Source organism: Gracilinanus agilis, chromosome 2, assembly GCF_016433145.1.
Source record: "Gracilinanus agilis isolate LMUSP501 chromosome 2, AgileGrace, whole genome shotgun sequence".
Classification (NCBI taxonomy): Eukaryota; Metazoa; Chordata; class Mammalia; order Didelphimorphia; family Didelphidae; genus Gracilinanus; species Gracilinanus agilis.
In genome coordinates, this window is record NC_058131.1 from 661,709,487 (window position 1) to 661,781,575 (window position 72,089).

A 72,089-nucleotide genomic window follows, 5' to 3' on the forward strand; every position below is an offset into this window, starting at 1 on the left:
CAAACTCGGATTATTAATCTAGCAAGTTCCTTTAGACTTTAGCTTACATCAGCTTAAACCGGGAGACATGGTCTATATAAGGAACTTTACAAGAAAATCTGTTCTAGACCCTAAATGGGTCGGACCTTTCCAGGTGCTATTAACTAGCCCAATTTGTGTGAAAGTTGAGAATAGGGACCCGTGGTTCCACATCACGCATGTAAAGCCTGTTAAAAAACATCATGAAAAACCTCCTGACATAGAGCAAAATGAAATGAATTCACTGCCAGATCCACAGCAAACAGACAGTTATGATGAAAGTGAATGAACTGCTTGAAATTCTGAAAAGGAAAAAAAACAAGAAAAAAAACTGCAAAAAAATTTTTTGCAACACAAAACAACACAAAGTTAACACAATTACATTACAACAACTAATGTTCCAGATTAAGAAGGTGACAAGTCAACCATCAGGCAAGACGATAGATGGCAGACAAGTATGCATGCAGTACAGAGGAAGAAACGAAGAACACAGAAGCTGGAAGCTGCAGAAATTTACAGCAGAGGCGGTACCAAGGAATGGACTATCATGAGAGTGTTGTAATCTTTATTAATTAGTGCGCAGGAAGAGGCCTGGAAGGAAGAAATACGTGGAGCAGCAATATCATCTTATAAGTACACATGGTACATATGAGACATCACATAGTAGTTGCATGCCACACTACATATGGCTAACAAGGGGAATTATGATTCTCCAGTGGGCCAGGAGATCCTTGCAGTAAGGGTAAGTATGTGCATACATCAGTACACTTTAGTTCATTGGACACAACACAAACTAATTGTTCACTTTTTGATATAGACCTCATGTAGATAAATGAGAGTCTCTTCTGTATATATGTATTATATGTACATATGTATTATATATAAGGGAAGGGTATCCTAGGATCTCTAACATATCAAAAGATCCATTGTTTGTTTTTTGATTTGGTAGACATCAAAGTAACTTCCATCTGTAAATAGGCATTGTGGATAGCCTGAATTATAATTACTAACCCATAGAATAGAATTACTAACATCATAGGGAAAGATAGCTTTAGGGATCTTTGAAATACAGAGTTAGTCAGGGAAAGTCACTATAGTCTATAAGAATATATATATAGTGTGCATATATTAATGACTAACAAAATGAAATTAATATACTAACAATTTAGAACTTAGGATTATTAATACCACTAACTTAGCTTAAGTAAGGTACTAACATGGAAACTTAGTTCTATGACATTTTGCATATAGAGTTTTACCATATTTCTTTTGTTATGAGTTAGGTGCAAGTTTTAGAAGATCTGTAGGTTGTTACATTTTTGCTTTGGATTTAGGGATAGTGTTGGCAGCTTATAATTGTTGCAGTTTTGGAATTTCTTTTTGTGATAATTTGTTGCATGTGTTATGATGCTTGTATTTTATTCCAAAACCTGTTTTTCCCCTTGTTTATACTTTCCTTTTTCCCTCCTTAGATAGGGGGTAGATAGTATAGCAATAGCATAGCAAGACTGTTAAGGGGTTTGGAATAGGACATTTAAGAAGTGATTTAGGTTTAGTGTAGACAGGGTAATTAATGCTACAATATCTTAAGCCTGCAGAATTTCCAGTGGAAATTCCTTCTAGAAGAGAGGGAATTTACTGTTGTGTGGAGATGCAAAGCATGGAATCCCTGCAAAGGTACAGGGATAGCCTCACCCAGAATTCCAGGGGACCCCCCTGGAGAACTTTGGGTGAGGGGGCAGTTGAGAAGGGTTTGAGACAGTTATTTTGTAGAGGTTGAAGTGAGCAGACACCCTGCTTACTACTCCACACTTGGGGGTTCACTTGAGAGGCCATTGTGGCATAGCCAGTGTGGTTTCTACATAAGGATTAGCCTGTATAATACGGTTAGTCTATATCAATGATTAGAGAGTAGAGATATTCATTAATAGCAAGAGTGCCAGTTTTAGTTAAGTGTCTCATCCCCTCCTGTGAGGAGAGGGGGAAGGACAGCATCAATCTAACAGTTCAGGGTCACCTTTCCTTATTCAAATGCCTTCATTAAGCTCTCTAGTTTTCCTTGTTTTTACTTAATATAACCTTTATCTTCAAATCTGGGCCTGGTAATTATTTGGGGGGGATACTCACAACTCAATCTGGACATCTAGTTTGAATCCTGTCTGCTGCCAGTTTAAGAAGATCTTCTCTGTCCTCAACAGTTAGATAGCTAGCTTCTATATACTCATCTAACTGACCTGTGAGGAATATAAATTAAAGAAAAGGAACATCATTGGGGTTTCGGCCATAACAGAAACTTACCAGAAGAATCTCATTCCTGCTTTCATTACCAACTGAAACCAGCAACTGTTTATGGGGGAGGGGTTTGAGAGCCAGGAGTGTTTAGCCCCCTCCTTTCCTCACTGAAGCCTGTCAATCTCTGGCTCTAAACTTGAAGCTCTGTTTGGCCCAGACACATTATTTGCTTCTCCAAATTATCTGTTATTATCATCATAACATGAGCAATGTTATTTCCTCATTGTCTATACTGCCTTTAATCAGGATGTAATGACCTTCCCTGTCTTTTTTAATCATGTCTATTTTTACGTTGGCTTTGTCAGAAATCATAATAGCCATTCCTTCCTTCTTTTTCTCATTTGATGCCCAAAGGATTTTGCTCAAGCCCTTTACCTTAAACCTGTGTATGTCCACTAGCCTCATATGTGTTTCTTGTAGACAACATATAGTAGGATTTTGGTTTCTAATCCACTCTTCTATTTGCTTCCTTTTTATGGGCAAGTTCATCCCATTCACATTCAGAGTTATAATTATCAGTTGTGTATTCCCCAACATTTTGGTATCCTCTCCTAGTTCTACCCCTTCTTCTTACACTATTTTCTTTTAAACCAGTGGTTTGCTTTATGCCAGTAACCCTTGTCCCCTCCCTTGATTTACTACCCTTTCTACTTCCTCCCTTATTATTCCCCTCTTTATTTTTAAGGCCTAATGAATTCCCTCCCCCTCTCCTCCCCTCCCTTTTTTGACCTCCCAACTCCCCTGCTCCCCTTGGTTTTTCCCTTCTGACTTTCTCAGTAGTGTTGGATAGAATTTTATATCCCAATGGATAAAGCTACTCTTTCCTCTCAGGGTTAATTACACTGAGAGTAAGGTTTAACTGTTACCTCTTAATGCTCTCTTCCTCTCCTCCTTATAATAGTATTCATCCCTTCCCCTTCCCATGCCCTCTTTGTGTGTAATGGAATATCCTATTTTTCTTATTCATCCAAGTTTCTCTTGGTGTCCTCTACTATTCATCTCCCTCTTTCCCACCCCCATATCATCTTAGACCATTTAGTATTCCACCCTCTCCCTATGAATAATTCTTCTGATTACTATAATAGTGAATACTATAATAGTGAATAGAGTTCCTTAAAGAGAATTATACATAACATTTCTCCACATAGGAATACCAATAATTAGATCATATTGAAGCCCTTAAACAGGCAAATTTAAAAAATATGAGTTTTCTTTCTTTTCCCTCTGTTTCTTATTTACCTCTTTATGTTTCTCTTGATTTTTGTGGTTGGATATCGAACTTTCCATTTAGTCCTGGTCTTTTCTGTGCAAATACTTGGAAATCTTCTATCTCGTTGAATGCCCAAACTTTCCCTTGGAAGTATATGGTTAGTTTTGATGGGTAGATGATCCTTGGTTGTAGACCCAGTTCTCATGCCTTTCTGAAAATCATCTTATCATTTCGTTTGATTTTTGGGCATCTTTCTCCAATTGGGAGTTTCTGTATTCTAAACTCTTTATTTCCTTTTGGGCTATTTCCCACTTCTCTCCAAATCTCTTCCATCCTTCTCATCATCTCAGATTTGAACTCTTCAATAGCTTGTGGCCAGTTTTCATTATTTTGGGAAGGTTTGGATCTGATTACTTGTTTGTTCTCCTCTGCTGTTTGCTCTTTTGTCTGGATTTTATCTGTGTAAAAGTTGTCGTGTTGCAGATTTCTTCTTGATGATCTTTCTCTTTTGGGGTTCTTGTCTCTGGCTTGCCATTGTTAGCCCTGTACCCTCTCCGGGTTATCCTCACACTCAGGGTCTGTCTGTGTTCTTTAGGCTCCTGAGGTCTCAGTTGTTCTCAGGGTCAAGCCTCCTGGTGGTCCCCTTAGTTGTTCCTCTGTCTGAGGCTCCTTTAACAGTCTCAGGGCATTGCTTCCACAGTGTGAACCCCTCTTGCACTGGGTCCCTACTCAAGGTCTGGGCCTGCGCTCAAGATCCGAGTCCTCACCTGCACTCAGGATTCATGTCTGGGCTTGTGTCCATGCCCGCACTTGTGCCTGTGTTCAGGGTCTGTGTACAACGTCCACGTGCGTTCTTTAGCCTCTTGGGGTCTTAAGTCTTGCTGCTCTCAGGAGCAGGCCCTGGTTACCCCAGGTAGCTGCCAAGGACTTAACGTGTGCCCCAAACTTGCTCTGCTTCTTGTGCGCTGGCTTTGGCATTGTAGGTGGGGTGGGGTGGGGGAGGGGGTTGCTCAGCTCGCGTTTTAGTGAGAGCTGTTTCACCCCTTTATAGCTTGGAAGTGCCCTGATTCCACATACCTCCAATGCTGCGCCCTGTTGTGGGGTCACTTTGTTCCTCTGGATTTGTTTTTATGTCTTCTTGAGGAGTCCTGTATGTTTTGGTTAGGAGAGGTTAAACAGCTGCTTTTTACTCTGCCGCCATCTTAACCAGGAAGTTCCACATCCTGAAGACTCCTTTTTCTTTTTCAAATCTTCCCTGGGTCTTGAAGCCCAAATCAGATCCCAGGAAGCCTTCCATACACACTCCTTACAGACTCCTTCCTCCATATCTTGCCTAAGACAATTCCATTAAATCCAACAAATACTCATTCATAACCTATTATAGTCCAGGCACTATGCTAGACACTAGGGACAAAAGACTTTCTATTGCAAAATATATCATTGTGATCCAGTGGGAAGAAAGTTCAACATGGGGAATGTGGTCAGCATCCAGGCAGGAGGAGTAATGGATAGTGTCCTCAGTCCTTCTACTGTGCCTTTTGGATGTCTAGGAATTGGTCCCAATAGGCACCTACCAGACTCTTGACCCTTACCATCTGCCCTCCAACTATACTTTTTGGTTGATCAGCATTTTTTCATTCACATTGTACACAAAGTTTCCCAGGTATATGATCTCCCTCATTTAGAACAGGAACTTATTGAGAACAGTGAAGGTTCCTATTTTTCTGTTTTCCTAGCTCTTGGCATAGAGGAGGCATTTAATTAACATTTTTTTCATTCCCACATCAGTACATGTTCAACAAGTTTTGTAATATGTAAAGTATTGTTGAATAAATGAATGGGAAAAGTATTTATTAAATGCTTGCTATGTGTCAAACACTATGCTAAGAGCTAGAGATACAAATAGAAAAACAAGACTAAGGGGCAGCCAGGTGCCTCAGTGGATAGAAAGCCAAGCTGAGAAATGGAAGGTCTTGGGTTCAAATCTGGGATCAGACACTTCCTAGTTGTGTCACCCTGAGCAAGTCACATAAACCCCACTTCCTAGCCCTTACTGTTCCTCTGCCTTGGAGCCAATACACAATATTGATTTGAAGACAGAAAGTAAGGGTTAAAAATAGGTAAACAAAATAGTCCTTATTCTCATGTGTCCCACATTCTAATTTCGAGGCAAAATGTATCTCAGGTGTGGCAGTATAAGTTGAAGGAGGGCAGGATAGTAGTTTTTACAAGGAGAAGTACCTGGCTTAGTACTCTTCACAAAGTACTTACTGAATGTCTGTTGAGCTTGAATGGTGGGGACTCAGCTCTTAAACTTTTCAGAAGGCAGATTTAGAACTACAGGTAGAATGGAATCTATACTATCTCCCCTTTCTTTTTTCAGATCTTACTGGAATCAACGGGAGGTATAATTAAAGAAGCTTCAGCTGGCACAAGGAATTGATATTTTATTTATTAGTCAAGAGCAGTATAGTGGTCCTTCACATGATGAGCCTTTGTGGTCCCCAGGCATTCTTCTTGACATCAGCCTGTATCACATCTATCCTCTTGCTACCTCATAGCAGATAAATAATAGTTCTTTCTCTACTAGTGGCTCAAAATTGACATATGATGAGAGCTGAATCCCCACATTTCCTGTCATTCCATTTGCCATTTTTAAGGATCTCAACACAGTCCTCTTCATCCCGAGTGTTGTTGGGCTCTCCTGGGGCCCAATTGGAATAGCCCAATGATTCCCCTGTTGGATAGATGAACTTTCCCTCTGTCTTCATGTCGGTCATACCAAGTAAGGCCTCCTTATTGTATACTGTGACAATCTCATGAATTGCCATATTCTCTGCTGCATTTCTGGGTGAGGCTACTTGTCCACCAGCTTGTCTACATGATTGCAGTGCCTTCTCAAAGTTGCCCTCAAAGCCACTGGTCTTGAATATTGTTTCCCCAACTGCTCGGCCACTTGGGAACAGTGCAGCTAGGACAAAAGCATAGGAAAGTCTGAGGCATATGAACAAAGAAACTAGTTAACTCTGAGTTTTGTCTGGCATGAAGGAAACTGAGAAACTAGAGAGGTTCAGTTATATCTTAGGGACATTATTTGTCCAAGGTCACATATATGGTAGCAGAGCTGAGATTTGAACTTACAGCCTCTAACTCCCAAATCATCACTTTTTCTACTACAATATAAATTTCCTAATTTTACAATTTCTCCTGAATTTTATTATAGAGACTAGCTATATAGACTCCTAAGTACCAGGTACATGGGTAGTAGTATCACATATGATGTTAAAAAATATGCTGGCTCTGTTAGCACAGAGACAACATTTGGATTAATATCTCCTAGATACAGTCCTTTTGGCTTGATTTAAATTCTTGATTTAAATAGATCATAAATTATTAGCATTTTTGGATGTTATAGGATCTTTGACGTGGGTCTGGAAGGGAACTTTAAAGTCATCTACTTCTATCTCTTCACATTATAAATTAGACAACTGAGGCCCAAAGAGGTTGAGAGTGGCCCAAAGTTAAAAGGCTAGTAAACGGAGAGCTGGGACATCTGAACTGAAACTTGGTAGGTTTTCCATTATTCTTTAATCACTTGTAGTCACTTAAATTTACCATAGATGTTAAAATTGATTTCCTTTCCTTCATCTAGCTCTTCTTGAATAGTGACCATAAAGACAGTGGAGCAAAGGGCACTGGGAAAAGGCTGAATGGAGCCTTTGAGAACTTTTAGAAACATCAGAAAGTCTGAATGTTCCTTTCCCTCCACTCAAGGGATTGGGGGATGTGAGTCCTGAACTAGGGAAACTCATGCTTAGAATTAGCATCTCTTTGCTGTCCTTGCCTGTTCTAAAGTTTTGAAGGCCAGCTAATAGCAGAAGGATAGAACATAGGTGTCAATTTGGCTTTCAGGAAGCCTAGCTGAAGAGCTGAATAAATTTCTCCAATCTACAGTTTTGTGATTTCAAGACCCAGCTACAGTGCTGCAAGCCTTCATTATGGTGAATGGTCCATGGGCAAATGACTAGCCCAGACCTTTGCTATCTTCCATGGAGCTAAATCAAGCCTCCAGCACTTCCTGTCAAGACCAACCTGTTGTCATCTGCTCTGTGAAGCTCCCATTCTTAGCTTTTAAGTATATAGTTGGATACCTTGTCCCTCGGACTTGTGGGACATCCTAGTGCAGTGATGGGCAAACTATGGTCCGTGGGCCAGATGTGGCCCCCTGAAATGTTTTATCATCTGATGAACACAATGAGTAGGATACAATACAATGAAACTTCAAAAGAGTTGCCTTAGAAACAGATTGACAGATGAACATTTACTTTCCTTTGGCTCCCTCTTTAAAAAGTTTGCCCATCACTGTCCTAGTGTATTACCATAATTCCATGCTACAGAAGGAATATTTCATGATAAAGTCTTCCTCTCTGTGTTCCACTTCACTTCACTTGAAGTCTTTTTTTCTGATTTATTTTATGAATTTAAGATACTAAGAGAAAATGTAGAACAATACTCTGAACCTATACTCTTAAAAACAAAGTCAGAAATAATGGTGTGGCATGCCGCTAGGTGGCTCAGTGGATTAAGAGTCAGGACAGTAGATAGAGACAGGAGGTCTTGGGGTCAAATCTGGCCTCAGATACTTCCAAGCTCTATGACCCTGGGCAAGCCACTTAACCTCAACTGCTTAGCACTTACCACTCTTCTGTCTTAGAACAAATACATAGTATTAATTCTAAGATGCAAGGGTAAAAGTTTAAAAATAAAAGAAGTAATGGGTGCTCTTGGGTCTCTGAAGTATAATGGAAAAAGAATGCTAAAGGTCTTCTCAAAGTGGGCACCATCGCCCCCTGGTGGGTGCTGCAGCGATCCAGGGGAGGCGGTGATTGCCACAGGTGCATTTGGGGGTGGTGAATAACTGTAAGGGGGAGGTGATAGTATGTGACATGGGGTGCTAAGTAATATTTTTTCTGGAAAGGGTGCAGTAGGCCAAAAATGTTTGGGAACCACTGGTGCAGTGTGATAATAAGATTAAGTCTACACTGCCCATCTTTAGATTTAATAACCAAAGGTGAGAGCACCTACCAATTCTGGGAGTGTGCTAGAGTGAGTAATGAATCAGAATCAACCAATCGCCCCCATGCTTTCTATGAGAAAGCGGCTATTGTGATTGGACACTCAGGCTAGGGGAAGGCACTGGAAGTAACCATACGTGACCCCTTTAAAAGAGGGAGTTGAGTGAGTGAGGCAGCTTCTGATTTGGTGAAGGGGGCCCGAGGGAGCTTTGCTGGTTCGTGACCGAGACTGTTCCACGTGGTGAGTTTAAAGACTGAATCTTCCTGAACTTGTATTAAGAAACTTCCTTTTATAGACTGTGAATGAGGTTTGCTTCATTTACCTCTGGGTCTCAGGCCCTTTAACCCTTGGCTGAGGGTTAAGATCTACCTGGATTAATTAGTGGGATAGATTCTTATTTCCTTACTCCCTCTCTCTCTTCTCTCATGTAAATAAACTTCCATAAAAGTCAATTTTGATTTGAGATTATTCTTAATTGAGGATTGATAATAGTTCAATCCTCTGACCACCATCTTTAACATATTGAACCCATAAATCCCCCTTTTCACCCTTACAGTAGACAAAGAACCATTATTTGTATCAAAACTCTTCAACCCCCTACCTGGGTGTCCCTGAGCCAGGCACTTCTGCTCTTGTGGTCTCAGTTACCTCCTCTGGAGTGGGCATTAAATCTGAGTGAATTTATCACTTGGATTAAATTAGTTTAATTTATTTAGATTTAAAGCACCTCTAAGGACCCTTCCAACTCTAAATCTAGGTTCTTAAGCAAGTTTCTTCTTTTCCTTGACCAAATTTTCCACACAGTCTTTCAAAAGGATTTATTAATATCCTCTCCTTGTACCAGGCAGGAGAGACACTCAGGCTCTTTTTTAAAGAATATTTTATAGATATTTATATATATTTTAAATCAAACATTTTAAAATAGAATATGGTTTAGGAACATGAATACTTAGGCATCAGCAGAGTAACAGAGGTGGTACAGAGTACCAAAAACCTTTACACAGTCTATTTTTTCTTGTTGATAATACACAGTGTGCCTCTATGAATAGCAATATGAATAAGATATTTGAATAGAAAGAAACCAGAATTAGAAGGCCCAACAAAAGCAGAATTTGTGCAGAGAACCAGGGAAGGAGTAGAAATAGGGGAAAAGACTCTTGCCCTAGCTACAAATCACTTACCATTCTTGTACTTGGAGAAACTTGTTTGCAGGATTCTCACCTGTTCTTGAAGGGCCACTACTTGCTGCTTCAGAGAATTAATTTCTGCATGAAGAGAAAGTTTTTGGAAGATCCTCAATTCCACATAGCCTTTTTCTTTGGCAAGGCCCATAGCACCAACTGCAGTGGATGGGGGGGTGCAGTGCAACTTTTCAGTAAGACCGAAGAGTGTAGATATCCTGAATTAGGGGTGAACCTCAGGTATTTCTCACATAATAGCATCAGGCCTCCTAGAGACCTGAGATCTCACTGACATACATGAGGGTAGGTGGGAATAATTGCAAAGATGACTGGATGTGTATTGCCCTAAGTGATTTGGCCATGGATCCCTTTGGTTCCTGGAAATAGGTTCTTAAGAACATTTATAACTCCTTATATATAAGAATTATACAGGTGTTGGTCAGAGTGTGATGTAATACTTTTTGGGATAAAAGAGATTAGGAGTTCTGGGGAAAATTTTTCCACTGAAAAATCATCATATATAATGAATATCTTTGAAACTTGTTTAATTTCACATTCATCGTTTAAGAAGTTAAAATTTCACTACTATGGAAACATTTTCCTGAGTCCTCTATTCATCCCTATTTCACATGAAGAGGAGGTCCTTCCTTGTCAAGAGAAAACCTTCTACCTGAACAAATGATCATGTTCTATCTAATCTTCAGCAAATTGTTTCCTCTATAATTCCCCCTTCACTTATCTTTAGTTGCTCCATGTCTATTTACTACTGCCTTACATGCTTAAAACTTGTCCATGTCCTCCTATCCTCAAAAATCCCTCACTTGATCATTTCATTCCTACTATCACTTCAAATGTCTTCTGTATTTTTGGCTAAACTTGAGAAGGCTATTGACAATAGATGCCTTCATTTCCCCTCCTCTCCCTTTCTTCTTAATTCTCTACAATTTGCCTTCTGATTTTATCATCATCCAACCAAAACTGCTCTCTCAAAAGTTACTGGTTATTTCTTAATTTCTTAATGGCCTTTTTTCTATCATCAGCCTTTTAAAACTCTCTTTATATAACCGTTGATACTATTGATCATTCCCTTCTCCTTGATATTCCCTTTTCTATAGGTTTTTGTCACTCCATTCTCTATAGGTTCTTCTTCTACCTGTCTTATTGCTCCTTCTCTGTCTCCATTGCTAGGTTTTCATCCAGACCACACCCGCTAAATCTGGCTGTCCTACAGAACTCTATCTTGAACCCTCATCTTTTCTCTCTGTCTACTTTTATATTTGGTGATCTTAGCAGTTTCCTTGATTTAATTATCATCTTTATATTGATGATAGTCCAGTTATTTTAGTAACTTGACTTCAAGGCCAAGTTAGTTGGGGGAAGTAAGGGGACAATGAAAATTTGGACAGAAAATATGATTCAAGATTGAGAAATGAAAGAAGTTAAAGGCCCAGGAGCTTTCAGAAGCTTTGTTATCACTAATATTCTTTTCAAGAAGAAATAAGGAAGGTTCTGGGATACTGGACATCAGTACAGAGAATTACCTTGACAGTAGCTTGACAAGTAACAGGTTAACCATATGAACCAAACATCAAAATCAATACCATATTAGAAAAGAGTATAAAGGGGAGAGAAATAGAGAGAATTATTATAGGAGCTCCAAACTTATTGATCTTCAGAATAATGGGAAATGGATAAAGGATAAAATTCCTCTGATTGCTGTAATTTTAAAACAAATCATTAAACTTTTATTTATATTTTCCTAAGGCTGAGAGAGGAAGAAATGGGGTCAAAGGAACCATCTCTTGGCTCATGTAGCAGAGTTAAATGGCAAGAAAGAAAAAGTGGTATTCAAAGGTAATATCTATTAAGAATACATGATTGGGAAAAAAGTTTCTGGAGATGAAACCAAGGTGGCAGAGTAGAAGCAGTGAAAGCTTGAACCACTATGAGAATACTCTCCAACCAACATTAAAATAACACATCAAATAGATTCTGGAGTAACAGAACCAACAAGGAGAGAGAGTGAAACAACTTTCATACAGAAAACAACTTTAAAGGTAAGCAGAGAGGGAATAGTTCACTAGAGAGGGAAAGGAGCACAGCTCACAGGAGGCCACACCAAGGAGTACCAGTGCAAGTCAAGAGCAAGTCCTTCGGCCAAACATCTATTGTTCCAGGTTTTGAGACTGGCCCCAAGCCAAAATGGAGACTCTGAAACTTTGCCTAAGCCAATAGAAGTGCAACCCCATGACCACCCCATAAAGTTTCAAGCCCCAACCCAAGCCTTCAGGAATGCCCCAAGCCAGAGCATGAGGCAGTTCCCCAAGATGGGACCCAGAGCTTTTGCCTAAGCCAGCAGGGAGATCCTGGATCCAAGTGCAAGACAATCTATTAGCATGCCTAGTCTGTGTAAACCCAGAACAAGTCCTAGAACTCCAGCTAAACCTTGCAGTGTGGACCTGAACCCCAAAGTAAGGTAGTCTGCCTCACACTTGGCCTGTGTAAGCCCAAAGTGAAGTCCAGAATCCTTACCCAAGCCTAAGGTTAAACCTTGAGCTCCAGAAGAGGATAAACTACAGTACTTTGAGCTCTGCACGCCATTAGTAGTTCTAGGAAGTGATTGAATCAGCAGAGGGAAGGGACTTTCAGAGCTCTCAGTCCACAGGCCATCAAACCACCTAAGAAGAACTGAAACTTGCTTAAACCCAGAAAAACTAAGGGTATCAGCAGAGAAATACTGAAGTTTAAGAGAATGCCCTCTCTACCCTGGGAATAGAGCTCATCTTTAAAATAAAAGTGAAAGTCAAGGAAAAGCCTGGAAAACTGAGCAAACATAACCATAGAAATTGTTTATAGAGATAAAGAAGAGCAAGAAACACAGGAGGGGACAGTGAAAGCACAGCAAATAAATGAAAAACTTCAAAGAAAACAAAGAATTGGTCTCAGGCTCTGGAAAAGCTCAAAAAATATTTAAAAAATCAATTAAAAGAGTAGAAGAATAATGAGGAAGAGAAATGAAAGCAATAGAAGAGGAAAATAACAATAAAATTGGCCAAATGGAAAAGGAGGTTCAAAAACTCTTTGAAGAAAAACATTTCTTAAAAATTAAAAATCTGAAAGTAGAAGCTAATGACTTTAGGAGATATCAAGAATGAAAAAGAAAACACAAAATATCTTATTGAAAAAACTACTGACATGGAAAATAGATCCAGGAAACAAAATTTAAAAATTATTAGGCTACCTGAAAGCCATGATTAAAAAAAATCCTAGACATCATTATACAAGAAATTATCAAAGAAAACTGCCTTGAAATTCTTGAATAATTGTGTAAAAGAAATTTAAAGAATCCACAGATCACCTCCTCTGGCAATAAATCCCCAAATGACAACTCCCAGGAATATAATAATGAAATTCAAGACTCCCCAAGACAAGGAGAAAATACTTCAATAAGCCAGAAAAACAACATAAATACCATGGAGCTCAGCCAGGATCACACAGGACATAGCAGCTTTCACATTAAAGGATCAGGAATGCTTGGAATGTGATATTCTGGAAGGCAAAAGATCTAGGTTTATAATGCAGAATCACCTACTGTTATGAGGACACAAAGGACACAAGAGAAGCTGAGGTCCTATTATTTAGAAATTCAGAGAAGCATTGTTGTTTAGCTTAGATATGGGAACAGATATTTGCTTCCCACAGCAGCCTGGCAAAGCTTCCCTGAAGTGTTAGAATTCTTAGGACTGATCACAAGCCCTAGTAACAGCTCCTAGATGTCCATTGGCTTAGAGGTAACTAGGAAGTAGATCTTGACTTCCTGGGACCTTAACAATGATTATTTATTGAGCATCACCAGCTTATAAATGTAATTAGATGTAATTAGAGCAGCTAGATAAGTTACTACTATCTGACTACATTTGTCTAAAGGATGTTGTCTTCAATAAAGTAAGTTATCAACTCTAGAATAAGACTCTTAGAGGCTTGAAGATTAACTGGGTTTATTTGGGTAACTTAACTTAAAGGTAAAACTGGGAGATGGGAGAGAGGAAAGTAGATGAACCCTAATTAATCTTGCCTAATAATTAATATAATGTTATGCTAATATTTAAAATAAAGTTATCCTCGGTGCAGAGATCAAGGGACTTTGAGAGTCTCCCTTAACTCTGAAACTGGTATGGATTCTGTTGATGCTGAGCCCAGGGTCTATGAAGACTCCCTGGTCAGAGGCTGTTGTTGATTCTTGATGGTTTGATAAGATGATCTTGTATGATAATAAAAGCTTAGTGGCTTTATCAATATAAAGGTGATTGACATAGCTAGCAATATAGGTTTAAATCCTACCTACCTGCCTGCCTACACCAATTTCCCTCCTCATGGGCCTGGATAGTAGACACCCTCCTGCTTCCCAACCCAAGAATAAGAGAAGTGGGGTTGAGGGGTCTGTGCACCCCAAATTATACTCCTTTCCCAACTGTCAGATTGGCACATGTCCAGGGCTGCTTTGCCAGGTTCTGAATTCTAAAGGGGCAAACTGCTTTTTGCATCTACAGAAAATGGCTGATTATTTCTATAGATTATACTACCCAGCAAAATTAAGTATATTCTTTCAAAAGAAAAAGTGGTTATTTAATAAAATAGAAAATTTCCAAGAATTCCTGATGAAAAGACCAGATATAACCCAAAAATTCACTATCTAAGACCCAAGAGAAGCCTAAAAAGATAAAAAGAAAGACAAAAGTTAAGGGATTCGATATGGTTAAAATAAATCTATATTCCTACATGGAAAGATGATATTTATAATTCTTAAAAAATTTATCAGTATTAGAGAAGTTAGGAGTACCTTTAGACAGAAAGTGTGGCCATAAGCAGATTAGTATGATATGATATGCAAAATAAGAATCAAAGGGTGAAAAAGAGGATTGCATTGAGAAAAAAGGGAAGGGAGATGTGGAATGGAAATTATATCACCTAAAGAGGTATGAAAAACTAGTACAGCAGAAGGGAGTATGAGGGTGGTGATGAACAATGCTTAAATCTTACTCTTATCATAATTGGCTCAAAGAGGTAATAACAACCATACTTGTTCAGGTAGAGGAATTCTACCTGACCCTATAGAGAAGTGGGAGAAGAATAAGACAAGGAGAGGTGGTAATAGAAAGATGGAAGAAGTAATGGGGGGTCATTAAAAGCAAAATACTTCTGAGGAGGGACAGAGTGACAGAAGAAAGAACAGGATCAAAAGGGGAAAATAAGATGGAAGGGAATACACAATTTTAATCATAACTGTGGATGAACTTATCCATAATAAATTGCATTAAAAACCAGAATCCTATGATGTGTTGTTTATAAGAAACTCGTTTGAGGTAGGGAGACCCACACAGAGTAAAGTTAAGCGTCTGAAGAAGAATTTATTGTGCATCCTCTGAAGTTTAAAAAAGGCAGGAATAGCAATCATGATCTCAGACAAAGTTAAAGCAAAAATAGATCTTAATTAAAAGATATAAGGAAGAAAATTACATCTTGCTAAAAGATACTACAGACCATGAAGTAATATCAGAACTAAGCATATATACACCAAATGGTATAGCCTCAAAATTTTTAAAGGAGAAATTAATGAGCTAATTGAGTAAGGTTGAAAAAAATCACCCCCCAATCCTTCCCTTCCACATTGTACCCTTCTTCTCTCTCACCTTCATTTCCTCCATTGTCTCCTTTTGGTCCTTTGGGTCCCACAGGCCCCGGATCACCTTTGATGCCCATGGGTCCAAGTTTTCCAGGAGGACCTATTGTTCCTCTCTCTCCTTATGATAGGAAGAATTTGGAGAGAAAAGGCAATAATCAGTACAAGGGGTTTCTCCCTTCCATGATTATGGATAGGCTGAACTCCTGCCATGGCAGTGTGCCTAAGGCTGAGGAATCTGCAACACTGAGGCCAGGTGTTTAGGACCTTGGAATGTCAAAGGGAGAGCTGAGATAATTGAGCCTGCTAAATGGGGCTTTAGTTTGATGTTGTTTCTCCACAGAGCCTTGAGACCTGCATCAGAATCCATCCTTCCTTTCAGAGATAAATCAAGCCCCCAGTAAAAATGACCTTCCCATGCTTTACTGGGGGAGGTAGCAAGAGTGTGCGACTCTGATACCAAGTTTTTTGAGCCAGGGACCATGTATTATCTATCTTTGTTACTCCACAGAACTGGACACAATGTCTTGTCTTCAGAACATGTTTAGCAAATGATTCTTGAGCAGATGAAGAAGATAATAAAAGACATTTTCTATAGTGCATCTAAGTTTGCCAAACACTTTACTGATATCATTTCTTCTGGGACACACAAGAGCCCATTATCCCCATTTTGTAGAGGTAGAAAATGAAACTCAGAGAGACTGTGTTCTGTGCATGGTTACACACACATCCAGGGCTTCTTGCATCTAACATTGTCTACAGTCATTCCCAAAGATGAATAGTTCAGGGACATCTGGTTCACATACCTCGGTCCCCCTTTTCTCCTTTAGGACCCTCATTCCCATCTCGACCTGGTAACCCATTGCTCCCAGGCATACCACAAGGCATAACATTGCACGTGTTTATTTTTGGTTCACATTCCCCTGTGACTTGGTCAGAGGCCATAGTCAGTGAAAGTGCTAGCATAAAAAGTTGGAAAGCAGTCAGGAGGTGCATCTTCTCAGATTTGGACCTGAATGGAATAAAGAGACAGTAGTATTATTTAACTGTCACTTTTCATTTATTTTCTCTGTAAGGAGAATGATATTTAAGTTGAAAAAATAAAATTAAAATTACTAAAAAATTCAGGATAAGCTAGGAAAGACCACCTGGATGAATTTATATTGCTAGGCTCAACCAAGCTAGGATAGCGACAAAACTGGCCTATGTGATGTTAAGTTGTTGTCCATGATCTTTGAAAGATTATGGAAAGTAGGAAATATCAAAATATCTAGAACAAGAAGTGATAAAAACAGAATTTCAGTTCTACCTATGGAAAAAGTAAAAGGCCACATTAAAAAACACTGAAAAAAGAGAGTCAATTTGGAATATTCTGGTTGGAATATTTATGTTGCCTGAGTAACAAGGTTTGAAAAATGTGGTACTCCGTTTTTGAGATAGAGAACTGAAAGGTGTGGCAACCTAGGCAGGTAGAGGTATTGTCCTGAGTTCCTCAGGAAAAACCATATCATACCAAGTAAAGAAAGATTGAGAGAGTGTAGGGGTGGTGAGGTCAAGAGCATAAATACTAAAACAAGGAAATGATAGGTTTTATATACTGTTCCTTCACCAAGGACTTCAGTTCTATTTACAATGCTAGAATTTCATCAAAAGTTAGACTTGGTGTTGCTGTTGTTGTTATGAGAAAAAGAGTCTATGATTGACCTCTGGGTAAAAGGAAAGAGTTCACCAAGGAGTTGTTACTATTGCTTTGTTAATGGGGTTTGGATGGAATCTTTAATTAGTAAACCTGTTTTATACTTAATGCCTTTGGCACTCCCAGTGCTTGCAGTGGACTGGGGACCCTTTCAAAGAAACAAGCCTAATTCTCATAGTTCTAGAGAGAGTTCTGACTGGGTGCTGAAGCCATAGAGTTTATCATTAGAGGAAAGAAACCAAGATTGAATCTGACCTGCATGGCTAAATGAAAGGGCTGGTTCTTCAAATGGTATATGATTGTACCATGGTAACATGGTAAGAGGTCTTTAATGGAATTTTCCAAGGTCCTTTCCTTGTCCTCTACTATTTAATAGTCTATTCATGCTTTGGACAAAGGTACTGATAGAATTCTTACAAAATGCAAAGATAATCCAAAACTGAGAAGGAAAGATAATGTGTTAGATGACAGTCATAATCCAAACAGATCTTGGTAAGATAGAACATTGGCCTGAATCTATTAAAATAGAATTTTACAGGGGAAAATATTTCACGTTAAAAATTATGGAGGAGGTGCCGATGTACCTAAATAAGAGTTGGGGTAACTTTGGTTAAATAGCAGTTTTTCTGAAAAAGGCAAGGGAAAATTAGTGGACTTACAATTTACTATTGGACCAAAAGTGTGCTATTGCTGTCCAAAGGACCAATGCACATCAAGGCTGAATTAAGAGAGGCCTAGTATTGATTGAGAATAAGGGTATGAGTACTGTTCTGTTCTCTGCCGTAGTCAAACTATAACTGGAGCATTATGCTTATTTATTTATGAATGCTATTCTAGCAAGGCCACTGAGAAGTAGGAGAGAACACTCAAGATTATGTCAAGCTATGATATATGAAGGACTTAGTGATGCTCAATCTGGAGAACAAAACCTTAATGAGCATGACTATGTTTGTGTAGTGTTTGAAAGGCAAAGGGATAAAGAAAAGCTAGGCTTGTTCTTCTTAGCATCAAGGGGTAGAACTAGGAGGAAAGGGTTAAAAATTACAAAGATGGAGAGTTTTGCTCAATTTAGGAAGAAACTTCTTAAAAACTGAAGTTATCACAAAGCAGAAAGGATGTCTTGGGCCAGGGCAGCAGCTTTCTCATCATGAGGTCTTTAGGTAAAGGCTTGAAGCAAGAAGTCAGATATCCACTTTTCTGGGATGTCAGATGTTCAGAGACTAGGACTGTAGATATAAGATCTTGATTGGAACTTAGAGACTTTGCTGTGCAGTGCCCTAACTGTACACAAGAGTAAACTGGTGGCCAGAGTTCTTGAGTAACTGAAAGTCATACAGACTATGAATGGCATAATCAGAGCTGAAATCCAACTTTTCTGATTCCAAAGTCAGTATTTATTATTTAGGCTCAACTGAAAAAAAATTAAAAAGAGAGAATAGAAAATAAGAAAAAAATGATTTACTGTACAAAACAAGGTTAGAGACTAGATAATGTCCTCAGAATTCTTTTTGTTTTGAAATGAGGACTCTGTGTGTGTGTGTGTGTGTGTGTGTGTGTGTGTGTGTGTATGTGTGTGGTGTGTATGTGGTAGGGAGGGTGAGGTAGGGAGGGCTCTCTAACTTTTCTTTCTGTCCAAGTGTTGGTTTGAAATTACATTCCTGGCTATCAAGCACCACAACTTAATGGGGTCATTCTTGCTCAACACAGTGTTTACGTATGATTTTCCATGAAAAGTTTCATAGTTCTGAGGAAAGCAGACTTAAAGTCCACATTGAGAAATTCCAGGATGCCTGTGCACATATTCACTTTCCTGATAAGCCAAATTAAGCCAGATTAAGTGTCTTTAATTTTCATATTCTTCATCTGTAAAACAGAACTAATGGTACTTGGACAGATAACCTCATAAACCTGTTTTGAGGTTAATACTTTGTAAACTGTAAAGTGCCATATAAAGGGAACTTTTTATGGTTATTCCTTCCCTAGTTTGGGAGTTAAGTAAGCATACTTTCCCATGAATGATCCCCTCTCTCAACTGGAGTAGCAATGGTCAACAATTTGCTTACCTTTTCTTCTTTTTTTACTTTCCCTCTTTCCCATTATTTTTCTAGGCCATCTTCAGTCACTTGGCATCCTTTTCCAAAAAGGAAGGTTTTATATTTTGTATTGTCTTCCATTTTTAAGAAAACCTAGCTCCTGTTTTTCCTAGCTATACCAAGATCCATAGCTTAACCCTCCGACCCCTATGAAAGTAACCCCTATGGCAGATGCTTCCATATTTCTGCTTTTTTTTGTCTCAATCAGCCCTTGAAATGTCAATCTCCTCCTGGTCCCCCAGCCATGTCTGGTGCCATTTAAAGCAACTTCTTCAATTCTGTTCAGTTTTCAAAGAATTGACTTTGAGCATTAACATAATAAACATCTCCCTTTAACATAGCCATCACTGTCCTGTGTATGATATTTATTAAAGCAGCTCTAAGCTGAATGAACTGTGAATAATATTCTTGGAAACATTCATGAAAGACAGGACATTCTATTAGAACTACTTGTACCTTTTGGCTTCTGAAGTCCTTCTAGCAAAGTGGTATTTGTCCTTAGCTGCTGAAGTCGTACTTGTCTTCTTTTAAGTCTAATAGGAGTTGACTTCCTGCCCTTTGACTAACCTGTCATTGGAACTCAAAGTGTTCTCCACCCAGAGAAAGACCAGATGTCCAAATGACAGCTATAGTAATGCTGGGCTGTCCTTCTCTCACTGAGTAATCCCAGAGCATGATGGTCCTAGATTATTCTTGGAAAGGAAGTTGGGTAATTAATTCAAGGTCACCTGTCGATGATGAGGTCTAGCTTTGAATGCCATCCCTGTTAGAGGTTCTATTTGCTTTCTGTGGAGCAAGCTGGGGCAACCACAGTTCTGCTATCATCTGCAACAGAAGCACCTAGAAGCAGTTTTTCTGCTTTCAGGCTATGTCTTCAATGGCCAAATAAAGGATACAGTGAGTAGAAGTTTATTAGAGTTTATTGAGTAGGCATGTGGCATGGTTAGACCTGAGCTTTAGAAAAATCACACTGGAGTGGAGACAGACTTGAAGTAGAGAGATCAGTTAGAACCCAATAATAATAGCCCATGAGAGAAATAAGGAAGACCCTGCATTAGAATGGTGACTATGTGAAAGGAGAAGACATAACTAAAATATGTTGTGATGTCTGAAGGAAACATTGAACAATAGCCTGGATATGTGGAATGAATGAGTATGAAAGGAAGGCTTCAATCTTTTACAAAAGTAATAGTCACAAGACAATAAAATGAGAGCTTGACAGTTAGAAGAGACATTAGTAGTCATCTACTCCAACTCCCTTACTTTCAGTTGAGGAAATTGAGGCTCAGAGAAGTTAAATGACTTGTCCAAGGTCACATAGTCAGAAAATAAACATATATTAAGTGCTTGCTATACTCCAGAAATACTAATAAGCACTGGGGATAAAAAAAGGAAAAAGTATAAAAGACAGTTCCCCATGCTCAAGGAGCTCATGATCCCAAGGATAGTAATGGATAGAAACAGAATTTGAACTTGGGTTCTCTGATTCTAAACACAGGCCTGCAGAATTGAAAGTCTTTTCGTCAAAACACCTAATTTTTTACATAGGGTATATTTGTTGTTCATGTAGGTTGTGTGTGTCTGCAGTGGTCTTTGTAAATGTGCTTTGAAGGGAAGTGAATAGATTATCTAGGGTCTCTTTTGCCCAGCCTTCTTGAAAGAGGCCTTTGGTTACTAACAGACAAGAAATAAGAGATTGGTGCCAGAAGGCTAATCACTTTCCTCCCCATAGAGAGGTGGGCCTGGGCTAGAATTAGAGTTGTTTCTTCCCCTTCTAAATATTGTTAGTCTAGGAGAATTACATTTTAAGTTCAATCTTCATTACTCATCACTATCCCTTAATGAGGAAGAAGTGCCCCAAGCTATATTTATAAAGGCTTGGCTCCTTTCCCACCAAATGCCAATTACACCAAGGCATAGTAAATAGCAAAAAGAAACCCCACATATCCAGTTTAAGAGAAAAGAGAAGTCTTAGAAGTTATACAGATTAGAATATACCAGACAATACATTGAGTGAATCTCAGCTTATCCATAGGAGAGCAAGAGTATCTGATCTCATCCAAGGGGAAATTTCTTGAAGTCTTTAATGTTATAATAAACTGGGGATGAAGAGATGATTGAAGTACCATTTCCTTTATGTACAGGCTTCTTCCCAGAATCTTATGTGTCCTTTCTCTCAAATTCAGAAGTCTGAAGACTTAGGAGCTTCCCTCTCCCAAACTCATTGGCTCTGTCACACAAATATGGAGTATCAGTTATCATTCTCCACCAATGATGAGAGTTTTTTCACGTGGACTTGAGCCCTGGAGTAAATACAGATGGCAAAATTGAGGCCAATGAATGTTAAATGGCTTGTCTAAGGTTGGATGTCTAATGTCTGATGACATTCAGATGGGAGTCTCACTGCACCAGGGACCCTTGGCAAAGCTCTGACAGTAAAGCCTTTGCTGAATGTTTGGATTTAGTTGTTTGTTTGCCATTTGTTGTGTAAGTAGGCTGTACTCCAAAATTGCCTGACTGCAAACAGTATTTAAAAATTAGAGATGTTTATGGTAAACATAAAGAACAAGATGAAGATGTCTATACCTATTAGTAGATGGAGGATAAAGAGAGCTAGAGAAATATATCATCCAGTGAAGTGGGCAAAGTATATGTTTGGGAAGAAACAGTATTTGGTTATTATTAGGGTAGAATCAAATAAGTCTTTGCCTTAAGGTACCCAAATGTAGAGGTCGCTGTCAACATCAACTCCCCCACAACAAAGAAGCTTATCATGTAGATAGCAAGAATAAAGAATTAGCAATAAATTATAAATATATATAAATGTAACATATACATATATGTATGTATATAAATAGTAATATATCATTAAATAATAAATAAAATAGGAAGCTACCATGTGGTTAATTTTCCTTCTTTTCTCCTCCTTCTTGTCTCCCTCTGCAGCTAAGTCTTGGGTAACCTTTCTGCCTCAATCATCTGCTCCTGTCTCTCCTGCTAGCTTTCATACCCTCAATCAGTCTCCTCAGTGGTAGCCTTGTGGTGTCTCTTCAAGGGCCCTTGTGTTCTGAGTTCTCTCTTTTAGTCCTTCTCCCCATATATAAGGACATGAGATTTGTAGGTGGGCCAGATTATCCTGCTAACTATGACAAATGTAAGGGGCCAAATCTATCCTGTACTGATTATGCCAATTAGAGGTTGGCATATCTTCCAAGAGAATACTGAAATACCAAAGAAAGGCCCATGCCAGCTTAATTATTAATAGGTTTATTAGGGTTAATAAGGTTCATTGGGTTCATAAGCGGGGCTTACTCAAAAAAGATTAGTCCTGAGTGGCAGGACAAAGTAACAAAGGGTTTGTAAAAATAAATAAAATTAAATGTTTACAAGAAAAATTCCAACACTGGATCTTTCACATAGGAAGGACAAATATAAATATAGATATAGATATAATATTTATAAACACACAGCAAAGGATGGGGAGAAGGACTGAAACAAGTGTCCTTTGTCATTGTCAATGGTTTATATTGTTCCACAACTATGGATCTATTGCCTCTTTTTCATTTGTAAAGACTTTACTTTACTCCTTCACTTCATTCTCATTTATGAGACTGAGGTCACAAGTGTTCTCACTGGATAACATGTGAGGAAAAGAGGCAAATGGAGGGGTGGGGAAAGAAGTCTCAAAATGTTATTTGGTGTGGTCTGATGTCCCATCAACTCTAGCTCTTTAATAGTAATTAGGATGAAATTGATATAAAGAACATTTTGGAGGTTGTTTTGTTGTTAATTTTTAAAAGGCAAGAAATTATGAAGCAAATAGCAGAGTGGATTAGAAACCAAAATCCTACCATATGTTGTCTACAAGAAACACACATGAGGCAGGTAGACATACATAGAATAAAAATGAAAGGCTAGAGCAAAATCTATTGGGCTTCAATTGAGAAAAGGAGGGCAGGAGTTGCAATCATGATTTCTGGCAAAGCCAAAGTAAAAATAGATTTGGTTAAAAGAGATAGGGAAGGTAATTACATCCTGAGAAAAGGCAGTATAGACAATGAAGAAATAGCAGTACTCAACATGTATACACCAAATGGCATAACATCTAAATTTCTAAAGGAGAAACTGGCAGAGCTCAAGGAGGAAATAGATAGTAAAACAATAATATTAGGAGACCTGAACCTTCTTCCCTATCAGATCTAGATAAATCAAACCAAAAATAAATAAGAAAGAGGTAAGAGAGGTGAATGAAATCCTAGAAAAATTAGAGTTAATAGATATGTGGAGAAAAATAAATGGGGACAAAAAAGAATACACCTTCTTTCAGCAGCACATGGTACATTCACAAAGATAGACCATGTACTAGGGCATAGAAACATTGCAAACAAATGCAAAAGAGCATAAATAATAAATGTAACCTCAGACCACAATGCAATAAAAATAATAATTAGTAAGGCTACATGGATAGGCAAATCAAAAAGTAATTGGAAACTAAATAATATGATTATCCAAAATCAGTCAGTTAAGGAACAAAACATAGAAACAATGAACAATTTCATAGAAGAGAATGACAATGATGAGACATCCTACCAAAATCTGTGGGATGCAGCTAAGGCAGTACTCAGGGGGAAATTTATATCTTTGAGTGCATATGTTAACAAATCAGGGAGGGCAAAGATCAATGAATTGGGCATGCAAATTAAAAAAAAATTAGAATGTGAACAAATTTAAAATCCCCAGATGAAAACTAAATTAGAGATCATAAAAATTAAAGGATAAATTAATAAAATTAAAAGAACTATTGAATTAATAAATAAGACCAGAAGCTGGTACTTTGAAAAAAATAAAATTGACAAAGTACTGGTTAATATAATTAACAAATTTAATGCAAAATTGCAAGTAAAAAAAATCGCAAGGTTTCTCCTTGTCTCTGCCCACCCCTCATCTGCTATTTGAGAAAAGATCTTATCTATATAGCACACTCAGTTGCACTAGGGAACCATGATTGGAATAGGAATGAAGGAAGAAGAGTGGGGAGGAAGGAGGGAAGAAGGCAGGGCAAGTGTTTAATTTTCAAACCAAACTTTCTAAAAAAGATTGCATGCAAGTGAGCTATATTTAGGTTTAGGTCAATAAGACATGACTTATTGAACAGACTTTTTGGGATTTGTATATTCTTTGGGTGAGCTTTTAACATCTATGTGACTGGTGGGACCAGTGTACCCTACTGGGCTCCAGCTCCTTTGAAGTTGAATGTTAAAGTGACCAGCACAATACTGTGAAGAATCAAGACCTCTTCTTACTACTCCTTCCTTACTGATTTCCTGGAAAAGCTGTATTTTGGTAATCTCTGAAGAAGAACACAAAGACAACAGTCTTTCCAAGCATGTGGAGGAGTGAGTAATGGTGGGAACTAGAAGAGATTTCCAGTTAAATACAATGGCCAGGAAATAGATTGGTTCATCTTTGTTCTTCAGATGAAGAGATTGGATTGAGATTGGGTTGGAGTAAATCTTTTGTGAAATATTCCATCTGCAGGTAATTTGTCAGGGAATCTTCAAAGTAATGAAAAGCTCAAATAAAAAAAAGAAAAAATAAGCCTATAATAATTGTTTATAATGATGAAACTACTATAAATCCACAAGCAGCTGTTAAGACATGGTGCCTCTGAAGTGTTTCATTCACTCCCCTAACAAGCACAACTATGTCTAGGGAGAAATGGAGAGTGGAATGCCATGGTCTGCCTGGCTCTGCTCAGACATCAGAAGATAGAGGCTGTCATTACTGCTGAACACCTGTGGTAGCTGGAACTGACATCCCCACGGGTTTGGTGGTAGCAATCACTAGTGAGCTTGCTAGAGGTCCAAGGCAGGAGTCGGCAACATATGGCTCTCGAGCCATATCTGGCTCCACCTCCCAACCAGACAGTCTGGGCAGAGCCCCAGGATGTGCCCCAGGGGGCCCTTTAGCCCCCGCCCCATATTCCAGCGCTTACACCTCCATCCTCCTCCTTCCGCAGGCGTTTATGGCTCTCACCTGGAAAAGGTTGCCTACTGTTGGTCCACGGGGTAAAGGCATTGACATTGAAGTAATGCCTGACATAATATTGGCAGTGCTGAAAAGAGTGTTGCCATTTGGCATGTTAGATGTGCCCATCACCAACCACAACTCAGGTCAGATATATAGAAATAGCAGAAAGAAGGAATAGTATCTGGGATGGCCCAGGGGAATATATGAGTCTTCCCATGAGATAGTTGGAGTCTCTTTTGAGGTTTACCTTTACTCCAGATTGTTTATATTCTGTGTGAAGACATAGATCATGTTCTCACTCTAGCTACCACCATACACCACACTGCCCCCCAAATAAATTTGTCTTTAAAAGTTGACATCAGGGTTCTTGTTAGAGAGATAAAAAATATTACTTATGCTCCAGAGATTTGAGTTTCATATCAGAATCTTCAACCTCAGAGTTTTGATTGGAGTGTAGTGATTTTTTGCGTGTGTATAGATTTAAGAATTTCGCCCTCTAATGAATGAGTTCAAGTAATTTAAAATAAAAGGGATATGAAGTCGTGTATAGGGAAAGAGGAACTTGTATACTTGCTAGATTATTTTTTGAACCTATGTTGAGAGCTTGTGAGGGGGTGATGAAGAGAATTCTAAGAAACAGATATTGTCCTCTAGGAAATTACAGTTCATTTGGAGAAACAATGCAAAGATGTCTGGCAATAAAAGTCTATATGCCATATACCACAGGTGTCAGAATTTATTTTTCATATACCTTTTTCTTACTAATTCCTGCATATTAGGAAGAATTACTGTGCATTCCTGTGTTGGTGATCTGGGTCAGAGATACCATAGAGTCTGCTACTTTTTGCCTTTTCTTTGTCCTTAGGAAATCCAAAGAATGTTTTCCCTTTTTTTTTTAAACCCTTACCTTCCGTCTTGGAGTCAATACTGTGTATTAGCTCCAAGGCAGAAGACTGGTAAGGGTGGGCAATGAGGGTCAAGTGACTTGCCCAGGGTCACACAGCTGGGAAGTGTCTGAGGCCAGATTTGAACCTAGGACCTCCCATCTCTAGGCCTGGCTCTCAATCCACTGAGCTACCCAGCTGCCTCCAATGTCTTCCCTTTTAAGCAGAATTTGGTCAATAAATGAAGGGAACTGGTTCTTTTTCTCCATATATGTTCCCCATGATGTAGGTATGAGGAGGTATGGATAGGTTGATGACCACTTCTTAATTAGTTATCAACAATTAAAGATGTCTTGGGATATACAGGGGATGGATTGAATAATGAGCTTATAAAAATCTATTTATTGAGCTACCTGACAAGCTCAGGTGACACCTAGTCATGATAGAGCCATGAAGACCTATATCACTTTATCAGTTATGGTGTTGGCCAAACCAATAAACTTAATGTAATCAATAAACATGTTCTTACTCAAATATTGAGAAAATCTTGAAGAAAATCTTGATTGTTAACAAAGCAAAAGCACAGAGATTCTGTGTTTTAATGCCCAGGATCCAGCACATCTGAATCATCTTTTAAAATGTCTCAGATAGGGATGCTCTGGAAGGGTGAACTGGAGCTAACCTGAATCAGTGAGGGATACTCCATTGGTCAATTTCCATGGTGACATTTATTCATTGGAAATCAGCAAATACTACAAATAAGGCCTTGACTTGTTTTGTGAATTGTCTAGGTTTACGAAAGTGATGAAAAAGGTAAAATTAATGTAAATTCAATTTAAAAGTGTGCCATGGCACATTTATTGGGAACATTTACCTGTATACCTCTGCTCTTTAAGCAATATCTCAGGTTTTCTAAGAATCCCATAAAGATCTCTATTTCCCTTCTACCTATAATGACTTTTTTTTTAAATAGGAAACTTGGAATTCTGTTGTACTGGGTACTGCCCATTTAAAATGTAGTTCTAATTCCCAGACTTCATGAATGGGGTGTAGGAGCAGCTGGTGAAGGCCTTCAATGACTGCATGCAGGTGATAAGATAACCTGGTATTCTAATGCTTCTATAATTGGGCTTCATTCTAGTTTACCATTTTTTCTCACTTCTCCCTTAGGTGACCCCTCTGTTCTGCTCAGGTCAGTCTCTTCACTGATCACTGAAAATACCAAACTCATTCCTGCTTCTGTATTTTTCCTCATTCCTCATGTCTTGGGCCTCCTCTTTCCTCTTCAAATCCCCCTTGGGTCTGGAAGCCCAATTCAGATCCCAGGAAGACTTCCATACACACTCCTTACTGACTCCTTCCTACACATCCTACCTATGCCAATTCAGTTAAACCAAACAAACATTCATTCAGCAGAGGAATAATGGATATTGCCCTGAATTCTTCTAATGTGCCTTTTGGATGTTCAGGCTTGGTCCCAACATGTACCCACAGGACTCTTGAGCCTTACCATCTACCCTCCAACTATACTTTTGGCTGATCAGCTTTTCCTATTCACTTTGCTCCTGAAGCTTCCTACATATATGATCTCCATATTTAGAATATGAACTCATTGAGAGCAGCAAAGTTTTCTATTTTCTATTTGTTTTCCCAGTTCTTAGTATAGAATAGTGTTATAATTATTGGGAGTCTCTTGATATGTTTGAGATTGTAAATTGATGTATAGAGAGAATAAGATGGCCCATCTCCCTTTATAACAGTTGCCCAGGCAGGATCCTTCAGGTCTAAGATGTATATCCCTTCAGGACCCACCTGGGGTTAATTGATATATTGATTTGAGCTCTTTAGCTAGGATAACACCTTGTATTCTGATTGCGATTTCTCCCTTCCCAAAACAAGTTTGACACTGCTTTAGGAAAGTACTTTAAACTTTATATTAACAAGAAGGATAAGGGTAAAGGACTGTGGTATAGGAGACCCTATTCTACTGGTTGCTAATGAAATCTCAACTGCTGGCAGATGAAGAATCAATGTAGCTTCCTCTGGTTCAGCCTGGCCAGGACTAAACCAGAGTAGGTAAACTGTTGGGATATTTTGACTTCTTCTTCAATAGATCTTCAGCCTTAAAGTTGAGTTATTTCCACCCTTTTCCACCCTCTTCTTTGTCTCCTGCCCACTTCCCAGATCCCTCCCGGGCCCTGGGAAACCTAGATATCTAGATGATGTAATTCCTAATATCTAGGGGCAGTAGACACCAAGGTGGTGGTCAGGTACAGGTTGGCATGGTATCTCAAGGACAGGAAGAGTTTGCAGAGAGAGATGTTTGCACCTCTCAATCCAAGACCAGGATCCACCGATCTCCAGCCTCAGCACAGGTCAAAGACCCAGAACCCTTTCAGGATTCTTAACTGCCCCTCCTCCTGCCTCTCGCATGACTCCCTGGGAACATTCCATCCAACTGACTTATTTGTCAATCAAAAGTGATCTTCAAGCTCCCAGAGGTTCAATATAACCATAGGCATTTAATTAACATTTTTTTCATTCTTCCATCAGTGCATATTCTGCAAGCTATTGTTGTGTTTAAAGTATTATTGAATAAATGAATGGAAAAGTATTTATTAAATGCTTGCTATGTATCAAACAATATACTAGGAGCTAGAAATAGAAATAGAAAACCAGAGAGGGGGAAGCTAGGTGGCTCAGTGGATAGAGACTCAAGCCTAGAGATGGGAGGTCCTGGGTTCAAATTAATATGCAGTATTGATTCTAAGACAGAAGGTAAGGGTTGAAAATGTAGGTAAACAAAATAGTCCTTATTCTCAGGTGTTCCACATTCTAATTTGGAGGCAGAAAATCTCTCAGAAGTGCCAGTATAATTTGAACAAGGGAGGAGAATGGTTGTTACAAAGACCAGTACCTGGCTCAGGACTCTTCACATAGTACTTAATGTCTTTTGAACTTGAATGGCAGGGACTCAATTATTAAACTTTTCAGAAGATGGTTTTAGAACCTGAGATAGGATGGAATCTACACAATCTCCCCTTTACCTTCTAGAATTAACCTGAGGCTTAATTAAAGAAGCTTCACCTGGCACAAGGATTGATATTTTATTTATTAAACATGAGCAGTATACTGGTCTTTCATCTAATGAGCCTTTTTGGTCACTGGGCAGTCCTCCTTGACACCAGCCTGTATTATGACTCTCCCCTTTCTAGCACATAGCAGATAAACCACAGTTCTTTCTCTACTAGTGGCTCAGAATTGACAAATGATGAGACGTGAATCCCCACATCTTTTATCATTCCATTTGCCATTGGTAAAGATCTCAACACAGTCTTCTCCATCTTGATCATTGTTGGGCTCTCCTGGGGCCCAGTTGAAATAGCCCAATGGTTCTCCTGTTGGAGAGATGAACTTGCCCTCTGTCTTCATGTCAGTTATGCCAAGGAAGGCCACCTTGTTGTATACTGTGACAATCTCCTGAAGGGCCATATTCTCTGCTGCATTTCTGGGTGAGGCTACTTGTCCACCAGCTTGTCTGCATGATTGCAGTGCCTTTTCAAAGTTGCCCTCAAAGCCACTGGTCTTGAATATTGTTTCCCCAACTGCTCGGCCACTTGGGAACAATTCAGCTAGGACAAAAGCATAGGAAAGCCAGAGGCATATGAACAAAGAAACTAGTTAATTCTGAGTTTTGTGTGGCATGCAGAAGACTGATAAACTAGAGAAGTTCAGTTATATCTTAGGGAAATGATTTCTCCAAGGTCACATGGCAAGGTGGCAGAGTTGAGATTTGAACTTACAACCTCTGGCTCCCAAATCATCATTCTTTCTACTACAGTATAAATCTACTGGTATACTACTATAAATAAAAAATTTTCTGGCTTGACATGCCAAATTCTTGATTTAAACAGATCATAAATTATTAGTATTTCTGGACATTATAGGATCTTCAACTTGGGTCTGGAAGGAAACTTTAAAGTCATCTACTTCTATCTTTTCACATTACAAATGAGACAACTGAGGCCCAAAGAGGTTGAGAGTGGCCCAAAGTTATGAAGCTAGTAAATGGAGAGCTGGGACTTCTGAACTGAAACTTGGTAAGTTTTGCATTATACTTTAATCACTCGTAGCCATTTAAATTTACCATAGGTGTTAAAATTGATCTCCTTTCCTTCATCTAGCTCTTCTTGAATACTGACCATAACATGCAGTAGTCAGTAAAGACAGTGGAGCAAAGAGCACTGGGCAAAGGCAGAGTGGAGCCTTTTAGAGCTTTTAGAAACATCAGAAAGTCTGAATGTTCATTTCCCTTCCATCAAGGGCTTGGGGGAGATGAGTCCTGAACTAAGGAAACTCATGGTTACAATTAGCATCTCTTTGCTGTCCTTGCCTGTCCTAAAGTTTCGAAGGCCAGCTAATAGCAGAATGTTAGAACATAGGTGTCACTTTGGCTTTCAGGAAGCCTGGTTGAGGAACTGAATAAATTTCTCCAATCTACAGTTTTGTGATTTCAAGATGCAGCTGCAGTGCTTCAAGCCTTCATCAGGGTGAATGGTCCATGGGTAAATGACTAGTCCAGACCTTTGCCATCTTCCATGGAGCTAAACCAAGCCTCCAGCACTTCCTGCCAAGACCAAGCTGTGGTCATTTTCTCTGAGGAGCTTCCTGTCTCAGCTTTTAAGTATATAGTTGGATGCATTGTCCTTCAGATTTGTATGACATCCTAGTGTATTACCACAATTCCATGCAACCAGAAGGAAGATTTCATGACAAAGTGTTCCTCTCTGTGTTCTACTTCTCTTCACTTGAAGTCTTTTTTTATGCTTTATTTTATGAATTTGATATGCTAAGAGAAAATTTAAAATATTACTCTGAACCTATACTCTTAAAAACAAAGTCAGAAATGATGGCGTGGCACCTAGTTGCCTCAGTGGATTGAGAGTCAGAACTAGAGGCAGGAGGTCCTGGGGTCAAATCTGGCCTTAGATAGTAGCTCTGTGACCCTGGGCAAGCCATTTAAACCCAACTGCTTAGTCCTTACTGCTCTTCTGCCTTAGAACGAATACATATTATTGATTCTAAAATGGAAGGTTAAAAGTTTAAAAAGAAAAGAAGTTATGGGGACCCTTGGGTCTCTGAAGTATAATGGAAAAAGAATGCTGAAGGTATAGACAGATGACTTGTTTGCATCACACCTCTTCAACCCCCTACCTGGGTGTCCCTGAGCCAGGCACTTCTGCTCTTGTGGTCTCAGTTACCTCCTCTGGAGTGGACATTAAATCTGAGTTAATTTATCACTTGGATTAAATTAGTTTAATTTATTTAGATTTAAAGCACCTCTAAGGACCCTTCCAACTCTAAATCTAGGTTCTTAAGCAAGTTTCTTCTTTTCCTTGACCAAATTTTCCACACAGTCTTTCAAAAGGATTTATTAATATCCTCTCCTTGTACTAGGCAGGAGAGACACTCAGGCTCTTTTTTAAAGAATATTTTATAGATATTTATATATATTTTAAATCAAACATTTTAAAATAGAATATGGTTTAGGAACATGAATACTTAGGCATCAGCAGTGTAACAGAGGTGGTACAGAGTACCAAAAACCTTTACACAGTCTATTTTTTCTTGTTGATAATACACAGTGTGCCTCTATGAATAGCAATATGAATAAAATATTTGAATAGAAAGAAACCAGAATTAGAAGGCCCAATAAAAGCAGAATTTGTGCAGAGAACCAGGGAAGGAGTAGAAATAGGGGAAAAGACTCTTGCCCTAGCTACAAATCACTTACCATTCTTGTACTTGGAGAAACTTGTTTGCAGGATTCTCACCTGTTCTTGAAGGGCCACTACTTGCTGCTTCAGAGAATTAGTTTCTGCATGAAGAGAAAGTTTTTGGAAGATCCTCAATTCCACATAGACTTTTCTTTGGTAAGGCCCATGACACCAACTGCAGTGGATAGGGGGGCAGTTCAACTTTTCAGTAAGGTCAAAGAGTGAAGACATCCTGAATTAGGGGCGACCTTCAGGTATTTCCCACATAATAGCATCAAGCCTCCTATAGACCTGAGATCTCACTGACATACATGAAGGTAGGTGGGGATAATTGCAAAGATGACTGGATGCATATTGCCCAAAATGATTTGGCCATGGATTCCTTTGGTTCCTGGAAATAATGGTTCTTCAGAAGTGGCCAGCTAGAAGTTAAAGACTTCAGGAGACATCAAGAAACACACAAAAAAACAATGAAAAAAAATAGAAGAAAACATGAACTATCTCACTGAAAAAAACAACTGATCTGGAAAATAGATCCAGGATGAACAATTTAAGAATTATTAGAGTACCAAAAAGTCATGATAAAAATAGAAAAAAAGCCTGGACATCATCATAAAAGAAACCAACAAAGAAAACTACCCTGATAATCTTGAACAAGAGGGAAAAATAAAAATTGAAAGAATTCACAAATCCCCTCTGTCAATAAATCCCAGCTATAGCTCCATAGTTTTCGAACTGTTTCTTTCTGACTAATTGTAGTATTTCCTCCTTTTCTTAGGATATTATTGAATTTCATTGTAATATTTCTGGGAAATACTACAATCAGTCAGAAAGAAACAGTTCAAAAACTATGGAGCTACAGCTGGGATTACACAGAATTTAGCAGATTCCATATTAAAGGATTATGAAAGATTGGAATGTGATATTCTGGAAGGCAAAAGATCTAGGTTTGCAACCCCAAATCACCTACCCAGCAAAACTGAGCATATCCTTTTAAGGAAAAACATTGTTGTTTAATAGAATAGAAGATTTCCAAGCATTCCTGATGAAAAGACCAGACTTAAAATAAAATTCAATGTATAAACACCAGACCCAAGAAAAGCCAAAAAAAGTTTAAAAAAAAGAAAGAATAGTTAAGGGATTCAATAAGGTTAAAATGTATATATTTCTACGTGGAAATATGATATTTGTAATTTTAAAAATATTTTTATTACTATTAGAGAGGTCATAAGGATTATACAGAAAACATGGGAATTAGATTATTATGATATGATATGTAAAATAAAAATCGAGGAGTGAAAAAGAGGATCTCACTGGGAAAAAAGGGAAGAAAGTTGCAGAATGGGGTAAAATATCTTATAAAAATTAGTACAGTGAAGGGGAGCATGAGAGTGGTGATGCTGAACAATGTTTAAACCTTACTCTTATCATAATTGATTCAGAGAGGGAATAACAATCATACTGATTTGGGTATAGAATATTACCTGACCCTGTAGAGAAATAGAAGGGGAATAAGACAAGAGGAGGAGATAATAGAAATGTGGGGGGTAAAAGGGGTGGTCATTAAAAGTAAAACACTTCTGAGGAAGGAATGAGTGAAAGAAGAAGGAGCTGGATCAAAAAAAGGAAAATTAAGATGGAGGGTAACTGTGATTATGAATGGAATGAACTCACCCATAAAATGGAAGGAGATAGAAGAGTGGATTAAAAACCAGAATTTTACTATATGTTGTTTATAAAAAACACATTTGAGGCAGGGAGACATACAGAGAGTACAGGTAAAGGACTGAAGAAGAATTTACTGTGCATCATCTGAAGCAAAAAAAGCAGGAGTAGTAATCATGATCTCAGACAAAGTTAAAACAAAAATAAAAACTAATTAAAAATATATAAGGAAGGAAATGACATATTCCTAAAAGGTACTAAAGGCAATGAAGCAATATCATAACTAAACATGTATTAAAATTTTTAAAATTTAGAAATTAATGAGCTTCAAGAGGCAATTTTGGAAGAGTTAGAACTAATAGATCTCTGGAGAAAATTGAATGGGAATAGAAAACAATCTACCTTCTTTTCAGCAGTACATGGCACTTACACAAAAAAATGACTATATATTAGGGCATAAAAACTTCACAAAAAAATAAAAAAAAGTTGAAATGATAAATGCATCCTTTTCAGATCAAAATGCAAGAAAAACTACAATCAAAAAGGGTTCAAGGAAAGACAAATAAAAATTAATTGGAAACTAAATAATCTAATACTAAAAAGGGGTGAGTCAAAGAACAAATTTTAGAAACAATCAATAATTTCATTAATGAGAAAGACAGTGAGGAGACAACATATCAAAATTTGTGGGATAAAGCCAAAGCAGTACGTAGGGGTAAGTTTATATCTCTAAATGCTTACATCAATAAAAAAGAGAAAAATCAGATCAATGAATTGAGCATGAAACTAAAAAAAAACTGGAAAAAGAACAAATTAATAATCTCCAATTAAACCCTAAATTGGAAATGCTAAAAATTAAAGGAGAAATTAAAATTGGAGGTAAGAGAACCATTGAACCAACAAATAAGACTAGGAGTTGGTTCTATGAAGAAAACAAAATAGATAGAGTATTGGTGAATTTGATTTAAAAAATGAAAGAAGATAATCAAATAACCAGTATCAAAAATGAAAAAGAGTGAAATTACCACCAGCAAAGAGAAAATTAAAGCAATGATTAGGAGTTATTTTGCCCAATTGTATGCAATAAATCTGACAATATAAGTGAAATAGGTGATTATTTACAAAATGTAACTTGTCCAGATTAACAAAAGAGGAAATAGAATATTTAAATGATCTCAACTCAGAAAAAGAAATCCAATAAACGATCAATAAACTCCCTAAAAATCTCCTAGGGCCAGATGGATTCACAAGTGAATTCTATCAAACATTTAAAGAACAATTAATCCCAATATTATATAAACTACTTGTGGAAATAGAAAAGGAATTCTACCAAATTCATTTTATGATAAAAGTATAGTTTTGTTATCTAAGCCAAGAAGACCAAAAATAGAGAAAGAAAATTACAAGCCAATTTCAGTAATGAATAAAGATGCAAAATTTTTAAATAAAATACTAACATGGAGATTACAGCAATATAGCACAAGGATTATTCACTATGACTAGGTGGGATTTATACTAGGAATGAAAGGATGGTTTATTATTAATAAAACTACTAGCATAATTGACCATATCAATAACCAAACTAACAGAAATCTTAAGATTATTTCAATAGAAGCAGAAAAAGCCTTTGACAAAATATAATATCCATTCTGAATAAAAATAATTAGAAAGCACAAGAATAAATGGACCATCCCTTAAAATGGTGAGTAGTATCTACCTAAAACCATCATCAAGTATCATCTGTATTGGAGATATGTTAGAAGCCTTCCTAATAAGATTGGGGGTGAAGCAAGGATGCCCATTATCACTGTTAGTTAATATCATATTAGAAATTATAGCTTTAGCAATAAGAAAAGAAAAAATAAATTAAAATAGGCAAAGGTAAAACTAAATTATTGCTCTTTGAAGATATGATAATATACTGAGAGAATCCTAGAGCATCAACTAAAAAAACTAGTTGAAATAATTAATAACTTTAGTAAAGTGGAAGGATACAAAATAAATTCACATGAATCATCAGCATTTCTATATGCTATCAACAAAATTTGGCAACAAGAGGGAGAAAGATAAATTCCATATAAAATAACTCTAAACAACATTAAATACACTGGAATTTACTTGCCAAACCCAGGAATTATATGAGCAAAATTACAAAACACTTTTCACACACATAAAATCAGATATAAACAAATGGAAAAATATTAATTGATCATGGGTAGGCTGAGCTAATATAATAAAATGACAATTCTATCTAAATTTATTTATTTATTCAGTGCCATAGCAATGAAACTATCAAGTGAGTATTTTATGTAACTAGAAAAAATAATAAAATTCTTCTTGGAGAAGAAAAGATGAAGAATATCAGGGTAACTAATGAAAAATGTGAAGGAACATGGCCTAATCATACCAGATCTATGGAAAAAGGAAGAATTTATGTCCAAACAAGAGACAGAAAGCATCATAAGATGTAAAATTAATTATTTTAATTATATTCAATTAAAAAGCTTTTGTACCAAGAAAACCAATGTTATCTAGATTACAACAAACTGGGAAAAACCTTTTTTTGAACAAATACCTCTAATAAAGGTCTAATTTCTCAAATCTATATAGAACTAAGTCAATTTATAGGAATAAAAGTCATTCTCCAATTGATAAATGGTTAAAGGATACGAACAAGCAATTTTTAGATGAATAACTCAAAGTTATCAGTAATCATGGAAAAAACTCTAAATCACTCTTGATTAGAGAAATGCAAATCAAAACAACTTTGAAGTATCAACTCACACTTATCAGCTTGGCCAATATAACAGGAAAGCAGAGGGATAAATGTTGGAAGGGATGTGTCAAATTTGTGACACTAATGCATTGTTGGTGAAGTTGTGAACTGATCTAACCATTCTGGGGGGCAATATGAGCTATATCATAGGGGCCATAAAGTTGAGCGTATACTTTCATCTTGTAATACGACTGTTAGGTCTGTATCCCAAAGAAATAATAAAAAAGGGGAAATGACCTTCACTTGTAAAAATATAAATTTATAGCAGCTCTTTTTTTGGTGGCAAAGAATTGAAAATTGAGGGAATGTCCATCAATTGGGGAATGGCTAAACTAATTGTGGTACATGTTGGTGATGGAATACTATTATGCTATAAGAAATAATAAGATGATTTCAGAAAAAGTTGAAAAGATCTATATGAACTGATGCAGAGTGAAATAAGCAGAACTGGGAGAATATTGTACATACACAGTAGCAGTAGTATTGTATGGTGATCAACTGTGAAACTTGGCTATTCTCAGCAATGCAATCATCTGAGACTATTCTGAAAGACTTAAGAATGGCTATGCTAACCACCTCTAGAGACAGCACTGTTGAATCAGGCGGATGCAGATTGAAGTATTCTATCTTTTCCATTGCTGTATTTATAGTTTTATTTTGGGATTTTGATTTTGTATGAATGTGCTCTTACAACAATGACCAACATAGAAGCGTGTAATGCATAATAATGCATGTACAACCCAAATAAAACTTTTTGCTTTCTTTGAGTGAGGGAGAGAGAAGGGAGGGAATACTTTCAATTAGGGGAGATGTGAAAAGAAGAAAAGGCATAGGGGCCGCCTGTACAAATCACAGAGACTGGAGATATTGTGTCATCTCTGAGCAATACTATTGAGACTATATTGGCTGGACCATAAAAGAAGGAATAAATAAAAAAGCCAGAAATGTGAAGTCAGGCTGTTCAGATCCTTACATGTGATTCAGAGGAATTTATAATCAATCCTAGAGATAAAAGTGAGATATTGATGAATCAACCAATCTATAAGCATGAATTAAATACCTACTATGTGCTGGGCATTCTATTATGTCCTGGGGACGCAAAGAAAGTCAAAGCCAGTCCCTGCTCTCTAAGAGCTTACATTCTAGAGGGCAGAAAATAAATTTTAGTGTGGAAATATGTAAAGATCTCTGTTTTAGTAAAATTACTGTCATAACTTTTTATAGGATGGATCAGTGAGAAGATACTTGAGGCAGAGAGGGCAATTAGAAAGATATTACACAGGGCTGTGAAGTGGCTAAATTATTAGAGATCCAGACATGGAGATGGGAGGTCCTGGGTTCAAATATGGCCTCAGAATCTTCTAGCATGACACTGAATTAGTTACCTAAACTCAACTGCTTAGACCAGTGATGGCCAAACTGCAGCCCATGGGCCAGATGCGTCCCCCTGAAATGTTCTATCCAGCTGTGTGACATTATTCCTAATCTGACAAATACAATGTGTAGGATACAATACAATGAAATTTCAACAGAGTTGCCTTAGAAACAGACTGACAGATGAGCATTTCCTTTCCTTTGGCCCCCTTTTTAAAAAATTTGCCCATCACTTGCCTAGACCTTACTGGTCTCTTACCTTGGAACCTATACTTAGTATTGATTCTAAAACATAAGGTAAAGTTTTTTTTAAAGAAAGGAAGAAAGAAAGATATTGTAGTAGTTCAAGTGAGCAGTGAGGCATGATGGTTTTGTGAATATCAAGAGATTTAAGAAATGTTATGGTGATCAAACTGAGTTGATTTCAAAATGAACTAGAAATATGGAATAAATGAAAGGGAGGAGTGGAACAGAATGAGCAACTGTTAGCATTTTCATAGTGAAATATCTTTACTATTAATGACAAGAAACTAGAGATTATTTTATTCATCATATTTACATCTCCAATATCTGGCACATGCTATGATTTTAATAAATGTTTATTGATTGGCAAGAAAATGGATTGAACCATAATGGGCTCAAATGTCAAAATCAGGAGCATGTTTTTGGTCCCACTGGATATGGAGTGATTTATCCTTATCATTAATGACATGAGAGTATGGACTCTCTTTTTCCCCCTTCTATAAGCACCTAGCCTGATGGATGGCACAATGTAGGCTCTTAAAAGTGCTTATTATTTGATTAATGGAACCACCACATCTGAACTATACTAACACTTCCATTACCATTGTACTATGTGAGAATATGTCAAAGACATTTGTGAAGACAAATTGAAAGAGCAGCTAAAATTTGCCAAAAATGCCCAGAAGACATCTGTAATAGAGATAATAAGGCATTCAGCAGGTAAGGTTCAATATATATGAAAGAGAGGAAGATACAATATCAGGAGCTATGCACTAAGACTGTATATAAGAATGGTCTATACAGGCACACACTGAAGGTAATCTTGATGAAGATATGAGAAGGAAACAGATAGATGTTCACAGCTTTCAATAGGCCACATTTCCATAGGTATGCAGTTGATTGTGAAGTACTGAAAATAGAGGATATGTGAGTGCATAATGTTTTTTTAAGAAACATATGTGATTCAATAGGGCAAAATTATGCCTTAATAACTTTCCTCTAACATACATATATATTAAGATTTCATGGTAAAAAACAATCACAAAGATAACTCAGAGAATTATGGAAGAAGGTATAAAGTCATATTTTCTATTAAAGTGTTTATTTACCAAATAAACTGTGAATATCTAAGGAAGGGATGGATTCCCTAAGAGAGGTTTTGTCTTTCTTCAAAGGTTTACAAGCTTTGAGACATCCTGATGTCTCAAAGATATTCCTGAAGATCTCTTCACTGTCCTAGTCCCTCACATTCAATGTTAACAAATCTTGTCAATTCTGACTCCATCTTGATGACTTGACTTTGATGTTTCCTGATCCTACTTTGTTCATTCTCTAAAATTTAGGAAAATAGGACCATGGAGCTGGAGAAAGCTATCTCTCCTTCATTTGCACGGCTGGCTTACCTGTGAGACCACTTTCTCCTTTGGCTCCTTTCTCCCCAGGTAATCCTCTATCACCTTTTTGCCCAGATGGGCCTCTTGGCCCTGAAGATCCTGGAGTACCAGAAGTTCCAGTTGAGCCTAATGTTGAATGACAAGAAAGAGACCAAGAGTGAGTCAGTTTATAGACACTTGACTGTGAAATGTTCCCCATCTTGTTTGAGAAATTAATATCCTGAACCTTCTAATCTCCTTTGACTTTTCAACAAAATGTTTTAACTCAAATGTCACACAAAAGGGACTTTAGATCACAGGACACCAGCAGATAGGTGGCTTTTGGGCATACCTAGATCCTGCTTCCCATCACTCACCAGCTGCTCCAGGATTTCCAGGAGGCCCTCTTTCACCTGATGCTCCTTTTACCCCAGGAGGGCCTGGGGGGCCAATTGGGCCTGTAGGACCTTGTGCACCTGGTCTTCCTGCTTCTCCTGAGGATAGAATAAGACAGCTACTTATCATTTAGGATTATTTTAGTCGTTGCTTTCTCATCTCCTCTTTTTTAACTGATGGTGGTATGCAGAATATATCTCGAACATTTCTCTGAAAGTGGACAATTGATGAGCAATACAGTTACTTTTTAAACTTTTTTGATTTTTTCTGTAGGGAGGTAGGTAGTTTCTGACATGATGTTGAAACCCTGAGTGCTCAGTTCACATAAAACTTTGGGTCAAATTCAGTCAAACAAATTTAAGTGTTCACTGAGTGATAATTATACATGCATTCTTTTGCCAGACACTCAATGAATATGGGAGAAAGAGGAGACAAGTTATTGGATCATGACATCAAAAATTCAGAGATAGAAGAGACCTCAGCAGCCATCATCTCACTTCTTAATTTTACAGCTTTGGAAACTGAGGCCCAAGAATGCTGCTTTGCTCAAAGTGAAAGAAATACAAAATATCAAAGGTAGGATTTGAACCTAGCTCCTCTCATCATTTTGAGTTAATTCTGTCTTTCTTCTCAAGGAGTTTTTTGTCTCATTGGGGAAAACAAGTGTAACTAGAAGTTTTTGAACCAGGTGAATATTGCCACCAGCCATGTCCCAGGCTAGTGACATAAAGAGCCCTATCAGTTTTGGGATGGGAGGGGTGGGGAAATTAGGATAGATAAGAGGAGGAACTCAATTCAGCCCACCATCATTATTTTTTTTCCTAACTTAGAACTTTGGATGAAACCTGTAATCTTAGTGGTGTAAACCTACTTTTTCAGATGCTGATTGCTCCTTGTTCTTCAATTTGTAGTCTCAGAGTATTACCTGGGGTTTTGAAAAATTTAACTGATTTGCCTTGCTCTTATATCCAATAAATGTCAGAGGCAAAGCTTGAACCCTTGAATTCAAGTCTTCATGATTTCTGAGATCAGCTAAGTCACCACCCTACTATGAAGCCAATGAAGTAGACAGTATAGAAGATCTACTAGTGCTGGTGCTTCTCATGGTGTGTGTGTGTGTGTGTGTGTGTGTGTGTGTGTGTGTGTGTGTGTGGTGTTCCCAAGACCTTTTGACTGTATGTAGAATCATTTTTTATCAACTTCTTGTAATTATTTGTTTGTTATAGTAAAATACTCAGTTAACTCCCTCTTTATCCCTTTTACCCCCTTTAGAGAAGGCATCATTTGACAAAAAGATAGATGTGTCTATAAAACTATGTCTTACTTATTTCTATTTATTTGTTTTTTCTCTGGAGGTAGAGATACAAGTCATTCTTCAAAGAGTATTTCTATTGCTGCTGTATATAATGTTCTCTTGATTCTGCTCACTTCACTCTTCGTAATTTCATGTAGGTCTTTCTATCTTTTTCCATAATTAACCTGTTTGTCCTTACTTATGGTGCAGCAGTATTCCATCACAAGCATATGCCCAGACTTGTTAATCCATTCTCCAATTGATGGACATCCCTTCAATTTCTAGTTCTTTGTTACCACAAAGAGAGCTACTATAACTATTTAAAAGTATAGAGATTCCTTTCCTTTTGCCCTGATCACTTCAATAAATAAACCTAACAGTGGTATTGCTGGGTTAAAAGGCATATGCAATTTTATAACTCTTTTGAGCATAATTTCATATTTTTCTTCAAAATGGTTGGATCGTTTCACAGTTCCACCAATAGTGTATATGTCCTCATTTTTCTACATCTCCTGCAACATTTGTCATTTGTCTCTTTTATCATTTTAGTCAATATGGTAGGTGTGAGATCTTATAATTCTAATAATATTTATATCTTATGAACTCATTGATATGTCTTCCATGTCTCATACACATGTTCTCATTCCAAGGATATATGATTCTGATCCTTGTCCTCCTATAAATAATTTTAATGTGATAATTTTCTTTTTTTATTTATATTAAGAGGCAGATTAATAAAAAAAACAACCTCAAAGAGACTTATTGGAGAAGTCCTCACTCTGACCTGACCAAATGATTTCACCTCTCTGTGAAATCTCTCAGATACACAATTCAGAGCAAGTGTTAATCTACATTGGTAGAGACACTTTTCTCAACAGGTGATACTCATATCACTTTAATCATGCATCTAGATCAAAAATATATTAATGATATTATGCCAGCTGAGATTAATGGAATGGAGAAAAGCTAAACAACACATGTTCTTGCCATTGAGACATTATTGTCATTACTTTTCATATCGGTAGGAGAACTGCTTAGAAGGCAGCAGTGGTATAGTGGAAAGAATGCTGCATTTGGACCTGGAACCAAATGTCCTAGACTTAAATTCTAATACTTTCACTTTTTTGTTATGTGATTCCCCTTTCCTCTTAGGGTTTCAGTTTCTGCATCAGGGGAATGGATGGATTTGCTGGCTGCTGAGATCCCTTCTACTTCTAAACCTATGATTCTCCCAGAAGCTTTTCCTTATTAATCACTCTTTATTTCCAAAGTGCTTCAAATACACACACACACACACATACATATATATGTATACACACATATATATACATATATATGTATACACACACACATATATGCATATATATATATATGTATACACACACACACACACACAAATATCTAGCTCTTGACTAGAGATCGTACCCTGATCTAACATATCCTCAACTTCTTTCTTGTGTGTATTCCTCTAAGCAGACTATAGTCTTTCTTAAGAGTAGGTACAATGTCTGATATTTCTCTAAACCTGGATTACAAGTTTAGAACTGGAAAGGACATGAAAGGTCATCCAATCTGTCCTCGTTTTTTAGATGAGGTCACTGAGGCTCAAAGAAAGCTGATGTGTCTTTTTCAGCATCTCACAAATAGTAAATATAAGACTTAGGATCTACATCCAGGTCCTTTACTTCCAGTATCCTTTCCAGTACCACAATGAATGGCTGTGTAGCTTCCAGCAGACTCTTCATAAGAGTTTCTGGAAAGAATGAATAAAAATCTTAAGAGTGACAGTTATGCCCTTCTGGTCAAAGGTGGATATTAACAAGGATGGTTGTAACTATTATCCTTTTAGGACAGAACCATTGCAGAAAGGAAGGATGTCCACTTATCAGCTTACTGGACAGGAGATCTGAAGAAGGACTTAAGAGGTCATTCAACTCAGTACCTCTCTTTTACAGATGAAAAAACTGAAGCTTATAGAGGTAAAGATGAAATAATGTGTTGAAAATCAAAGCACTGATTAGTGTCATAGCTGGATCAGATTTCTTGTCCTGACTTCTTTCCACTGCTAAATAATTCAGATGACTTCTACTCGCTTTTATCTCAGCTACAGGGGAATGCCATGAAATAAGTGTCAATACTTCTTTATCCCAGTCAAAGTGCCTACCTTTGGCTCCAGCTTCTCCTTTGGGCCCCTGTTCACCTTTTGGTCCTATGTTTCCCTGTTGTCCAGGAGGACCAATTTTTCCAGGAGGACCAGGCACACCTGGAGTTCCAGGGAGTCCTGAGGAAAGAACGAAGATGAATTGATCAGGGCAAGAAAAGCAAAGACAAGATGAACTGTAGTCAAGGCACCATTTTGTGTTTTTTTTTTTTTTGGAGGTGGGAAGTAGTATGGGTAGCAATATGGAGGAAGTCAGTGGTATTTCACATTAGTTAGTTTTTCTGTTGATTATTCATTTTTTTCAGTCATATCCAACTCTTCATGATGCCATTTGGAGTTTCCTTGACAAAGATACTGGACTATTTTACTATTTTCTTTTCCAGCATATTTTACAGATGAGAAAACTAAGGCAAATATGGTTAAATGACTTGCTTAGGCTCACATAGCTAATATGTATGTGTCTGAAGCAATTTTTGAATTCAAGTCTTCCTGACTCCAAGTCTGACATCCATTCACTATGCCATCTAGTGACCATTAGTGAGATTTACTATGAGGTAATGCTAATTCCAATTTAATTTAATTCAATTGAGTAAAAATGCATTAATTATATACCATGTATCAGACACTGCTAGTCACTGGATATCCAACAAAGTCATCAAGAAGTACTGATATTAGCCTTTCATTCTCTTCTGCCTTGGAACAAGTACTTAGTACTATTCCAAGTCAGAAGATAAGGGTTTAAAAATACTGAAAATAACTGAAGATGTTGTATGGGCAAGGGAGAAATGATGGCATCACAGTAACTCATTTCTAAGGTACTAGGAGATTTAATTTCTTTACCCACAAAGGCCTAGAATTGTGGAGAAAGAGTCCAAAAGAAGATTTCAGAATACTAGAGGCATGTTTTTGAGCTATAAACCCATTTAGGGGCTCTTTCTTTGTGGCCCAGAATTTAAGAGCTGGTCCTCTGGAAATGTGACAAATTTCTTATCTAGGAGGAGAATAGCAGAGCTGCAGAGGACAGGGATTGGGATTGGACCTGCCATGACTTCTCTTGGAAGAAGAAGAGAATGATCAGGGTGGGAACTAAGGGGAGATATCAGGAGAACAGAGGATAGAGGAAGACAGTATATAAGACCTGTGACAATGCCTGCCTACCAGGAGTTGAGGAGAGACATTGAGATAAAAGAAAATAAAAAGAGAGGGTAATGATGTGGACACTCATGGGTCAATATAAACTGTAAAGATACAGAGAAAGCAAAAAGGAGTGCTGGCATACCATATGAACTTATATGGAGGAACAAACCCTGACTGACCATCTTCAGCTAGAGCCATTCTGAGAAGTGTCATAGATAATGTAACCAATGCTAAAGAATCATGGGACTGTAGAGGAACCTTAGCAATCATCAAATCTGATCCTCTCCATTTAAGGTTAGGAAATTGAGAACCAAAGTTAAAAGGGTGAAGAGATATGTTCATGTTCACTAATTAATAATAGAACCAGGTCCTCTTTTCACTGAAAATTTAGCATCTCCCCTGCCCAGGACAAAGCTTCTTTCCATCATATTGGTACTTACCTTTTTCTCCAGTGTCTCCCTTTGTGCCTGGATCCCCCATTGAACCATTTTCTCCTTTGGGCCCAATGGGACCAATTTCTCCATTTAACCCTGGTGAGCCTCTAGGTCCTGGCAATCCTGTTACAAGAAATGAAATAAATTAAAAAAAATTAAAACTTTACCTTCTGTCTTAGAGGAAAATAAATATATTGAACCTATAAAACTTATTTTTTCACCATTACAACACACACCACAGCGAAGGAAAAAGGAACCCTGCCAGGGGAATGTACTTATCTCCTAGTGAGTCAGACTCATAGATATTTTTCTACATGAATCTCCCTTTTTTCCCCCTGGGACTTTCTCTCCCATCCTTCCAGGAAATCCATTTTACCCTTCAGGTAAATAGGAAAAGGGCATTATGGTGTAATAGAAAGTCTTGAACTTTGAAGGAGAGGTAGAATTCTCTTTCTTTTCTTTATTAAGTTTTATTGATATTTTGTTGTTGCATTATATACATTTGCAAGATTACTCCCTCTTTATGGGAAGTCTCTAATAAAAAAGTAGTTAAACTAATAAATGACAGTGACCACATCCAAAAATACTTTTGCAATATTTCATATCTGGAGGTTGCCCTGCTTGTTTACTAAAAAAATAATAAAACAATCTATTTCTTCCACCTTCCCACTCTATTTGGGGAAAAAAAAGAAAAACAAATTTCTTGTGACGAATATGTACAGTTAAGCAAAACAAATTCTTTTAATGCTTGTATTCCTCTGACTTAAATATATCATGTCTGTCCAAGGGGTTCATTATTTGCATTAACTGGCACCTCACTATAATGGAGAGCATGTTTCATCAATGGTTCTCTAGAATCAGGAACAGTTGTTTCCAACACTTACTAGCCATGTGGGTTTAAGCCATGCTTTCTTCAAGGCATTACCCATTCATGTTCCATTAGAGTGGCTTCTGGAGGATACCAGACTAATTGATGTGAGATAGTAATGGGTTACTAGGTATAGATTAGGGGAAAGATGAAGAGCACAGTACAAGACAATCTTTGGGTCAATAACCTGGGATCTAAAAGGCTGAGGGCTTTTCTACTTTCCCTATGAAAGTCAAATGCATTTGTTTAGAAACTTAGCTACAATTAGGGAAGGTTGCCACATATTGGGAAGGGAAACCTCTTTGACCCAGTATTGCCTTCATCAGCTCAGTGATACTTGAGATTGTTTTAACAATCAGAATTTGCCATAAGGAGAAAGTAGACCTAAAATGCAAATAATCCTGGGAGAAGGAACTCAATTTTCCAAGTGACATTTTTTAAAATTACATTTGCATTGATATATGGTATTCTTATAAAGAACGTTTACTACCAAAGCAGATTGGCACTTTTTCTGAAATTTATAGTTTTAAAAAATTGCTTGCATAATAGTAGGTTAAATGACTTGTCCAGAATCGCTCATCTAGTGTCAGAAGCTGGTCTTTCAGATTCCCAGCTCTTTCTACTATACTATCTAGCCTATACAGTTTGTATGACACTACAGAGAGCTGGCATTTGCAAAGTTCTTTACCAAACACTTTTCTTATAGCCCTATCATGAGCTAGTTAGTTCAAGTATTATCAATATCTCTTATTTAGAGCCAAGGAAAAATAATTGAAGAATATAAGTGACTTGCCTTTAATCATATAGTTATAAAAGGGCAGATCTAGCACTTAAACTCATGCCATCTGATCCCTAATTCAATGCTTTTTCCATTGTAGATTAAAATTTTAAAAAACAAACTGATGTTAGTGCCCTTCTTGAGAATGGGCCTTGTTAGTGGAGAAGAGGAGAGAATTGCAGGTCCTTGTGTATCCTGCCAGGAGGGGGGAAGGGCATCAGTAGGGAAAGGGAGGAGAACAGAATTAGTGGCTACCATAAGAAAACTTTGACCTCTTCACATTTTGTTTAATGTCCAGCCCTGCTTTTCCAGTTATTTCAGGCGTATATCTTTCACCATCACTGAGAGATTCAGATGGAATCTTTAAGTCATTTCAATTTGTAGATGAACAAATAACTTATTCTACTTGAAAAACAGTTTCTCAAATAGGACTGAAGCTAAAAGAACTGAGTAACTGCTGAAAAATAGACACTCTACCAGGAGCAGTGAGAAATTAAAGGGCTTTTGGATAGCTTTGAAATTAATATTGCCTAATTTCAAAATCCTATCAAGATGTACAATTCAACAAGGGACAGAGAATCCCTGTCAACAGAATGCACCTTAGAGAGTCAAACCAATAGATAATTCTTTACCTAGATCTCCCTTTTCTCCTCTGGGACCTTCTCTCCCATCTCTCCCATCCCTTCCAGGCAATCCATTTTCTACAGGGTTACACATGATGATGGTACAGGTATCTGGGACTGATCTCTTGGAGAAGGAGGTCATTCCTGCAGCTTGGGCATCCAAGGTGTATGTGAAGAGGATCAATGAAGAGAAGTAATGCAGCAACATGGTTCCAGGGCTCTGAGCTGCAGAGGGAGTAGAAGGGTTAATTCAACTTATTGACTGTTCCAGGTCAAGGGGAAGGATCAACCCCAGTGTAATGTCAAAGCCAGAAACTCTATTTTCTCTTTTTATTAAGAATTATGCTCATTCATTTGGGACATTTGAGCCCTAATGGTTAACAGGGAAAATTTACGTATAGTAAATAAACATTCTTAGCAAAAGTACAATGTTTCTCACTTCACTCAAATCATTTTCTATCCATCATTAATCTTAAAATTTTGAGAATTTGTTTGCTCACATTTGCTTTCCTTAGTATCTGCCTTAATTTCAAGTCTTCTATAGTAGAAAAAAATAAAACTATATTATGACACATTCTTCCCAGCCTGCTCCAGTCATGACACCTCTATTTTAGGATTATTTCTCCTCCATGAACCTGCACTCTACCCCTGGATCCCCAGATTCTGATGTCAGATTTTGCTTTATTTTGTTGGGTCTTAGGCTTCCATTCCTCTCATAGGATAGACTACCTTTAGCGCTTTAGCATCTCTCTCTCTCTGCCCGTCTCTCTGCCCCTCTCTCTGTGTCTCTCTCTGTGTCTCTCTCTGTGTCTCTCTCTGTGTCTCTCTGTGTCTCTCTCTGTCTCTGTTTCTGTCTCTCTCACTCTTTCTCTCTCTCTCTCTCTCTCTCTCTGTCTATCTATCTGTTCGTCTACCTAACTTCACATCCCAGTCTAGACAAAGATATTCTTCATCTACTTGCTTTTTTCCTGTGTAGGTAATTAGGCTGAACTTTTGAGTGATTATAGTGTTCATTTATGAGGTTTTCAGAGTTCCAGGCAATGATACAATGAGAATAATGGTTATAAACAGAAGGATATGGAGAAACTCTCCATCTCCAATAATACTTTTATTGTTATTTCCTAATGTGGAATCTGATACTCTACAATTAAATGACTTCTCCCAAGGTCTCTAGGTGAGTTTATAGCAAAGCTAGAATTAGAAACCAAGTTTCCTTATTCTCAGTCTAGAGTTCTCCCTCCTCTGATATGCTGCCATATTAGAATATGACATACTTAATTTCTTGCTCTATTATAGGGAAGACACAGGTAGAGGCTATTGATGTGGACATATTCAATATTGTGGGTGTTTATTGCATCATATTGTATCAAATTTAGAGTATGAAAGAACCTTAGAGATCATTTAATCACTACTGCTCTCCACTTAGAGAAAACCTAGACCTAGAAAATTTAAATAAATGACTTGCACCTGAGCTGCATAAAATTTCCACCTACACACTAGGCAAGTATTTGAACTGGAATTTTAACTTAGGTCTTCATAATTTCAAGTCTAATATCCTGTCTACTTGCAAATATTTGTGTAATCCTATATATAACATGCATATATGAAAGATTGTATACTGTATATAGATGTATACATAGATATGAATATGGAAGATCATAAATTAAAGAACTTTAGAAAATTTTTTGTAGTTTCCTAAAGGTATAAAAATGTATCTATTTTATATTATATATATGTATGCATAATGTATAGGATTTAATGTATGTGTGTATATTTTTTATATCAGTGTGTAGCTGTCCATCAATCTACTATCTAGCTAGTTATATATCATGGGTACTGTTGTGAGGAAGTTAACTAAATTATAATTTAGGAGACCTAGCAAGCAAGGCAGGAGAATTCTAAATGGAATGGGGAAGCAGGAAGTGTGGCCTCTCACTCTGAGATAGACTCCATGGTGGTTGGGACAAGTTCTAACTGATCCTGGGAGACCTCAGAGGAAGTGGAGTTTGCACCCAGATTTCGTGATATCCAGAAGGAAGACTATTATCTACTTGTGGGAGATTTTTGGTAGAGGCGATTAATCCCGCCCTCAGTTTCAGGTTAACTTGGATTGAGTTAGCTTCCAGATCTACCCACCTGAAGGAGCACAGATAGTGGTCCTGGAAGAGCTGCAACATCACTGGAGTGTGTCAGGACTCTGTTGTGAGGATACACTTCAGTCCTGCTATTCTTTGGGCCCTGTCTTGCTTTAGGTTTAGTTCAGTGTAGATAAGTCCCTCCCCTGACCTTGTGGTTTGCCCATAGTCTGGAAGTATAGAAACCCCTATTCCCATCTTTTAGACCAGGGGTCGGAAACTTTTTTGGCCGTGAGAGCCATAAACGCCACATTTTTTAAAATGTAATTTCGTGAGAGTTGTACAGTGCTCATAGCGCGCTCCTGTAACAGCGCCTGAAAAAAATGGACTTTATGGCTCCTGCAGAAATGATATGGCTCAACAGCCATACGTTGCTGACCACTGCTTTAGACCATAGTTCCCTTAATTAAATTTGTTACAAACTCTCTTGCCATTTGCTTGCTGGTTTTCACAGACTCCTTGTCTAGGAGAAGCAGGGTGATAGTTGGGGCCTAACAGTCACTTCTGTCTACAGTCTTTTCCCTTAACAGCTAAACTCAGTTTCCCTAACTTGTTAAGTCCCCACCTATTTTCCATTCCTGTCTCCTGCTCACCCTTCTGAACCCACACATATTATTTAAGTTATCTCCTCTGGTTTTCCCCGTAAGAGTACACACTGCAAAGAAAACATGAGTTGGGTTCACAATTGAACAGAAAGATGAAAATGGGTTGCATTACTTTTGGGAAATAGCAATTTTTAAAAATGATTATAAACTTTCTGAAACAAAGAACAATCTTTTTTAAATACCAATATTCTCCAATCTTATGTGAATGTAAGTCATGGAATACCATAACTTCTGAATAATTGAAGTTAAAAATTACCCAAAGAGGTGATGGATCTGATGGAAATCAGCAGGCTAAAACATATTTTATACAGGGCATAATATAAGGAAAAGAGTGTAAACAGTGTCATTGAACAAGAAAGATCATAACACAAAAATTTGACAAGACACTTCGCATTCTGGGTGGACCTTCTCCCCTAACCTCCTGAAAACCATAAAAGAGGCACAAAGAACAGGTAGGCATGGCAAGATTTTGATCTGCAGGCTTCTCTGGAGGGAATATAGACATCATTAAAGTCATAGATACATTATCTTATTTGTTCCTCAAAAAATTCATTGAAGTCTATGAGGAAACCAAGGCCTAGAAAGATGAAGTGATTAACTCCTTGTCACACAGCTCCAAAGTGTTGGGAAATTGGATTGGAACACAAATCTCTCAGCCTCCAAGTTCAGGACTCTGCCATGATGTTAAACCAAATGGCCTCTAAGATCTTGTGATCCTTTAATTTCTTATCCTTCTTTTACCAGGTCTTTGAGGTTTGACATTTCTGCTTATTCAACATTGAATCTAATGTTAAAATAGAGATTCTTTACAAGTGGCAATAGTTTTCTTCCTTCCTCTGTGGAAGGTCATCTGGTAAAAGAGGTCCTATGACATGGCCTTTGTTCCATAGAAGAACTTGAGAAAAATCAGGAAGTTAAGACATTAAAAGGGCTGAAAGAAGGCTAGCTCCCAGGGTAAGGATTTTTGGCTACTAAACCACAGCATAGACATCTGAATACAAGTTTAATATGGGTCTATTCTGAGCATACTTGATAATAATAACAAGAATAATACTTAACAATTACATATCACTTTCAAATTTATAAAACACTTCATATATTTCTAATCTGCTTCTCACAGCAACCCTTGGAGTTAGGTGCTATTATTATCCTCATTTTATAGATAAGGAAACTGAGGCTGATAGAGGGTAAGAGACTTGCCTAAGGTCATATAGCTAATAAACCTCTGAGACAGGATTTGAACTCAGTTCTACCTGACTCCAAGACCAGGGTGCTATCTCTTCAGGTCTCAAATCAAATTCCATCCATTCTAGAAGAAAATTCCACATGTACTAACAATGATTCTCCTAGCCATAGGAGATGGGAGGCAGTAGGTAGTACTCACTCTCTTGTGCCTCGTAGACCAAGCAAAAGGGGTCAAAACCAAAGATGGATCCGTGAGTCTTTACCTCCACCGACTACCCTGAGCTTAGAAAATCCAGAGGTCTGTTTGGGTGAGCTAAGCAGTAGGGTGATGGATAGAGAGCTGAAGAAAAGAGTGGGGAGTTGGACACGAGAGCATTAAATTCCTCCAGTTCCCCAGGAAGGCTCACAAAACAGGTTTTAAGAGAGGCTACGTTTCCATTTATAGTATGTCTCTTAACCTTAGCTCTCATTGCTCAATCTTTCTAATAACTTACCTCAAGGAAGTTCCAAGGTTTACTTTTTTATGAACAAGCTTATTTTCATAGTCCAACATAGCAAGTATGTCTTGTGAAATTTGAGAAAGCAAGGTTTTAAGGGAAGTCTTTACATTGAAGGCTCATAAAAACTTTCTGAGAAACAAATAGAACAAAGGGAACAGCTCCCCTGCTCCCTTGACTCTTCTGAAAAGCCTTCTAACACCTGATTCCAAGTGATGTCTCAATTCAATATTACATGCAAGAATGACTTTCATTGGACCTAGGTGGTCCTCTCAGCCACTCCTCTTATTCAAGTTACTTAACCAAGAGTGGCTTAAGGATGTAAGAAGGTGATATAAATAGATTATATAGTTTTAAAAGAAGGAAAGCTTATCTCAGGTACATTCCACAATCTGAGATAAGTTTCATTTCAATTCATTCCAAAATGATGAATATTTCTAAGTAGTTACTTAAGTAGAACACTGTTTGGAAATGGAAACTAGAGGAATAAAATATTTTTAAAGATAGAGTCTCAGTTGTTTTGTGGCAAGTCAAGGAATCAATGTTGTTGTATCCAAAGAATTAAAGTTGATGGCCATCTCAAAATCAACAGAGAGATGCATGGTGGAAATGGTAGTCTGTGACATCTTGTAAATGAAGAGTTAAATAGGAGAAGAAAAATAGAGGATGTCATATGAGAAATATCTGCCTACAAAAGAAATGGGGCAGATGTAGAGTGACAGACTGACTATCAACTCCATTGGTATACATAAGATGTAGAGGAAAAACTTCCTTATGTTGATTGGACTCCCTGTGGAAGATATATGGGAGAATATTGACATGCGTATACAGAATGGGAAGGCATAGATCAGTTGTAATTTGCATCATAGATCCACTGGAATATCAAAGAAGACATTATCTTTGTCCTCATATAATTTATAGTCTAGTAAGAGAATTTAATATTATACAAATATTTATAGTATAAAACCAGAAGAGTGGAATCACAGAATCTCAGAGACAATGGATATAAAGCATTTTGTAAATCTTAAAGTTACATGTATGCCAGTTATTATTATTATTAAATTTATAGTCATCAAACCTCCAATCTGATGATACCTCCTACAGTACTCTACCTAAGTTCAAACACTATTTATAAAACAAAGCAGAGGTATGTTAGTAAAATGTTAACAACCAGGTTCTCAGGAGGAAAAGAAAATAAGCCCATACTTTTAAGTTTAAGTTGCAGTATTAACTCTTTATTAACTCTAGAAATCAACAAAACAATAAATCAAACTCCAGTTTGTAATGATTACTCATTTTTGAGGCATAACTATTCACACTGACAATTGAAAAAAAACAAACAACATAGGCTCTAGATCAATCCTGACAATATCTTGTTGCAAGAGAACTCAGTAAGTATTTCATCCAAATAGCAGCCCTGATTGAAGTAAGGCTGCCAAATGAAGACCAGCTTTCTGGAGTCAGAGTTGGATGTATGTTCTTCTGGAGTGGTCACCATGATGAGAAAATTGATAAAGGTTTTACAATCAGATCTAGTCAATTAGCTTGTATGCCTCCTAAAAGGAACAAATGACAGGCTCATGACGATGTGATTGCCACTGGAAAAAAAAAGTGCTATGCCACCACCTAAAGTGTATATGATCCCATTATGACAAATTCTAATGAGATAAAAGAAAAAAATTATGACTATCTGGAGAGCCTCATCATTAATGTCCTGAAAGAGGATAAGCTTACAATTCTGGGTGAGTTGAACAATAGAATAGGAACACACTATTAAACATGGCAGGAGATCCTTGGAAGGAATGGAGTTGGAAATAGCATTAGCAATGGTCGCTTACTATCAAAGACTTATGCATCTCATGACCTCATTACCAACACTATCTTCCATTTGTCCAAATGCAATGAAATTTAACTGATGCATCCTTGCACCTGACATTGGCATTTAACATACTATGTTTTAAGCAGGATGTGAGAACGACGAAGGTGATATGTAGCTCAGAATGCTAGACCCATCATAGATTTATCCTCTTCAATTTAAACATTCCCATTGAACAAAAGCAATTGGTCTGAAGGCAAGATGATTACTAGAAGACAATATCAACAGTTAGAGAGCTTCTCTGTGCATGAAGAATTTGTTGCAAACTTGGAGGAAAAGTTGGACCAAAACATGATTGGTAACAGTGAAGCAGAAAAAGAGTAGACAGTTTATAGATATTTGGTGTACAATGCCACATCTACTCACCTGAGCCAGAACACTTGTGAACATCAGGATTGATTTGATGAAAATGATGAGAAATTTCAGAAGCTACTAATTAAAAAATGAGAACTCTGCAAGGTTTATAAGCAGATAGTTTATTTGTCTCTAAGAAGGCAGCATTTCACTCCAAGTAAAATGCAAGCAAAGCAAAGCAAAGCTTAGAGATGCAGGATTGTTTTTTCAATAAGAGGGCTGATGAAATTCAGTTTTGAGCTGATAGTAACAATCCAAAGTGATTCTAAAATGCCCTGAAGGCTATTCATGGCCCAAAGACATATAGTGCATCTCCACTACTCAGCTCTGATGGAGTCAAATGGATTAAGGATAAGGAGAAGATACTGGGAAGATGGGCTGAAAACTCTCATAGTGTTCTGGACAGAATATTATCTACCAATGTTGAAGTCAATTACTGTATACCTCAGGTCGAAGTCAATTCCTCTCTAGCAGAACTCCAACTAAAAAGAGGTTTTGAATACCATTAGGCTCCTCTTGTGTGGCAAAACACCTTGTGTTGATTCCATTCCAGCAGAGATTTACAAGGCATGGGGTCCACTGCTCAAGCAAAAGCTCACTGAAGCCTTCCAGACTTCCATGGCAAGAGGAAGTTATCTTCCAGGAGATCAAGGATGCCTCTATTGTCCATTTCTATAATGGAAAAGGAAATAGATTATTCTGTGATAATCATGGGATTTAGGGAGATGGGTGTCTCTCTCTCTTAATCATTGCTGGTAAGAATCTTGTCAAAGGTCTCCTTAATAGACTTATTCCTCTCCTGGAAAATGGACATCTACCCAAGAGCCAGCACGGCTTCAGAAAGGGTCAAGGAATGGTTAATATGGTATTTATTGCCTGACAACTGTAGAAGAAACTGAGCAGAACAGATTCTGTACACAACATAAATTGATCTGACTAAGACCTTTGACAATCTCAGTCCTGAGGACTTGTGGAAGATCATGGGAAAATTTGGTTGCCAGGAGAAATTCATCAGTATTGTATACCATTTTCATGATGGCATGCTTCCATGTGTCCTAGATGGTGGATGATGCTTTTTTGCTTTCCTAGACACCACTGGAATGAAACAGGGATATGTGTTTGCTCCCATGCTTTTTTAGCATGATGTTTACAGTGATCTCATCAGATGCCTTTAACGAAAATGAAAATGACATCAAGTCAGCTACCATACTGTATTTTGGTGGCTAAGGAGGAGGAGGATGAAGCTAAGGGAGTAAGGTGGAATCAGTGTAGCAATCCCCTCTTCACTCACTGTTAGCCTCTCATACTGTGAGACTATAAGGGGGACCCCTTGGAAATTGGGGCACCTGAGAAAGGTGTGCCACCCTCAAGGGTTGGAGGGAAAGCTTCCACGCAAGCTGGAGTACATGGTAACTCAATCGTTATTGCTCTAAACTGGGGCTTACATACATCCACCCCTTCCAGCTCTGTGCCATTGGTGGTCAGTTTTAAAGTTAGATCTCTGCCTGATTTAGCTGTAGCACACCTTCCCTTAACTGTCTCTCAAGTAAACCTAAACATGATCTGACTTTTCTAGTGTTTATTAAAGGTAACAAGGTAAAGGATAAGGGTGAAGGAAATTGGTGGTGGTCAGTAGGTACAGGATTCCCTAAAGCTTAACCCCTCACAGGTCCTTCATCCTGAGGAGACCAAGCCTGTCTTAACTCAAAGCTTCAACTGCCCTTCCCACGAAGCCTATGCCTAATATCTCTAATCAGTTTGTCTATATGTGATAAGGGTCTTTTGTAAGGCTAGGTACAAGGAAAGAGGGAGTTCAGGGATCTGCTCCCATATGGAGTCCAGAAGCCCCCAAACACTGGTTGGCACAATCTTGGACTGAGGTGATATCAAGATGACAGTGAACAAAGGTAGGAGAACTTCATAATTAGGTCAGGAAACTCTCAAAGATGCCTTCAGGTTGCTCAGAGCTCATCTTCCTGACTGAGCTCTTCCCCCAAAGACCCCTTCTCAGGCCAATCCTTCCCAGAAGCCCTCTGCTCTCCCAACTGTCTTTTGGTTTCCTGCTTCTCCTCCAAGATTCTGTGCACCCTCCAAGAATTCCGTCCCTTGCCTCCATTCTTACAATATTAATGTTAATTTGAAAAGACTACAGGTCAAGATGAAACTGAAAAAAGAGTTGGATTACAATTTTTTTTGTTTGCATATGATTGTGCACTCAATGCAGTTTCTGAGGCTGAGATGCAACAGAGAATGGTCATTTGTCTACCACTTGTGCTAATTTTGACCTGACTATCAACACCTAGAAAACAGAGGTTCTCCATCAGCCAGCACCATGCTATCCATACCTGAAACCATAGCAAATGGAGAAGTTTTGAATGCTGCGATTAAGTTAACTTACTTTGGCATTAGTCTTTCCAGATGTCCACATAGATGATGAGGTTGACACACATATTGTCAGCATCAGTACAGTATTTGTTAGGCTCCATAGAAATGTGTGGGAGAGAAGAGATATTAGTCTGCCTACCAAACTGAAGGTCTACAAAGATACCAACTTCATTGTTGTATGCTTATGGAACCTGGAAGATATCTCAGTGCCTTGCTAAAAAATTGAATCACTTCCATCTGAATTATCTTAAGAAGATTTTGAAGATCACCCAGGAAGATAAAATACTGCACATTGATCAACCTGGAGTTTAACTGCCAAAGCATTCAAATGTTGGTATGGAAAGTGCAACTCCAACAGGCTGGTCACATTATTCAAATACCAAACATATGTTTGCCTACAACACTATTTTATAGAAAACTCACACAAGGCAAGCATTCGCATGGGGATCAGAAGAAATAATACAAAGACACTCAAGATCTCTGGAAAACTTTGGAATTGATGCTGAGACATTGGAGATACTGGCACAGGACTCTAGCATGTTGTGCCTGCCTCAAAGAAAGTGGTACACTCTATGAGCAAAGCAGAATTGCAGTAGCTCAAAAGAAATGTGAGGTTAACAAATTGAGAGCCATCTCTACTCCAAATATTCATACAGACTATTTATTCCTGATCTGTAGTATTGCTTTTTGGGCTTGTATTTATTTAATCAGCCACAGCAAGGCACACTAGACTTCAACATACAGATTTTGCTTTAGTCCTCTTAATATGAAGTTCATATTTATATGAACAATACTATTGACTCAAGTTCTTTTCCAACACACATACAACATATTATACTTTTGTAAGTGGTTCCATAAACCCAAGTGAAAGATTTATAGTTATCTCCTTTAAATTTTAATGCTTGGGAAGGTGCAGATTGAACCAGACAGCCTCTGACCTTCCTCCCAGCCATGAAATTTGGTGATTTTATCTAGTCTGTTTTTTCAGCATTGGGTCATAAATTTATAACTATAAAAGGCTTTAGAGATAATTTATACAAAACAGGCACAGAGAGGTTAGCCATTTGCTCAAGGTTGGACTACTTGTAGAAGATAAACAAGTAACTAGGTATAATTCAGTTTTGAAGTCAACTCATCTAACTCTAAGTATGCTTTTTGAGTAAACCATGCTTTTCCCAAATTCTATCCATTGTTCCTATTTTTTCCAGATTTTAAAAAACCCTTATATTCCATTTTAGAATCTATATTGTGCATTGGTTCCAAGGCAGAAGAGAAAGGTAATAGAATTTAAGTGACTTGCTTAGGGTCACATAGCTACACAGTGTCTGAGGCCAGTTTTAAAGTCAGGACTCTTAAAGTCTCCAGGTCTGGCTCTCATACCACTGAGCCACTTAGCCACCCCTAAAAACTTTTTATTTAAAATTCTGCTAAAATCACTACCTGGTTGCCTGAATACTAGGTATCCACTAGGACTTTCCAGGACTCTCTGATGTGTAGCTTTAGGCATATGACATTTTGGTTGCCTCAAGTGATAATGTCTTAAATGCCTATCCTCACTGAATATCTTTCTTTCACTATGAATAAATAAATCATTTAGTTAACTGTTAAAAAAATAAAACTTTGCTAAAAATCTACATAAACTATGTCCAAAGCACTCTCTTTATCTATTGAGTTAGTAATTTTATAAAAAAAAATTTCTCCTAATATCCCTGAGTTACCACCTCTAAGGATATAATTTGCCTGGACTGGATGACCTGAAGGTCAGCTGGATACCCTCACAATCTCCTTACTTATCTTGGGTATCAACTCTCCATTAGCCATTTTAATTCTGTAATTTCCAGTATAAAGATCATTCTTCTTTGCAGAGAAAAATGGAGAAATAAAATTAGAATTAAGCCCATGTTTGGAATACACTCCCTTCTTACCGCTGCCTCACAATTCAAGCACCATCTATGAGTATTTGAAGCCTTTCATGACCTCCTTCTGGCTCAAGCCTTGTCTCCCAAACTGCCCAATATTTAATGACTTTGTATTTATTTCCATCTGTTAACTTTACGGTTATGCTATGCATATTTTATGTAGGCTTGCCTATTGTTTCCTTCTTTGTACTATCCCTAGTGCCTAGCATAGTCCCTGGCACAGTGGATCCTTAATAAATCCTACTTGCCTGATCACTCTTCTTTATCATAAACTCCTGAGTGGAATGATCTCTTTTCCATCAGGTTCCATCATTTCCACCCTTCAGCAACCAATTACTCCATGTTAGTGAGAATCAAATCAAAAACATAATTTCCACTTGCTGTCTCCTCCACTTCTTGAAAGACAAATTATTACTAAGGCAAGTCAAAAAGTGATTAGCTTCTCTGTTAGAGAGGGATTTTTAGCAGATATCTGGATAATTGAAGCTCCTTATCACTATTATGCCTCTGTGTCCAATGTGATCTATTTCATAAACTTCTCATTTTTCCCTGTTTCTGAACCTGTGGTCCATATTCTACTTCAGAGTCAAAAGTCATTTCTGTTTCTCTGTATTTTGACCTTCATCCAGATATTCTCTATCATGTTTCCCTGCTCTGGTAATTGGATTTTTTAATAGGAGTTTACCTGCTTAATATACAATGCTAACTCTGCCTCTTCCTCTTTTTCCTTCCCCTTTTTATTTTCAATACAGATCCAGAACCATAGCACAGACATGACTTTTATCACATTTAGTCTTAGTGATATATATGAATTCATGTTTTCCCCTTTAACTTAAAACCTCTAATTCTTTTTATTTATTTGTCATTATCTGGGAATTTGGGTATAGACACTTGGGGCCATAGGTTTTAGTATTGTCTCATCATGTCTTCAATTTTTGTTTCCTGTGAATTTATGTGTCCAAACTCCCTCAATTTACACATCTCTACAATGGGGTGAGAGGCTTTGGACCCGCTGACTTCTAAGGTACCTTTTGCCCTGTGGTTCTAGCATTGTTTGGACTTCTTTGCTGTCATTCCTTAAGGAAGTGGTACTTACTGTACCTTCCTATTTTGACTAGGACATTAAGAACAGCAGAAATTAGAGTTTTGTGGAAGAGGAGTTTGGGGTTGGAAGGAGACAAATGGAAGTAGAAAACAGGTGAACTCAAAGTGAGCTCCACTAGAGATAGCAGTATTTATTTCCACAGTACATTTTGATAGCTTGCTTAACCACAGGCAACAAATGGGAAATAAAAATAATCCATTTTCCTTCTTGCCACATTAAAGAAGTAATGCAATCAGCTTTCTAACTGAGGGCAGTTCTTTGGGCTTAGTATAATGGAGCATCCTCTCTTAGGAAGGAGTTGAAGTCTTGTAGCAGAGAGAAATCAGTGTCCTCAGGAAGCTGTAAAAGCTCCCTGGAAATTCCCAGAGACAAATTCTAAAATCTTGGAATAAGAAATCTTCTAAGCAATACTGTTCAGCCTCACTTCCAGAGCTATAGACCAAGGGACTGGAGAGGACATCAGTGTTCCAGAAGTGATGGACAGAGAGATGGTCTGGATGTTAAGAAAGACTATATTCTAATGCCATCTTATTTACTTATTAATTTTGTGATGAAGGAAGCATAGATCATATATATATATATACAGGTGGAAAAAAGTTTAGAGGCCATTTAAAACTCATTTACTTTACAGATGAGGAAAATTAGGCTCCTATTAATTAAATGACTTGTCTTGAATGAAGCAGGTATTGAAAGTCTTGGTGGTAACAGGAGAGGATTGTCAAAGGTCATGATGCAACTGCCCTGGAAAGTTTTCGCTTCCATTCTAGGATATGGGAGCTGCAAATTTTATACAATAAACAGTATTGATACCAAGATGAAAGGTAAGAGTTTTTTAAAAAAGGATTAGACCATGTTAGACTAACCTTGTATTTTTAAAAAAGGTTTATCAACTGAAAATTTCTGACAATATTTATTAGTTGAGACATAGTATGCCTCGGTTTTAGGGAACCATTTAACAAAGTCTATCATGTTATTTCTATGAACAAGGCAGAGGCATGGGATAGACATGGAGAAATTATATGGCTTCACAACTAATTGATTGTCTGGGCCCAAAGTGTAGTCATTAATATATGGTGTCAACTTGGGGTTATACCTCCAATGGTTTGTGCCAATGAAGACTGGACCACATTTTTATGGACCAGAGCATGTGATAGCTCTACCAGATTTTCAGAGAACACAAAGTTGGAAGGCATAGATCACACCCCATAAAACCATTAGAGTACCCTGGAACCCTGAGGAATATTGTAGAAGACAAAGAGAGTGAAGGCAGATCATACATGCTTCATATAGAAAAAGAAAGAGTTGTGGCTTTTAGGAAAAGAAGAATGAGTGAGAGAAGACTTGGTAGCTGTTTGAAAGAGAATCCTGAGTCACTGTTCCTTATCACCAGATTGGATGTAAATTAATTGCTACCAGGAAAATTTCAGTTAGATTTGAGCAAACTCAATATCCTCTGGAGGAGGCAATGGAATTAGGTGAATCAGGAATGTAAACCTCAGAAACCTTTAAAATTAGCTTCAGCTACCATCTTTCAGGGTGATTTGAGTTATACTTGCCTAAAGATCAGAAATTACAAAGGAAATCAATTAGAGTTAAATGTAGTTATTAAAATATTATTCTAAAAATGTTGACAGATGCTAAGTTAAGAACCACTGCTCTAATTTTTAAGAAGTCTATCTTTATGTTGAGCTAAAATGTCCTTCTCTTCCACTTATGTCCAGTACTTTTAATTCCACACTCATGAATAGCACCAAATGAATATAAGCCCTCTATAATCTTATTTATTTTATACATATAAAAACATTATTCTGAGAAAAGGTACACTGGCTTCACCAAATTGGTGGAGGATTCTAAGATATAAAAAAGGTTAAGAACCAACGGTCACTAGAGCTAACCCAGAGTAGAAAGGGCTGCTTTGGAGACGGGGGCACTGGGTTCCCTGTCATTAGAGATATTCAGGCAAAGGTCTGTTTGTCACAGATACCAGTTGCCCAAATACTAGGACTTTAGACTTTAGAGATATTTGGAAACTTAGAGACCATGTAGTCCAATCCCCTCATTGAACACAAGAAGAAATTTTAGTCCAGAGTGTTTAAGTGATTTGCTTTTGCCCACACAGGTTGTGAGTGGCAGAGTGAAGTGGCAAGCTTAAGGTTTTTTTATTTTTTTACTTCAAAGCTAGTGTTTAATGATTTAGATTCAGCTTAAAAAGAAAGAAAAAGAAAAAGGGGAGTCTATATTCTGTTTAGGATAGGATTTTTTTGAACTTCTAATTCTGATTTGTGATTGCATTGATCAAAATTCTAAAGTCTTTTAAAGTTGTTTTTCTCAATAAGTAGAATATATTGTTCTCTTACTTGAGCTCACTTCACTTTGCATCAGTTCATAGGGGTCTTCCCAATTTTCTCTGAATCTTTTCACTTTTTCATTTTTTATAACATAATAAGAAATTATTTCCATAAACTACATATTCCACAAAAGATTAATTAATTAATTTCTAGTTTTTCCTATTATATAACTAACTACAATAAATGTTTTTGTAACATATGTTCCTTTTCATCTTTCTTTGACCTTTTTGTAATATAGACCTAGTAGTGGCCTAGCCAGGTCAAAGAATATTTGCAATTTATTAACATGTTGGGCATAGTTCTAAATTTTCCAGAAGGATCAGACTAATTTATAGTTCTACTCACAATACACTAGGGTACATGCTTTCTCACTACCAATCTAATATTTGGGATGTTCCTCTCTTGTCATCTTTGCCAATATGATGGGCATGAAATAGAATCTCATAATTGCATGAATTTGGATTTCTCTTATTACTGGTAATTTGGAGTATTTTTACATGGTTATTAATACATTGTATTTCTTTCTTTGAAAACTGTATGGTTGTATCCTTTGACTATTTATCTGTTGGAGAATGGCTTAGCTTCATAAATTTGAATCTGTTCCTTATATATCTTGTTTATGAAACCTTTTTCAGAAAATTTACAACATTTTTTCCATTTCATTTCCTTTATAATTTTAGCCTCATTTGTTTGTACAGAAGTTTCATTGTTTTATATAATGAAAACTGTCCATTTTATTTTCTATAAACCTCTCTACTCTCTGTTTAGTCATAAACTCTTCCCTTGTCCACAGATCCAAATATAATTTCTTCTAATTTTTTATGATGTCAACTTTCATGTCTAAGTTATATATTCATTTGGTGATCACCTTGGTATATCACATGAGCTGCTGAGCTATACCTAATTTCTGCTAAAGTACTTTCTAGTTTTTGTGAAATAATGAGCCCTTATAACATTGGCTTGGTATTTTTGGATTTATCCAAGATTATGATGCTGAAATTTTTTAGATATATATGATGTACCTATTTTCTTCCATCAATCAATTTCTCTACTTTTTAACTAGTTTCAAATTGTTTTTTTAAATAAAATGTTCAAATGTTTGAAGGTGAATGAATGCCTATCATGTTTATTTCCTAGCTGAAGAGATTTTCCTACTTTCCCATTGACTGCCCCTTCTCTCAACTAGAACCCTTGAACAATGGTTATCAATCAGTTTGTCTCTTTTTCCTTGCTTCCTCCCTTCGATCATTTTTATTGACAATCTTTGATTACTTAGAGCAACTTACATAAAAGATTTTCCATATTTTGTGTTGCCTTACATTTTTCAAAAGCTCAAACTCCTGTTTTCTCTAGAAATCCTAAGAACTATGCCTTTTCTTTCTAGCTACTGCAGAGGTAACTACTGTGGCAGAAACTCCAGATTTCTGTCCTTCTGTCTCCACCTGCTGGTCCAGTCCTAAAAGTGTCAGTATTCTGGTAACCCAGACATGCCAGGTCTCACTGAATTTCTTCCTTTAATGAATCTCCTTCTGTTCTGATTAATCCTCAAATAACTGACCATGATGGAGACAAGCTAGAAGCCTTCCAGTAAGTTCAAATGTGAAGCACGAATGTCAATTATCACCATGATTATTAAGTTTTGTAATAGAAATGTTAGCTGCAGCAATAAGAGAAGAAAAAAATATTGAAAGATTTAAAGCAGGCAACCAGGAAACAAAACTATCACTCTTTACAGATGATATGACGATATGCTTAGTGAGTCCTAGAGAATCAATTAAAAACTAATTGTAACAATAACAACTTTACTAAAGTTGCAGGATTTAAAATACATCCTCATAAATAATCAACATTTCTATATATTACCAACAAATCCAGAAGCAAGAGATAGAAGGAGAAATTCCATTTAAAATAAATGTAGACAAAAATAAAATACCTGGGCCAGAGGCAGTCTATGTGCCAAGACAAATGCAGGAACTAGATGAACACAATTACAAAACACTTCTCATACAAATAAAGTCAGGTCTAAATAATTGGAAAAACATTAATTGCTTACGGATATGTTGAATCAATGTAATAAAAATGATAATTCTACCTAAACTAATTTACTTATTTAGTGCCATACCAAACTATTTATTTCCTAGAACTAGAAAAAATAAAATTCAGCTGGAAGAAAAAGGTCAAGAATATAAAGGAATTAATGAAAAAAAAAGTGGGAAGGAATGTGACCTAACCATACCAGATCTCAAACTATATTATAAAGCAGAAATCATCAAAACAATCTTGTACCAGCTAAGAAACAGAGGAGTGGGTCAATAAAATTGATTAGGTACATAATACACAGTAGGAAATCACCATAGTAAGCTAGTGTTTGATTAACCCGAAGATCCTAGCTCTTGGGACAAAAACTCATTATTTGACAAAAACTACTAGGAAAACAGGAAAAAAGTATGACAAAAGCTTGGCATAGACCAACATCTTACACTGTATATGGAGATAAAGTATAAAAGGATATAGGATTTATACATAAAAGGTGATGCCACAAGCAAATTAGGAGATGGTGGATAGTTTACGTGTCAGATCTATGGATGAGGGAAGAATTTATGCCCAAATAAGAGAGAGCTTTATAAGACGTAAAATGGACAGCTTTATATTACATTAAATTTTTTACACAACATAACAAATTGTAACATGGAAATGGCAGGGTGGAATTCCTGCAAGATACAGGGTCAAGCCTCAACCCAGAATTCTAGGACTCCCCCTAGAGAACTCTGGGTTAGGAGGCAGTTTGGGGCACTTGAGGGGTGTTGGTTACTGGGGGTGAAGGTGAGCAGATCACTCTGCTTGCTGATCCCAATTCTTGATTGCTTTGGGAGGCCTTGTGGCAAAAGCCATTTTGGTTCTTCACTGCTGCTAGCCTGTTTAGCTGAACTAGACCTTTCCAGCAACAGCACAATTGTTATTTAGTTATTTAGATAGTAGAAGAGATTAATTATAAGCTTTGAGGGCAAGCTAGATATAAAGGCTATCTCTCCCTCCTGGGGGGAGGGGCTGTTCCAACCTAACAGTTTAGGGCTTCTCAGACCTGATTTTACCTTTGACCAAACCTCCCATCCTTCCCTTCCTCTCTTATCAGTAAACCATCTTTTGGGAGATGTGCCTGGCTATTATTTGGGGAATACTCACATCCATCTTCAGCTAAGTTTCCTTCAGCTGTGTGACCCATATAAGTCAGATCCTCCTTCTGTCCCTGACATCAAGCTTCTCCTATTTCCCCTAGTCAAACATGTGGGGAAATAAGTTGAGAAAGTTACGTCTTAAGGAGATTAGCTTAGCCTAGCCTAGCCAGAAGATATCAGACTAACCACCATTTCCAACTAATTTCTAACTGCTTGGTAGGAGGGGTGAGAGTGTAAGGGCGAGAGTGTAAGAGTGTCAGCCAGCTTGTACCCCTCCCTTCTCACTCAAACCTGTCAGTGGGGGAGGAGTGAGTCCAGCAAGGTACTGAACACTGGCATATCTTCAGCTTCCCAAATATCTCTGTCAAAATCAATATAAACACAAACACAACCAAATTTAGAAGGAAAATAAAACTGGGAAAATTTTTGTTACAGAAAATGTCTCTAACAAAGATCTCATTTCTCAAATACATAGAGAATGGATTCAAACTTATAAGAGCACAAGCCATTTCCCAATTGATAAATGGTCAAAGGATATGAATAGATAATTTTCAGATGAAGAAATCAAAGCTATCTATAGTCATGAAAAATGCTCAAAATCAATATTGATTAGGGAAATGCAAATTAAAACAACTATGAGGTACTACTTCACATCTAGCAGACTGACTAATATGACAGAAGAGGAAAATGATAAATGGTGGAGGGGATGTGGGAAAGCTGGGACACTAATGCACTATTGGTGGAGTTGTGAATTGATTCAATCATTCTGGAGAGCAATTTGGAACCATGCCTAAATGTGGGAAGCCGTTCGATATATTAAAGCCTTTGGAGAAATAGGATCAAATTTAGGGCCTGTTATCTGGATTCCCTACGTGACCAATCCAGACTGAGGCAGTCTTTGTGTTTGGTTCTGGTCACCTGAGCCCCGAAAAGCTCTGGTACCAGCAGGTAGGTTAATCCAAAATCAACTTGATCCCTCCAAGAGGCTATTAGGAGTCATTTAGAGAAACAGAGTCTGTAACAGATATTTTATCTGGATCCCATTACAAAATCATCGACAAGTAAAACTGCGTATGATTTTTCTGCACTGCATGTCAGGAATGCAGACAGAATGGGCCATCTAAGATAAAAATCTGAGGCTCCTCTTTTGACTCAGTTTTGATCCCCACCTTTCTTAGAACTCCTATTGGAAAACTTTGAAGTGGCAGACCAGCATCTACTGAGTTAATGATTCCTCTCCTTGATAATTAAGAAGCCTGAACCCTAACAAACATTACTGAAGATAAGTCTGCATACTTAGATAAGTATGGTGCTTTTAGTCTTGACTTTATTTGTCCAGGTGCCTATAATCCTGGAAGACAGAACTCAATAAGTGAGCATCTCCATAAAAATATTTCCTCTCCCAGAATTATCCCTACTAATTGATGGTTGGAATTTGGCCATTGTCTTGGTACTTATACTTTTACTCTTTAGACTTTAATGGGTTATGTATGATCTGTTACCCCTTCATAGCTGTGTTCTTTGTTTGAAACCAGTATATAATAAACTCCCAAGCCCACAGACTTTGGGACAGCATGGGCTAACCACTAGTCTGGTTGTACTCATTTTCTTTCTCCTGCCTTAACCATCCTATTCTACCATGCCGCTCAGGACCCCAAAAAATCATATAGAGGCATGGCCCCCTATACCTAAAGGGCTATAAATCTGTGCAAACTCTGACTCAGCAATACTGCTACTAGGTCTGTATCAGAAAGAGACTTTTTTTTAAAAGGGAAAGGACCTATATGCACAAAAATTTTTTATAGCAGCTCCCTTTGTTGAAAAGACTTGGAAATTGAGAGGATATTCATCAATTGGGGAATGGTTGAACAATTTATGGCATATGATTATAATGGAAAACTATAAGAAATGATGAGTCAAACAATGTTGTATGACATGCATTTTAAGGACTTGGGGTTCCATGACAATATTCACCATCATAGGAGGATATGGTCATACCTTTAGAGTTGGAAACTCATCCATTTTTTATCCCATATTTTCAGGTACTACCATTGAGACCCGAAGTACTTTGCCCTTCCAAACCTTTGTTCTAGCTAAACTCCTTTCCCAGAATTCTATGCCCTCTAACTTCCACCTAATTTTCATAGTTCTTTCAAAACTTGGCTCAAATCTTACTTTCTATAGGAATTCTTTCTTAGCCTCTACTTTCCCCTGACTCCCATATTTATGTTAGTCTGGTTTCTAATGCTTTTCCCTCTCAAATTACCTTTCATTTGTTCTACTTATAACTTGTATGCACCTAGGTGTTTACCTCCATTAAAATGAAAGCTTCTCAAAGGCATGAATTCCTTTTCCTTTTGTATCTCCATTGCTTAGCACAGTCTCTATTACATTAAAAATGCTTATTTTTTAAATAAATGTTTTATAGGATTGTTTACAAATCCAAACAAAACAAATATTTCCATATATAAAGAAAAGAAGAAGATATTACACAAAATGAAATCATCTCTCTCCTATATGTTTAATTTACTTTCTTTCATATCTACATAATAGATCCCATACATCCATGTCTGAATCCCTCCCCACTCTCCCTGCATCACATAGGATATTATCATGGAAGCCAATATGTTCATATATATTAAATGTTTCCTGTTATATCTTTCTGTTCACTTTCTATAGGTAACTTCTCATTTTATTCTTCTAGTATTTGCTCTGTGGCTATTATAATGTTTTCTGGTTATGTTCATTGCCTCATAAAGTACTTTCCAGGCTTTTAAGAAATCAATTTGTTTATTGTTTCTTATGGCACAGTAGCATTCCATCACAATTATATACCACAATTTGTTTAGCCATTTTCCAATTGTTGTGCATCCCCTCAGCTTCCTATTCTTTGCCTCCATAAAGAGAGCTGCTATACATATTTTGGAACATAGGGTTCCTTCCCTCTTTCCCTAATACAAATACTTATTGAATGCCTTTTTTGGGGCAAACATTGTTAAGTGACTTGCCCAGGCTCACACAGCTAGAAACTATTTAAGATCAGATTTGAACTCTGGAAGATGAGTCTTCCTGACTCTGGGTCTGGTGCTCGGTCCACTGTGCCACCTAGTTTACTTTAAATGCTTTTTGATTGTCTGATAATAGAACCATCAAGCTCTTTGATACCAAATATGGGATCACAGCCCCCCCCCCCAGATTTCATTCTACCTCACCTGATAAAGTGGGTGACCTGGAAGGTCATCCAGTCCAATGCATTCATTTTATAGATGAGGAAACTGAGCTTGGAGATGCTACATTACTTGCTTAAGGTCCCACAGACAACAGAGGTAGAATTCAAACCCAAGTCCTCTGACTTCTAATCCAGTATTCTTTTCAGTACATCATATTGCTATCATATTGGACATGATGTTGATATCTTCTATTTATAGCCCACTTTATAGTTTACAAACTGCTTTCCTCATAATAGTTCTGTAAGGTAGGTAGTTTAACTATCCCTATTTTATAGATGAGCAAACTGAATTTTAGAGTGGTCAAAAGTCACATGGCTAGATCAGATGGCCCCATCTCTCCATTTTTACAGATGAAGAAACTGAGGCCCAGAGTTGTTATATTACTTGTACAATGTCACATAAATAATAAATGGAAGAATTGGGACTTGAACCCAGGTCTGCTGGCTTTAAGAACAAAACAGTGATTTGTTCCACAACACCATTCTGAGGTGTTTGAGGATGTGCTAGTCTCTCATCTTCCATTTGGTGGCAGATTATAAAATATCTCAGTTCACTGTTTCCCTTGCCATTAAGCAGAAGTCATTCTATACCTCTTGGCAACCTTGATTTAAATATCTCTACTTCATGGACCAAATTTTCGCTTTTCCCCCAAAACTACATTTTGGTTAGAATTCTTTCTCATCTTGCCTAAACTCTGTTAGCTTTTCTTTTGGACATTTTAATGAATCAGAATGTTAAACCTGCCAGGAGGTTAAGGAATTCCCATTCTCCTGGGACTCCACAGCATCAGGGAGGTGAGGCAAAGAGCTGACCTAGGCATCATAGGATTTCATTTTAAATCTCATCCATCCAACTTTCTATCTGAAAGACTTTGGACAATTACTTCTCCTTTTCGGACTTCAGTTTCCTCACCTGTGAAACAAAGATATTAGACTAGATGATGACTCCTGAACCTTTCTTCCACCTCTAAATCTAGAATCCAATTTAGGCAGATAAATAAATTCAAAAAAATTTGGGAGAGGTGTAAATCACCAATAACTCAGGAGTAGGCAAGGTGTTTCAAAAGGCCTACAGTTCATCACTTCTGCACTGAATCATTCTGGTTCACCATATTGATCAGAGCTCTTTAATCTTTCAAAGTTGTTTTCATTCATAATGCCATGGCCATTGTAGACATTGTTTTGGAGTCAATGTGCTTCATTCAATTTGCACAGATTTTCCAGTTTCTTTATCCATTCCTTCCCTGCTACTTCTAAAGAGACCCCCAAGTCTCCTCTTCCTCCTCTTCTTGAGGGTCAGTTATATCGGTCCACTTGATGGTCTACCATTTTTTTTATGCTGGCTTTCTCCTCCAGGTGTGAAATGCTCTCCCTCCTTACCCCTACCTCTTAGAATCTGATTTCCTTTGAATCTCAGATCAAGTTCCACTTTCTATAGAAGACTTTCCCAGTTTCTGGATGCTAGTGTTTTCTCCTCACAATCAAAAATGCTTTATTGAGAATATAAAGGCTATTGATCCTGAACTCCTTCTTTTCACCTTCTCAACATCTCACAACATCATCACCCATTCCATTCTATCTTACTTCAGTCTCAGATGAAGAGGTGAACCTTCTCTTCTTCAAGATCAATCCATTAATACCACCTTCTCCAGCAAAATATACCCACTATCTCTCTCCATTATCTCAGTCTCCTGTTATCTACCATTTCCTTTATTGCTGCTTAGAAACACACCTAAGTTTCCATCCCTGTGTGGAACTGAGGTGAAGTGGAGTTAACATTTGGACGCCTCAAGACTTAAGTAGATTAAGGAGCTGGAAACTTAGAGGTCCATCCAAGTAAGTATATCTTTGCATTCATTTGAGTATCATTTTCATTTCCATAGAGAAACATCAAAAACTAGACTGGGTTATAGTAACAGGAGTTTGGAAAGTTACAATTCAGCACTTAATCCCATCGCATACCTTCAGGGCAAATACTTTATTTTTTTTAATTGCCTAATAGTACAAATTGTGTTCCTTTCATGAAATAGGAAGCTTCCTGAAATCATGAATCCCATTATCATCTTTTGTGCTCTATAGCACAATTAATCAGCTTCTAAGCTCCCTTTTAATGCAGGGACTCTTGGTTCCCACCCCAAGGAAAGGTAGAGGTGGAAGGTAGAAGGGGCAGCACTTCCCCTATACCCTCTAGGCTTAACTTAGAGACTATGAACTTGTATTTTTAATATTTGGATAACTATTTCAGTTTAATTGTTTTCCTTTATATTTCTATGTATTTTATTTTATGCATTTTATAACTTTCAAAGAAATCCAAAGGCTTTACCAACTGACCAAAGAGGACTATGATACCCAACATGTAAAGAAGCTCTGCTTTGGACCCATAAGCATTATAATCTGACATATCAATGAACCCTGAGATTGGTTTGGCCATCTGAGTTACTGCTATGTATGCTTTTGGACCACCAGGATCTTCCATCCTATCTTGTCACTGGGGTGTTTTGACTTCTTCTTTTAGAATGTGAGCTCAATGAGAACAGGGACTTTCTATTTCCTCTCTGTTTCTCTAGTGATTAGCCTGGTGCCTGGAAGAGAGTAATAACTTAATAAATGTCTTTTTATTGATTCATCAAAGTAGAAGTAGACATTCCAAGTAGGCATTAACTGAATGAAAAGCTTAGTTGAATGAATGAATGAAAGATAATACATTTATTAAATGCTTGCTATGTGCCAAACATGTGCTAAGTGCACAAATAGAAAAAAAAAGACAGTCCCTCTCCTTAAGGGATCCACTTACTAATGGGAAATAAAACAAATCTCAGAAGGATTTCATTTCATTAAAATGAGTAAAGCTCTAGGAGAGTAAAATCATGTTATTTAATTTTTTTTATTTTAATAACAAATTTCCACATAAATTTTATGAAGTTACATAATCTAAATTGTCTCCCTCCTTTCTTCCTGTCTGAGAGCTGCTGCTGCTGATCCAGATAATGAACCAGATAGGATGCATATAATCAATCTGGACTATATAGATCATGTGACTTTTTAAAAGAGCAGAGTCTGGCATAGTCATCTCTACGTACATATCATTTCTTTTTAAATTTATACCTTTTTTTGTCTTAGGATCAATTCTAAGACAAAAGAGGGGTAAGGGCTAGTCAATCAAGGTTAAGTGATTTACCCAGGGTCACACAACTAGAAAATGTCTAAAGCCAGATTTAAACCCAAATCCTACTGACTCCAGGCCAGCTCTCCTAATCACTGAGCACCTAGCTGCCCCACCACTTAGCATTTAATGAACGTCTACCAAGAGGAAAAGGTAGGACTCAGCTTGGAGACTTTTAGGAAGGTAGATAGAGCCCCAGGGTGGGTTTTGGCCATATCATATCCCCTTTCCCATCTCAGGTCGTAGTGGAATTAATAGGTTTCATGCTTAGAGAAGCAGAAGCTAGGGCAGAGCATTGAAAATTTTATTTATTAGCTATGAGTGGTACAATGGCCCTCCACCTGATGATCATCCCTGGCATTCCCCCTCCCCACCCCTAACCACAGCAACACATCTCCCTAGCACACACTACCCAAACCACCTAGACTTCAAATTCACAAATAGTGAGAAATGATTCCTGACATGGCCTGTCATTCATTTGCCACTAGGAAACATCTCAATGCAGTTCTCTCCGTCACCCTTATTATTAGGTTCTCCAGGCTTTCTGTTGGAATAGACCAGTGGCTCTACGGCGAGATAGATGAATTTGCCCTCTTTCTTTCTGTCAGATGCCAAGGAAGGTTGATTTCTTGTATCTTGAGATGATGTCCTGCATAGCTCAATTCTCTGTCTTATTTCTGGGGGAGGCTACTATGGCACCGGCTTCATTACATATTTCTACTGCTTCATCAAAGCTGCTTTCTCTAAGCCATTGGTCTTGTATATCTTCTTCCCAAAGGCTTGACCATTTGGGAAGAGATCGACTAGGAAAAAAACACAGGAAATATAATAAACATAGAGATGTGTTTGTTCTGAAGTTAGTATGGGAGGTGGGAGACTGAGGGATGAGAGAATTTCAATTCTGACTATGTTGTTCCCTGGCTTAACAATTCTCAGCATATATCTATGCTGTCAGAGTAGAGGTTCATAACCTTTTGAGTTTCATGGACTCCTTTTGGCAAACTGGAGACAACAGAATAATATTTTGAAGTAAAAAAAGTGAATGCTAAATTT

General features: G+C 37.5%; 2 protein-coding genes and 1 pseudogene across 5 annotated transcripts; all 3 read right to left on the reverse strand.

Annotated features, from left to right (window-relative positions):
• Positions 1-5,953: 5,953 nt before the first annotated feature.
• Positions 5,954-19,894, reverse strand: LOC123236398 (pulmonary surfactant-associated protein D-like). Of its 4 annotated transcripts, none has more exons than XM_044662780.1 (6): positions 19,814-19,894; positions 19,217-19,284; positions 16,264-16,469; positions 15,468-15,578; positions 9,778-9,861; positions 5,954-6,491 (listed from the first exon to the last, which is right to left on the reverse strand). In XM_044662780.1, the coding sequence occupies exons 3-6, from the start codon at positions 16,451-16,453 to the stop codon at positions 6,115-6,117; spliced, it is 762 nt and encodes a 253-aa protein (XP_044518715.1). In that variant the 5' UTR covers positions 16,454-16,469; positions 19,217-19,284; positions 19,814-19,894; the 3' UTR covers positions 5,954-6,114. The 4 variants fall into 4 exon arrangements, with proteins under 4 accessions (XP_044518715.1, XP_044518714.1, XP_044518713.1 ...); XM_044662779.1 differs by lacking the exon at positions 19,814-19,894 and adding an exon at positions 19,703-19,804; XM_044662778.1 differs by lacking the exon at positions 19,814-19,894 and having other exon boundaries at positions 19,217-19,693.
• A 9,521-nt stretch (positions 19,895-29,415) lies between these two features.
• SFTPD (surfactant protein D) lies at positions 29,416-47,267 on the reverse strand. The gene is made up of 7 exons (XM_044662782.1): positions 47,069-47,267; positions 44,797-44,913; positions 43,223-43,339; positions 39,746-39,862; positions 39,399-39,515; positions 31,955-32,038; positions 29,416-29,792 (listed from the first exon to the last, which is right to left on the reverse strand). Exons 1-7 carry the CDS (start codon positions 47,265-47,267, stop codon positions 29,416-29,418), a joined length of 1,128 nt encoding a protein of 375 aa, XP_044518717.1.
• A 24,190-nt stretch (positions 47,268-71,457) lies between these two features.
• LOC123234326 overlaps positions 71,458-72,089 on the reverse strand; it is a 35,092-nt pseudogene continuing 34,460 nt past the window's right edge.

Coding starts and splice junctions, on each gene's coding strand:
- LOC123236398 (XM_044662780.1), bottom strand. CDS start 16,453: ATGCACCTCCTGACTGCTTTCCAACTTTTTATGCTAGCACTTTCACTG. Junction 15,579..16,263: donor AGGAGAAAAGGGGGACCGAG/GTATGTGAACCA, acceptor TCCTATCATAAG/GAGAGAGAGGAACAATAGGT. Junction 9,862..15,467: donor AGACAATGGAGGAAATGAAG/GTGAGAGAGAAG, acceptor CTCTTCATGCAG/AAATTAATTCTCTGAAGCAG.
- SFTPD (XM_044662782.1), bottom strand. CDS start 47,267: ATGTTGCTGCATTACTTCTCTTCATTGATCCTCTTCACATACACCTTG. Junction 39,863..43,222: donor AGGAGAAGCTGGAGCCAAAG/GTAGGCACTTTG, acceptor TTCTATCCTCAG/GAGAAGCAGGAAGACCAGGT. Junction 29,793..31,954: donor TTTCTCCAAGTACAAGAATG/GTAAGTGATTTG, acceptor CTTTTGTCCTAG/CTGAATTGTTCCCAAGTGGC.